We start from the raw sequence: 72,089 nt of genomic DNA on the forward strand, positions 1-72,089 counted from the left end.
TAAATAACCAGAGCTTCACAAGGAAGTTGATAAAAGTAAATAAAATGCTTCATAGCCTGAGCTTGGAGCTGGTTGGGCAAGATGCTGAAAATTCCCTGTAACCCATGGGTTCTGCCTGAGACACAGAAATGATATCTAACAGAGTGATGAGGGATGTTAGCAGGTGTGGGATAATGAAGGCTGCAGAATTTGATCATAAAAGAAAATGTGAATGCCCAGCACAGAGACATTTCCCCAGCTTCTCTGGGCTGAAAGTTCGGGCCATCTTAAGAAAGAAAGTGGTCTTTAACATCAGGATTCAGTTATTGAGTTCTGTTTCTAGAACAAGATGAGGGCACTTTTGACTATGGTGCACAGCCCACGTTCACAGGCCATAGCCACACTAGATCTGCTTTTGGCATGGGATGTGCCTCCAGAATGCCCGAGCCCAGTCCCCTGTGGCTCTTTCTAGGCAGTAAGTCTGAACAGCCTTGTGTGAGATGGGCTCATTGCTGCCTGTGAGGAATCCCCTCGTGCCTAATTCACGTTAACCCTGAGATTGCTCTGAGGGCTCCAGAGGACCAGGAGATGGGAGGAAATTGCTGATAAGAATTTTATGTGAACACAGAGGTAAAATACAACCAGTCTCTGATGTTTTGATCGGGGGGATAAGCTGCCTCAAAACTTACAGGCTTTTCACCAGGGTCAAATACAAACCCACCCAGAAACATAGGGTTGCAGTAGTTTGATTCAACCACTGCTGAATTTTTTCCCTTTCTCTGAAGTCCTAGCAAATAGGCAATCAATATACTAGATGCTTATCTTCAGAGATGCTCTATCACAGGTTCCTACAAGAAAGATGCATTTCATTTATCTGCTTGTCTGCTCCTGAGCATGGTGAGAGCACGTAGTGCTCTGTGCTCAGTCTCAGAAGGGAATACAGTAGCTTTCTATGCCATCAGCTTGGGATTTCTTTCTCTGCTCTGCATCTTGGCGTAACAGCAAAGAGGAGATGTTTGAATTCTCAGCAATGGCAAACCATTGCCTATTTAGAATCTTTTCCATGTGTCATGTTGATTTATTATTTCAGACTTACTTAGAAAAACATCTTTCCAGCCTTTAAATGTTGAATTAAAACCTGAAATGGATTCTGATTCTGACTCTAGCTCTCCAACTTGCAAAAACCAATCAACTGCATGACTGTGAGGCCTATTATGCAGCCACCTCTGCCTCTCCCTGTGCTGAGCGCAATCTTTCCTAAGGAAGCAAAGTCAGTGGGTCTCCTGCTGTTTTTATTCTTTTCTAGTCCGTTCTTACTCTTGTGAATTTGCAAAGCTCTTACATACTATCCTGAACTGACTGGGGTGACAAAAATGCCCGTGATAATTGTGTTGTATATGAGGACAATGCCATGAAATCAGATGGTTTTGAGGACATACATTTTTATGCCTTTTTGGAAGTAGAAGTAATAACATCAATAGCAAACATTTAATGAGTGTTTACTCTCATTGGCCCAATTGCTTTTCTATACATTACCTTTAATTCACAACTATTGGTATTATACCCGTTTTACGGATAAGGAAACCAAGTCTCAGAAAGGTTAAGAAAGTGGCAGAGGGTTGCATAACTATTATGTGTCAGAACTAGTTTAGAATATAGATGTGGCTTATCATAAAATCTGTGTTGTTTTTTTCACTACTCTACTGGTCTATCTATACAACTCAAAATTATTATATAGGATTAGGAGTGCCAGTGACAACTCTTATAAGCAGCAATAATAGTAGCCACAAGAAAACAATAATAATAATAATTAATATTTATTGAGCCCCTACCAGATGCCAGGATCTTTGTGATTTTTTTTTTTTCGGGGGTGAGGAGAGTTTATTGTAAACTGTTCTAATTAAAGTGATATTTTACAAGTACTTAAGACAGAGGGTAGACAGGCTCTGAGCCAGGCCTCAGCTTCAGAGACCCACTCCTGAAGGGGAAGTGGCGCTTACAGGGAACACAGACTTAATCACCGCTGCTCATTAAGCACCGAGTTGTGGCAGCGTCCTCCTAGGGAACCCAAGAGCCATGAAGCAGCTGCTTGAAATTCCAAATCTTGCCCCAAATCACCTGCCTGGAGCAGGCCTCAGAGCCATCCTGGGGACCGACATGGATCCTTTCTCTGGCCCAGGCTGCCCGGGTCTTCCTCATGACTGTTCATCACGGGCTTCCTTCCGCTTTTCAGAGGTCTTCCCACCTTGTGGCTTAAAAACACCAGCAGGAGGAAAAGCAAATAATGTTCTTAATGTAAATCCACAGCAAAAATGACTCAAGAACTGTTTCCCAGTGTTGGCAGGTATGGTTCCCTGCATTCTTCATCCACAGGGTAACTTGAATGCATGGTGCTGATGAACCTGCCAGAAGCCTGAACTTTTAGGACTTGTTCAAGTTTTTGAGAACCTAAGGGGATAATCAATGGGCAGAAAGAGAGCTGAGCAGAAACACTTTGCCAGGGGAAGGGTGGAGAGGGGAAACTGGTTGAATCCTGAGATCATTCCCAAGAGGAAGGGAGTGCTACTTCCACAAGCAGCAGCCGGAAAGTTGTGCCAAGGCTCTGCTCAAGGGGTCAGGGTGCTCTGGGTGGAGGCGGTGGTCCCTCTCGCAGTTCTGGGTTACTGTTTAGGCAAAGCGAAGTCCCAGGCAGTTTTCTGTGCACATTTCCACATGGCCTGCATGAGGCGGGTGAAGCCCATGACTCTGGGCTTCTCTAGGCCTCTCATCAGCCGCTGCTTCATGATGGAAACAAATTCCTTATTGCTCAGCTCCCCATTGCCATCGCAGTCAAAGAGTGCAAACACCACATCACACACATGGTTGGAGAGTTCCACTTTAGCTGTTGTCCTGGCCACCTGCTGCATGGTCACTTTATCAAGAGATGGCCCCGCCATATGCTAAAAGCTTAATGCAGTGTCCACATCATTAATATTCTTTAGGAAAGTAAAGAAGTCATCCACTTCCTGAAATGTCAGACCCTTTCCCTCTTTGAGGTGCTTCTTGAGCTGCTTCTGCATGGCAGTTAACTTCTTAGACTGCAGTCCACTGTAGGCCAGCAGCATGCCACCGAACTGCCTCTCAGTAATTTTCCTATCCACAGGGTCATGGTGTTTGAACTCTAATTTCAGAACATCATGCTGAAGTTTACCCTGAAATTCAAGGAAGTTTTTGATTGTCAGCTACCCCTTAAGATCAGCTCCAAAGGAGTAGGTTGTGAGGGCTGAACACAAGCCAGACTTTAGAGTGTTACCTGTAGTAGGACGATCTCTGTGACGCATACCCGTACTGGTTTGGGAGCGAATGATGCTCTGAACCTACTCAAACTCCTCCATGTCTACTTCTCCATATCCATTCAAGTCAAACATCTTGAAGGCAACTTCAAAATTTTTCTGAGGAGTAGAAAGAACAGTTGTAAGGAAAATGTAGTCCAAAAAGGATATGAGTCCACATTCTCCAAGGGTATAGAATATACTACCTTCATCAGCAAATTTTTCTCGTTCCTGGGCAGTTTTCTTTCCATCAAAGCATTTTATTGTATATTGATCTAGACCCAAGTTTTCTGGTTGTTTTTCATTGCGTGTTATGGATCACACAAAATCTTATGGAGTCATAAACACTTCAGATTCACCAGGTTCATTGATTACTTTCAAGGTGGCAAAATATTGGATGATTTTGTCTGGTGTGGAATACACTCGAATCCTATTCTCATATTCCATCACTTTTCTGTCTCTGAATCCAAAATGTTTCTTCTTTTTCTCTTCCTGATGAGGCTCAAGACAAACACCTGCAGCCCCTTTTTCATGGTTACAAACCTCCCCTTCATCTTTATTCTTCCTTTTATCACCAAGTTCATTCTTTAGGTTGTTTACAGATGGTGGAGATTCTGCAAGGGCCCTCTTCCACAGGAGACCAGTACTTGCAGTTACTGCAGATGCTCCTAGGAAAGCCACCATCATTAGTTGTCACCTGATCTGGGTGGGCTATGATCCTCATGGTAACATCGAGAGCCCACAGCCAGTTCTGCCAATGCAGAAAGGGAGTTAAGAGGAAATATTCTGTACACACTGGAGCTGCCAACGCTCTTGGGTCAAAGCCGCCCACCTCTAACAACCCGACCTTTTTGATTTATATCCAATTTTTATTCCTGTTTCATTAGGAACTCAGAGAGACTGAGTCATAGAGCCGCTAAGGAAATTTGCTCAGGGACAGCTTTAGTTGATGAGCTTTATACCCCAGTCTGTAATATCCAGTACTTAACCATTTCTCAGTGAACAAACAGGCGGAAGAATCCCTACATTAGGTGTTTTTGTCCATGATTCCTAGAAGAAGAGGGTCCCACATTTCTAATTTATCAACTGAGCGACTGTAATGAGCCTTCTGTAGATTGTAAAGGAGAGCTCTGTACGTTTGCTTGTGGTTTATTCAGGGATGGGTATACAATGCTGGCATTGGAAAGTCAGGCAGTGACTGTATTTACAAGAAACTCTCTGAGCACTTGAGATCTGAAACCTATCTGACAATTATTAGATCAGCCTGTCTCTGTAGACAGGGGTGGAATGAAGCAAATTGGATTTTCCACCAATTCTCAAAGGGCATGAACTCAACTTTTGTGGTTCATAGGACAATTCAAGTTTTGATTTGGGGCAGAATGACCCCATGTAGAGAGGACAGTCTAGCTAGATTGTAAGAGCATTCAGTTCTGTTTCAATGTGGGAGCTCCAGGGAGTCAGAATCTTAGTTTTATGTTTTATATAGAACCCATTGATATTAAATCACTTGGGGTTTTTTTTTTTTGAAATAAAAATGTGTGTATTTATGTATGTGTGTATTAAGATTTACTATGACAACCTTGTGTAGTTGGCCTTAAGAAAAACACAGGATATTTGAGTGCATTTTACAAGAGTATATACGTTTCTCTGGTTGCTATATTTCCATACCTGATTTTATTTTATTTTATTTAAGATTTATTTATTTATTCATGAGAGACACACAGAGAGAGAGGCAGAGACACAGGCGGAGGGAGAAGCAGGCTCCATGCAGGGAGCCCAACGTAGAACTCGATCCCAGGTCTCCAGGATCATGCCCTGGGCTGAAGGCAGCGCTAAACCACTGAGCCACCTGGGCTGCCCCACACCTGATTTTAGTTTTAAAAAATGGCACCACTTAAAGAAGTGCAGGAGTTTGAAAAGCACAAGTTTAAATGGTGACATAGACACGTTCATTCCACACCCCCACCCACATTCACTGATGTCACTAACTTGGCCTTAAGTTAACATATTTAAACCTCTTGTTAGTTAATGCTTATTCAGTGGGTCTTTGCCTTATATTACCTCTATTAGATTTACTTTTCTGAATATGCTTTTAAAATTTGAACTATGAAAAAAAAATTAAAAAAATAAAATAAAATTTGAACTATGGGGCAGCCTGGGTGGTTCAGTGGTTTAGTGCTGCCTTCGGCCCAGGGCGTGATCTTGGAGACCCAGGATCGAGTCCCATGTTGGGCTCCCTGCGTGGAGCCTGCTTCGCCTTCTGCCTGTGTCTCTGCCTCTCTCTCTCTCTCTCTCTCTCTTGAATAAATAAATAAATAAAATCTTTTAAAACAAATTTCTGAACGATGTTAGTCAAAAGATGACAAGGTAATCTTATCCTGGAAGTGAATCTGGTCTACCTTCTTCTCCTTAAAAAAAAGGTTCATTTTTATCATTAAACCATTCTCCCAATATTGGTAATATGAAGGAGGATAAAGACAAGGAAAATCCACATGAACAGATAATCCTAGCAGTGCCTGTATTAGGCTAGGGGGGATACTTTCATGCTCATGCTACACGGTGGCTAAACTGATGCTCTGGCATAGTCAGCACTTGAAACTGAATCACAAACCAGTCTCAAGCAATGTGATGAGGGAGTTCTAGAAAATAGACCTACATCCGTGTCCAGATTTCTGCTTTTGATCTGTGAGGCTTTGGTCATAATTTATTTAAATGTACGATATAAATTGGATGTATTTCTCAATGACTAAAAACAAAAACAAAACAAGCACCCCCCCCCCAAAATTAAAAACCCTCAGAATTAGTGGTTCATATGAATCTGAGACCTAGTCTGCTTTAACTGCATTACTCCTGACACGTGAATTCCCTGTTGGCTTGATCACAGGTTCACTCAGACTTGTTCCATTGTTTGCTTTACGGCAGAAGTCTGCATCTTACAAACCTCAGCTACTATCATCCTTTTGTTCTTAAACCCCATTTTCTCAAACAAATCTCATTCTGTATTTTGGATCATAGCTATTTACTTTCCCTTTAGAAAGCAGAGTTAGGAACACACTATTTTCATCTATAAAATGAAACATTTGTAAACTGGCTTAGGAGTAGGTGACCACATAATTAATCACCCAAAACAGTGTATTTATGAGAGTGAACAGGAATGTTACTAATAATTACACTGGAACAATAGGCTTACACCGGGTGGTTCCAGTCAAATGGAGACATGTGGTCATTGCACTCGTGTGAACATATTGTCATGTGTACTGTCTGTCAGTATATAAATGGATTTGAATTCCTAGCCCTGGAGGTTTGCAACTGAAAACACAGTTGAAATCTTCCAACATTATTATCTACTTTGAATCTAAATTGATTCAATTAAAATTTGATTTGATTAAAATTTCTAGTCAGAAAGCCTTGTTAGCAAAAAACCAGAAAGTTATTATTTTCGACAAATATCTAGCAATGCTCTTTACTACCTGCTACGAGCCAGAAACCTGTGCTAGGCACTCCAGGGATGCAACTGTGTGCCAAATAGACAGAATCCCTCATCATGAGGCTCACAGTCTGTGCAGAATGTAGATGAATTCGTGGACTGTTTCAGTGTTTTATGATGAGTGAAGAAAGGATGTCAAGAGAATACACAAGGATGACACTTCACACAGCCTTAGTGTAATATCCAAGCAGAGAGTTCAAGGATGTGCAGAAGTTAAAATGGTGAATGGAGAAGCGAAGTGTTCTAGGCTGAGGGGAGAGTATGTTCAGAAACCAGGAGAGTAAAGTAGAAGGGAAGGTGGATCAGTCTTGCTGGGTGTGTAGCCCTGTGTGGGATGTAGTCTGGCAATGAAGCTGGATAAGTGGTCCCAGACCTTAAGAGCCCTTAAAAACTCTGATAGGGAATTTTAATGAGTGTAAGGGAGATGCCAGTGAAGGCTTCAAAGGCAGTAATAGCAAGTGCTTTAGAGAAAGACCTCTCAGTCTAGGTGTGCAGAGCGGATTAGAGTTCTGGGTGCGAGGAGCAGGAGGGCAGTAAAACAAACCAGGAGACCTAGAAGAGAGCCCTGACAGTGATGGGCAAATGCTTAGAGTCAGCAGGACTTGGTAAGAGCTTTAATGTGCGGGGAGAGAGTTAGGATTTTCTTCCCCAAAAATTCATAGGTTGAAATCCTGAGCCACGGTGTCCAGATACACGGGGAAAATTTAGACACAGACTTAGAAGAAAGACCATGTGAAGATACAGGGAACAGACAGATAATTCCCTCAGAATCCTCAGCAGGAACCAGCTCTGCCAAAACCTTGGTCTTGGACTCAGAGCCTCCAGAGCTTTGACCCAATACTTTTCTGTTGTTGAAGCCACCTGGTATGTACTACGTGTTGAAGCAGCCCTAGGCAACTAATTCAGATGGCTACTCAGGTTTGAAGCTTGAATATGTGGGTACTTTTCAGGAAATGGTTTTAAACAAAAGCAAAGGAGCAGAAAAACCCATTGTGGGGAATAGTGTGACTCAGTTTTGACATGTTGACTTTGGGGTACTTGTCAGATCTCCACGTCAGGAGGTCCACCTGGCTGTTGAACAGTCAAGGGTCAGGAGAGACAGCAGAGCTGGAGTTCCAGATTCAAGAGTCATTGTATGTAGGGAGGAACTGGTGCCAGGGGGGTGGACATCAGGGGGAACACGAGAGGTGAGGTGAAGTGAAAGTAAGCGCTACTATGACCTTCATACTGGACACTTGCCTCACACACCAAGTAGGTGAAAAAGGCTGTTATATGTTGTTTTAAAATATTTGCTTGTAGGAATTAGCATGAAAGGAGTTCGCAGCCAGGTCGGGATTATCAAATAGAATGGCAGCCACCCAGAGGGCCAGTCTTGGCTACCCCTTGGGTCAAGGAGTTTCCCCTTTGAGGTAGTCCCAGAACAGACTCAGAAATTCTGACTCAAGCTCACAAAGCTTAGAGAGACACTATGTAGCACCCAGATACCAAATTATTAATTTATAATAAATAGAACTGGCAGGTGGAACAGATACGCTGTCTGCCTAACCAACCTCTTCTATCATTTACAAAATTGCTACAGAGGGAAACAAATTATCAGAAGGTTGTTTGGTACGCATGGAATCAGAACAAGAGGGTTAGTTTAATGATTTGAATTAGTAATGAGATCAGGCTCCAATCACTGATGTAGTGGCTCCCATGAGCAAGAAGGGATTGCCAATCTGACTGTGGACTGTAGCCCATCCATCCCCATCAGCCATCATCTGGCTGCCCCCCACCCTGAACAGTACTTGAGAGGCGCTGCCAATTTTCCACTCTGCAACTTTCCTTGCTTCCATAGATGATCCACTCCATTTTAAGGAAAACAGTTTGTCTTTGGAATATGAATATCTTCAATCAGATTAAAGGCTGATCCTGCTGCCGTAGGACCCATTCACTTTCTTTGAAATGACTCCGCGTCTCTTTGCTTTCACCCGTCATGTGTTGATTTTAAAGTTTCTCCTCAATTCTACATTCTTAGCTGTGGGGGTGGGGATGGGTGTTGGAGAAGAGATTTTGCCATGGCTCTCATTTAAAATTTTTAAGTAAAAAAATAAAATAAAATAAAATAAAATTTTTAAGTAAGAAAAAAATAAAAAATAAAAATAAAATAAAAATTTTAAGTAGGGATGGATATAATGTTTTCAAAACAGTGATTTTGGAAATGATTATTTCAGGAGAAATGTCTTTCGGCAAATTTTCTGTAGATGTCAATTTGTAAAATATTATTAATTCAGCTGTTTTATATATAACGTTTCCGTTTTCCTACTCATTCTAACGAGAATGCCAAGCTTCTCTGGAGTCAGGTGGCTCTCTTACTATGGGGGCACTTCTGCTACTAAGACTTTTTATAATTCAGATGACACAGTATCACAATGCGGAGAAGGCAGTGCACATTTATTTGAGGGTTGTCATTTCTTTGAGACCTTTTGAATATTTTCCTTTTACTTTAAATAGGTAAATAATGTTTCCTTCTGGGGCTGTTTTTCATCAAATGCAAGTTGGACTTGCAAGTAAAGTTGACAAAACTTTGAGCTTCTCTCTCCCCATAGCTCCAGGTCAGTGAAATTAAATTAATAGGGCTTCTCCTTTTAACATAATCTGTTATCAAAAGTCATATGTTCTATGGAGATAAACATGAGTCTCTTTTATACTTATTCTCTTTCATCTTTTGCTGTTTCTGTTGGTGTTCTGGGTGGGGCCCTAGACGGGCAAACCTGACAGTTGGGATTTTTATCCATATAGGCTTGCTTGCAAGATGAAGCTCTTCACAGGAAAAAGATTTCAAAATTTAGTCAAGGTGCCATTTTCATAGTCAAAAATGTTTCCTCCTAAATATATTCTCTGGTCTTTAAATTGGCCAGACCCCCCAAATCCTCCTTCTTGATCTGAGCAAGGATAGAGGTGAGGAAAGACAAATCAATAGAAATAAAACACAGTTTGGCTCCCAAAGGGCCCCTGATGTACTAGGGGTGGGGACAGACACATATATGCAAGTAGCAGCCATACAGTGGCAGGTGTTCTCAGAGCCACAGATGTTGCAGAAGAAAAGGATGTGTAGAGAAGCCCATTGGAGGGTGGGGCAGGTCTGTAAGTGTGTGCCACACATTTAGAAACAAGGACCTTGGTTCATGAGACACTGCTATTTCTGTGGAGTTGGCTTTCTGCACACTTTTAGGGAGGCTTGGATTTGAACGAGAGGGGCTAATTCTATCAGAGGGAGCAGAGCTGGAATGTGCTGGATAGGAATCCCTCCTTGAACGGAACAATGGATAGTGAATGTCACCTGAGTGCAACACCAGCTTTTCAAAGGGAGCAATTTGATGGGATGCAGGGCCACGGCCCTGCTGTAAATAATCAGTTTTAGAGAGGGGTCCCCTAAAATCTTCTCAGCTAGCCCCTTAGCAGGAATGAGTTAATGGTGGGGAGGGAGTCTGTGCCACAGATGCCTGTGGGGTTTAAGAGGAGGGTTCAACAACAGGGAGATGGAGAGTTGCCAGGGTATCCCTTCCTGGCCAAAACTGCCTCTGACGATATCTCACATTGGGTTCTTTTCAAGATCCCCAAAGAAAATGCACTGGAGCCGATGGCAGTGAAATCTGCTGCCTCCAAGGGAACAGCTCTTCCCAGAGTTAAGCATGGATTTGGTCTCCAGCCTAGGTTTAGAGAAAAGACGGAGGAAGGTTCTCCTAGCTCCCCACACCGGCGACCCAGGTATCCCTCGTACCCACGGAGAAAAGGTGGTACTCAGGAGCGGACCTGATGCTGACCATTCTGAGCAGTTGTGCTTGCTCCCCTGGGAAATGTGGGCCACAAGGTCTTCATCTCAGAGGAAGTAAAAATCACCAGACCAGTGGCTCCCACCAGTTTATTAATTTTGAAGCCCTATTGCAATCACCAGGAGCCAGAAGTGCCACCTAAAAGCAATAAGAAAATAATAAATAATGTTTGTCTGCTCAAGATGCTTTCACTCCAGTGACTTACACCTTTCATTCCTGGCTTATCTATTTCAACGTCGTAATCTAATTCTATAATGGTTGAGGGAGTGGGGAGGAGTGCAAGTGGAATAGGAAGGGGTCACACGTGATAAGAATCACATTTTGAATGTCATTATAAGAAGTAGCTTCTAATTTTTAAGTATCTGTTCCTACTCTTGATTTAGAATATCTGCTCTTACAGATGACTTAGTTTGCCCCTCTCCCTCGAATCAAATCAGATCTCCTATCTTCTGCTCTCCAAAGATGCTCCTGATTATCTGGGAACTGGATAGCCATCACATACCTTTTTAGGTGTGCTTCGTGGTGGGCACAAGCTGAGCTAGGTATTTTGTGTGCCAGGGAGCGCTCAGCAAAGCTGTGCTCGCACTGAATAATGAGACCTTTTGCTAAGTGCAGCGTACCGAGCTTTGTTGATAATTATTCTGCACTGCTAGTAAAGAACCCAAACACACAGGAGTTTCGAATGATTTCACAGCTGATTTATATGCACAAAGAATAATTAGCATCATGTAATTTTCCTTGCCAGATTGATTCTCATTTGAATATCGAAAGATACGTCATTTAAAAATAATTTCATACCTCACTGATGAACTAAAATTGAGACATTGGGCACATATGGTTTGTATATGCTAGTGGGCAAGTGAACAATCATCCTCTCTCTTAGGAAGTAGGGACAGCAAAACCCACAAAAAGTTAATTACCGACCTTGGAGAGAAGCAACCGTCATTTCTAAGCCTGTTATCTTGGAAAGGGAACCTGGGCCTCACAACTTGATGGCCAACTGCGCCACCTGCAATATTACAGAGGGGCTTGGAAATAACACCATTGACATCAAAACTCCACAAATTTTTTTTTTTAATTAACTTTTATTGGTGTTTAATTTACCAACATACAGAAAAACACCCAGTGCTCATCCCGTCAAGTGTCCACCTCAGTGCCCGTCACCCATTCCCCTCCAACACCCGCCCTCCTCCCCTTCCACCACCCCTAGTTCGTTTCCCCGAGTTAGGAGTCTTTATGTTCTATCTCCCTTCCTGATATTTCCCAACATTTCTTTTCCCTTCCTTTATATTCCCTTTCACTATTATTCATATTCCCCAAATGAATGAGAACATACACTGTTTGTCCTTCTCCGATTGACAAAACTCCACAAATTAAGAAAGACAGATACAGTATTTCCACTCACCTTCTTAAGGATGAATGACTTTAGAGCTACAGCAGACTGACTTGGTTTTAAAGAAAGGAGGGTGTTGAGAGACATCTCCCCGATGATGATGCCATCCAGGGCCTGCCCTGGCACACTTGCATCAGAGGGCTGTGCCCACCCCACACAGCACTTTCTCTGTGTCATTCTGGCCAACTTCCCAGCCTTCCTCCTCTGCAGTTCTCCAGACTTCGAAATTAGGCCTCCATCACCACCAAAACTCCCTGCTTGGCTCCGCTCTGGGAAACCCCCCAAGCCCATGCATGGAAGCAGTTAGCCCTGACTGTGCAGGGCAGGCCCTGAGTTGCACTCCCACAGCCATGTTCAGCTAGTCAAGAGGATATAAGGCCCCATAGGTCAGTAGGGCAGCACCGCTGCATGGGACCAGCCTCACCTTTGCTTGTCCCATCCAGGAACCTGGGTCAGCACCTTGCTTCCCCCATGCCTGAGCCTTGCCACCATTAGCCACATGATCTCTTATTTTATAGGATGTGTTTCTGCAGCTGTCCTGCTCCTCACTCCAGTCCATGTGCTGGGGTTCTTGCTCCCTGCCACCACCAGGTGTGTCTGTCTGCCTCAGAGCTCCAGAAACCCCGTGCAAGTAAGCCCACCCCAATGCTTGCTTCCTGTGTGCCAGGGCTGCCAAACCACTCACTCAGGACCCCCCATCTGACTGGTCTTGTGTGGAAAGCCCTCGGGTTCTGACATTCCCACTTCCTCATTGATTTCAGTGAGTTTAAATGTCACTTACTATAGAACCAGAATGCTTTTAAGCTAAATAAATTTTCTCTAATTGGTGAGATTTCAGGGTGCAGCAATGAGAAGACTTTCAGGCCATATATATACCCTACACAATTAAAAAACAATCAGGTATTGGCAAAAAGTTGGACGTAGACCCATCTTTGGAGAATGAGGGTGCATAACTCATTGTGAATGTCACTTCACTGAAAGTCACACTCACATTGTCCTCCCCACAGTGAAGTTATAAGAGTTCATGTTAGCGACTGATTTTATTTTTGAATAGCATGGCTACTAATATTTGTAATATTGTCAACAGTATAAGTCAAAATTATTTTCTAGAATTTGACTTCATAAGCAGAGCCTTTTGAGGCTTGACTTGATGGAGTTAATTTGTATCAACCTGGACCTGGTGTTGGGGGCTTCTGTGGATGAGGATGGTAAGTGGTAGTTGGCTGATGGTAGAGAGTTTGGGCACTTAGGAGAACAAGAGCAAACTGATGTGAATCACTACCATAGACGTTCTGGAATAACAGCAAAGGAGAACCAAGATCCAGTATTTTCAGGGCCAGGTGATCATCAAAGACTGTAGCTAGCCTGGCTTAAAAACCAGACTCTTGCTTCACAGATGGTGTCTGTGATGAGGTTCTTAGCCAGTCATATAAAAACTTATTCTAGGAATCCCTATATTTCATCTCTTGTCTAGAAATGAGGGGGATTTGACAATACTTTTATCTCTCTCAACTGCAGTCACTTGCATTTTAGGAAGGACCGATGTGATTAATCTTAAAAATTCAGGCCCTGACACAAGCTGGATTTCCTCCTCTCACAGTCAGGTGTCATCCCTGAAATGAGTCTGGCCTGGGGGGAGCCACAGCAACACCTGCCCGCTTCCTTCAGCACTTCTGAAGTCCCCAGAGCTCCTGTCTGATTATCCCATTTGGCTTAGCAGTTTGCTCCTTGGGTCTTGAAAAACAAAATGAAACAAAACAAACCAGTTATTGGAGGCAGTTGGGATTCCATGGGTGGTGCAACTCAGTAAGAAGAGCAAAGTTTGTAGCCTGAGACTTAATGGTATCCCAGGACGGCCACTACCTAGTACTGTGATCTCAGACATCTTACCATCTCTGGGCCACAGTTTTCTCCATGAATAGGAATAGTAATGTCCAAATACAAATAGGAAGAATAATACTTACTTTGCAAATTTATGGAAAGATTAGAATGTACCGGTGTGTAGTATGTGCTCAGTAAAAATTTGTGGAATGTGATGGAATAGCTAATTTCATGCATATCTTTTGGGGTTATATATGTTCCAGGACATTTAAGTCCTCATCAAAACCATCAGGCGGAGAGGGCAGAGGGGTGTCCTTGAACAGTGAAGACTAGCTGACCCTGACAAAGGGCATCCAGAGACTCAGGGTACCCATGGTTACAAAAAAGAACTCACCTTAGTGCTCAGACAATGCAAAGTAAAGCAGAAACACTGCCTTTGAGATGCCTTTATTACTGTGTTTCTAGATCTTTCTTTTTTTAAGTAATTCTATGCCCAACGTGGGGCTTGAACTCACAACCCCAAGACTAAGAGTTACATGCTCTACGGATGAGCCAGCTTGGCACCGCTGTTTCTAGTTATCTTCGTCGCAAAGTCTGAATCCTGTATGTCTGGCTTTCTCTTGCTTTTTTTTTTTTTTAAGATTTTATTTATTTATTCATGAGAGACACAGAGCACAGAGAGAGGCAGAGACACAGGCAGAGGGAGAAGCAGGCTCCATGCAGGGAGCCCGAAGTGGGACTTGATCCTGCCCTGAGCCAAAGGTAGATGGTTAACCACTGAGCCACTCAGGTGTCTCTCTTGCTTTCTTTTTGGCTCCTTCTCACCTCTTATTTTCCTGGCCCCGTTTCTTATCCTCATTTCCATAATGAGTAACTCCATGTCTAAGATCCATCTTAATCCAGCTATATGACCTACCACAATTTGGGTGAATTGCATGAGATTGCATGAGATTCCATATACAGAAGAACTTCGTAAAGTGTAAAATCTTATACAAATGTAAAGAATTGTGACATTTGGTGAGGATGATGCTTATAATGATGACCAAAATCCAGTGGGTTAACCCTAAAGATGTCTCTGCAGCTTTGAGTTCTAATCTAGAGCAGTTAATGAACATTTAAGCAACTGTGCTTACTGGTGAAAAATAATTAGTTTGATAATCAATTAAATTCTCTGCTGATGTGAATGAGCATGTGAATAAAAAAGAAATCAGTGTATATAATCTTTAGGAAAATCTCCAACTGTGTTTCACACCAGTCTCAACAAACTGAATCATCATGGAATTGGGAAATGATTGGATGTAGATTGCAAAAGTGGAGACAGTAGAGATAAATGATGACTATTTTGGAGGAAAATGTGCATGTCTATAAAGCACTTTTTGAGAATTTTTGAAAGGTGGCCCTTCCTGCAGGTGGAAGGAGCCCTGTCCCAGGAGAGAGGGCCAGGACCACAGAAGGCCAGCTGGAGTTCAGCCCCAGTGCTGCTGGGACCAGGCACCCTCAGGCAGGCCACCACCTTTCAGTCCTGCTGGGGAGTCCTGAGTGAGAGCCACCTAGTCCTCTACAGATTGGTTTTTGGGACTATTGCATTTGACAGTAATGTTTCAAGCACATTGCAGACACTTAGGAAATTTATGTGAAAGAACTAAAGGGAAGATGGGAAATTGGGAAAGGGGGAAAAATAAAGAAGAAGATTCTGGATGCCAAGTGTTTAAGGATCTTGTCCCTGTCTCTGGGATCTCATGATCTCACCATGGAGTAGGGCTTGTTGGTGAGTAGATGGTTGATGCAAGATTGACAATTTGCATCCTCTTTTAAAAACTTGAAGCATCCTCTTCTCATAACCAAAGATATTTAAAAGAAAAAAAACAAGTCCATTTTACTTTTGAGCAAATGCAGGTAGTATCCCTACTTGGAATTGGGAGTGAAATATATCTTGAGAAGACTGAAGAAACCAGAAAGAAACCCTAAAATGTTGGGGTGTTTAGGAAGAGAGGAGAGAAAATCAAACTGAGTTTAATTACATTAGAAGTTGATTCCAGGGGCACCTGAGTGGCTCAGTGATTGAGCGTCTGCTTTTGGCTCAGGTCATGATCCCGGGGTCCTGGATCAAGTCCTGCATCCGGCTCCCCACAGGGGAGGAGCCTCCTTCTCCTCTGCCTATGTCTCTGCCTCTCTTACTGTGTCTCTCATGAATAAATAAATAAACCTTTTAAAAAAAAAAAAAGAAGTTGATCCCATCATGAATGGTAAGGATTGGTGAATACTTCCTCAGCAAATCTCAGGATCCTGGAGGGAATTTTGAATCACCATGGTGTATGCAAAGCGAGTGGGGTTTCCTAAACCTAAACGTTCATGTCCAAAAGCAGCAAACACAGCCTTACGTGTCACTGTCAAAAAGCATGGTTGAACTTCTTTTCCCAATGTGTATTGCAATGTTAGCAAAACAGGATTTTACTTTTTAAAGATTTTATTTATTTATTTGACAGAGAGAGTGCACAAGCAGGGGGAGTGGCAGACAGAGGGAGAGGGAGAAGCAGGCTCCCCACTGAGCAGGGAGCCCAATGCAAAGCTGGGCATTAGATCCCAGGACTCTGGGATTGTGATCTGAGCTGAAGGCAGATGCTTAACCGAGGGAGCCACCCAGGCACCCCAAATCAAGATTTAAAAAGGAAAACAAAGCAAAGCGTTTTTTTCTTCTAAGAAGAAAATGGAATGATCTTCTCAGGATAGTAAGGCTTTCTAGCTGAGGCTGCAAAGCAGCCAGGAGGCATGAAAAGTAGCAACAGGGACTCCCATGACTAAACCCTTAAAAAGTGTGAAATAGTTAATTTCACAGGAGGCTTTCCTTGTTCTTTGGTAAAGCTTGGTGAATTTACCCACTGATTCGTTAATATAGACTTTCGCTCACATGTTTGTACTATTCTTTCAAGCTTTCCACCCAAGCTCTTCAAATAGAATCTCTAAGAAAAGCTTTCAATGTGAGTGGGAGAAACAGCTGAACACCTTGCTGGAGTATTCTGTGGGGAATTGTATTATTATAATTTGTATTATTATACTCAGTTTTATTAAATTTCCTTTTCCTTCTACCTAATGTTCTTTTTCTGTAAGAGGGAAAGCCAAAAGAGAAAAAAAAAAAGGTCTAAAATCACTTTTATGACTTTTAGCTTATAAAGTTAAAAAATTACCATAAAAAAAGAAAATCATTCTTTAATGCAGTGGCTAAAATTAGGCATTCTATAGTCTTAATAATTATATTCTGGTGTTAAATTAACTTTTGAACAATACTCTGCAATTCAAGTAGCAGACGGCAAAGAAACCAAATTGCATGTTATTTCATTTTTTATGAGTAAGAAATATTGGTCCCTTTCAAACCTGAGTAGTTCATATTGATGGCTTTAATTATTTTAGGGCCTGGCTTGTTTTTCACTTAAATGTACACATGGAGTTTAAAATAACTTTTGAGCCCCCACAATGTATTTATTTTCCCTGGATTTTCTATTAACATCAAGACAATGGCTTCTAGAGTTGATGACATCTACCTTTTTCCTACTTAACTGGCTGTTCTCATGCCATGTCAATAGTCCAGCTGTGGGCATAACTTCACATTATTCTATCATTAATCTAATTAAATGGCCCATATTCTCATGCTTGCTCTAATTCAGCCACAATAATAAACTGCAAATATTGGGATGTTGCATTTTTCATTACACGCCTGTTAGCTTTATTGGTGTGATTTGATCTTACAAATTATGATATTAAAGTGTAAACGAACAAGGGGCTATTACTTAGATAATTCTTTGTTTTACACTTAGGCATAGTACAGAGAAGATTTTAAAAATCATGGTTGGCTTCCTTCCTTTGATTTTCCCCAGAATGCTATAACTTTGGTTCTGTCCATATGGTGCAGTGATGGTAGACTTGTAAGCATATGGGAAATATGTCAAATATAAGGTTATCGGTGGACAATGGAACTCTGAACATCAAAACTCAATGAAATATTGACTGAGAATCTAGATATATCCTGCCTCCAAAAACATGCTTTTTAGAGAAATATGATAGAAAGAGATATGTAGAAATAATAATGCTGTACAAAATAATGTATATTAAGCACTAAGTTATAAATATTTTGAGTTCAAAAGTGACAGGTTATAAAGTTTTAGAGCTAGTCGGAAATTTAGACTCACCTAGTCCCACTCCCTTATTTTGCAGGGAAAAAGAAAAATGAAGGTCCAGAAAGGTTAAATGACTTGTCTAGGGTGACTCAGCATGTACGTTATTATGCAGGATGGAAGGTAGGGTCCCCTAACTCCCAGCCCAGGCCTCTAAAGACCATGACTGCCTGCCATCATCTCCAAAGGGCGATCAGGGAGTGCTTCATAGCAGACGTGGGATTTGAATTAGGTTTTGAAAACCCAAATTCAGGGCCTCTTAGGTAGAACTCTGCAGGTTGGACATTGTACCTCTCTAGCAGGTGCCATTCCCATAGGTTCTGATGACCACATCCCAGAGGGAAAGACATAAGGCAGGATTGATACAGGCAGAGAACACGAAATGGTGTTGTGTTGGGGCGCTTTGACTGCCTCTGGATCACTTTCCCTGGGTATGTTTCTGTTTGAGTAACAGACCACCTGAGCCCAGAACAACCCTCAGGGAAAATCAGGTCAAATCAATAGGACTTCATTTCAAGGATGGGCACGTCAGGAATCCTTGGCATTACTAAAACCTTGACTAGGGCTTGAGTCCTGGCTCTACTGCTTACAGTCTATATGACCTTAGATAAGTTACTTAACCTCTCTGAGCTCAAAGATAATGGTGGCACCTACCTCACAGGGTTGCTGTGAACATTAAATGAGGTCGTATTTATAAAGCAATTATCAGAGCACCTGGTCTATAGTAAGTATGCTATAGTATAGTATAGGGTCTTAGTCCGTTCCAGATGCTGTAACAGAAATACCACGACTCCAGGGCAGCTTACACAGCATTTATTTGTCACAGTTCTTAAGGCTGGCAAGACCAAGATCAAGGCACAGTTCTTAAGGCTGGCAAGACCAAGATCAAGATGCCTGGGTGGCTCAGTGGTTGAGCATCTGCCTTTGGCCCAGGGCATGATCATGCAGTCCTGGGATCGAGTTCCACATCCAGCTTCTTGCATGGAGTCTGCTTCTCTCTCTGCCTATGTCTCTGCCTCTATATATATCTCTCTCATAAATAACGTCTTTAAAAAAAAAATCAAGGCACCAGTAGATTCAGTGGCTGGTCCATAGACAGCTGTCTTCTTGGGTCCTGTCACAGCTAAAGGGAAGAGGGAGCTCTGTGGGGTCTCTTTTATAAGGGCACTGATCCCATCATCAGGGCTCCATCCTCATGATGTCATCACCGTCCCCAAAAGTTCCACCTCCTAATACCATCACCTTGGGGATTACTATGTTTCAATATGAATTTGGGGTTGAGGGTCGGGATAAGCAAACACTGAGTCTGTAGCAGTAAGTATGAAATAATGGGTCACCGTTTTAACCATTAGGGTCCTAATCCATCGTGGAAGTCTGCAGCTAGCCCTCAGTTGGCCCTGAGCAATCCCTCTGAGGACTCCGAGGCCTTGGGAGAAATCAATTCCACTTTCTTCCTTGAGGCAACAAAGTCAAAGGCATGTATCTGGGACATTGTGAAAAATGCATTCATGAGCAAAGCCCTTCTGGCATCTCTCCCTCGGCGACCATAAAGCACTGTGCCATTTATTCAAAGAGCATTAAGACTGTTACCGTTTTCAGATTTTGAAATACCTTCTCTAAAAAACAGCTCCCCATGATGCCCATGCTAGGTATCTATCACAAAATCACCAGCAGTCATTGGCCTCTCCTACTCTGGCTTCAGAGCATCTAACGTCTTCATGTGCTTTAAGGACACATATATTTGGAATTTCTTTTCCTGATGTCCAGTGTCCAGAGTAGAAGATCTGGCTGAGCTTGCAGCTGGCATCACAGAGACTAAGTGATTTTCAGTATCAGGAGTGCAGATCTGTCCTTCCATTAAGGGAGAAATAAGATCACTGGATGCTAGGATGTCAGAGCAGACATCTGATACATTCCCCTTCTTTTCTGATAAGGTGGCAGTGTGGGCACAGGGGGCATTTAGGTGAAGCTACAAGGACAGCTGGAGCTGGTCCATCTTTCACTAGAAGCAGGAGGTCTAGAAAGGCAAAAGGGTAATGACATGCTGCCTCTTATAATTAATATTCTCCCAAAGGCTTTCCTTCCTGTGCTGTTAGTTCAAAGACCTCAGTGCCTCTGAATTTCCGTGTGGATGCTGCTGAGCAGCCCTTGTGGGTGGGGATCTCCTAGGAAAGGGGAGATGAGGTGATGAGGTGGGGAGAAGGGCCCACCCCCTTTCTCCATCTGCAGGAGGAGGGCCAATTTGGAGCTATCCTGGGGCACTTGTTCAACCCAAACAAAGACTTCCTGTCTGGAAGCATCGAAGGGGATGTCTGTTTATACTCCAGGTGTCATTTTGGAGTTTGATTCTGCTTCATTACACCACATGGGTTTCCACTAGAGAGAGATGAGGAAAATCCAGCAGCCTGTTTCCCCATGCTGAGGCATCATTGAGATATAAAAGTCGGGGCTTTTAGGTGCTCCATATTTAAATCCCTCTCATGGCAGCCTGTCTACAACTTCCATTAGGAAATTGGATTATAATATGTTGTAATGTCTGACAGTTTTTCATTCATTTAATTTGACTCATTCTTGTGGTTCATGCTTCAATGTTAAATCCCAGCTTTAAACACTTTGTGGTTTGGGGAACATGGAAATTCATTATGATCCAGTTTGGCCCAGAGCAGATACTCAGTTGTCATTTGCTCTCTCGGGGAGAGTTGGTGAAGCTTCAGGGGGTCCCAGGATAAGAAAAATACAATCTTTGCCTCTGCAGAACTTACCATGGCAAGGGACAGAAGGAGGATATAAGAGTAATAGTAAGTGGCCCTTTACAAGCAATATGCACAATTTAGTCTGATTATTACTGCAGCTCTGTAGAAATATCCGTGAACCTTGGCTTCCTTGCCTGAGAAATGGAGATTGATCCCCTAAAGAGCTATCATAACGCAGCAACTAAGAACATAGTCATTAATAGCAGAGGCTCCCATTCTGACTGTTTGAGTCCAAATCTCAATTCTACCACTCAGATCTAACTGCTCTGAGTACTTGCTCTGGAACTCCGAGTTATATTACTTCTCCACACTTCAGTGTTCTCACCTGACCAGTGAGCTTTATGACAGGACCTGCAGCAGGGTTGCTAGAAGGATTAAATGTCCAAAGTACTCAGAATTGATTAGGCACAATGTAAGCTCTTGATGAAAATTAGCTATTGATATTATTCATGTTCTCACATATTACACATTAATTTATTTCACTGATGAACCAGAGAAATGTGACTGGAATAGGCATCCAGTGCTTCTAAGCTAATAGTCCCGTTATCTTTCCCCTGTATAATAAAACTTCCCTTAAAATATAAATAATAATGGTGCAAGACCCAACATAAGTGCTGTCTGTGCAGTTAGAGATGTACAGACCTGCTGAGGAGCTGGGACCCTGACTTCACCGTCTGCATTTTTCTAGACCTACCACAGAACAGAGGTTGGCGCATAGTAGATGCTCAGTAAATAGTATTAAGGACAATACTGTTGAATATGAGCAAATAATGAGGAGGTGGGACATCCCATGGCATGTTCAGGGATCTAAGCTTAGGATGTCTCGAATTTCATCCAAGACGTGTTGTATTAGTTTGCTAGGGCAAGAACAGATTTTCATGAGCTTGGTGTCTTAAAATAACAGAAATTTATTCTGTCACAGTTCAGGAGGCCAGAGTATGAAATGTTAGGGGAGGAAAAACTTTGTCTTCTACCCCCTTAGATTTAGACCTGGAGCCCCACAAGTTATAATAGTTACTATAACAAAAGGCAGATTAACAGGAGAAGAGGGGTAATACTTTTATTTGATGTTAATATTTAATTTTTATATGAACACAAGGGTCTCACAGAAAAGGAGATGAAAACCCATAAAGTGGTTAGGCCTGAAAGCTTATATACTGTTTTAACACAGAATGATGAATTTTTGGAGAAAAGACAGGACAAAGTGTTTAGGATTTTCAGGGGGAGTAAACTCTGAGAAAGTAAATATATGGAAGGAAACTAATGGAAGATAAGGATTATTTATTTATAGGGCCTATGTGCAGATTTACGTCAGTGCCATCTTCAGTGATAAGAGTTGTCTCCTATTCCTGGTACAAGAGATAGGAAGGGAGGACACCTCCACAAAGGGAAGTTTATACCCTCCTTTTCTGTAGAAAGTGGGGGAGAGTACCGAGCTTTTTCTCCATCTGGGATTTCTCAGTTACCTCCAGCTGAAAATGGTTTGTATCCTAAAGTGGTATATTTTGGAGCAGCATAGTTTGATCCCATTCAGAACCAAGATATGTGCAAGCTGGTTCCTCTTGGATGTTCAAGGGGTGAATCCTTTCTTGCCTCTTCCCGGCTTCTGTGGTTCCATGTTCTCCTTGGCTTGGGACCTCATCACCCCAATCTCTGACTGCCTTCACATGGCTTCCTCCTCTGTGTGTCAGTCACCTCCTTACTCTTCTCTTAAGAGGACATTTGTCATGGGATTCAGGGTCTACCCTAACCCAGGATGATCTTCTTTCAAAATGTTGAACTAAATTACATCTGCAGACTCTTTTTCCAAATAATGTACCCTTAGTTTCAGGTGTTCAACGTAGTGATCAACAATTCTATACATTATACTATACTCACCATGATAAGGGTAGTTACCATCTGTCACTATACAATATTATTACAATATTATTGACTATATTATCTATGCTATACTTTTCATCCTGTGACTTATTTTATAACTGGAAATTTGTGCCTCTTAATCCCCTTCACCTATGTCACTCATCTCCCTGACCCAGTGCTCTGGGAACTACTAGTTTTTTTTCTGTATTTATTATTCTGTTTCAGTTGTTTGTTTGTTTTGTTTTTTAGATTCCACATATATGTGAAATCATAAAATATTTGTCTTTTTCTGTCTGATTTATTTCACTTAGTATAATACCCTCTAGGTCCATCCATATTGTTGCAAATGGCAAGATATCATTCTTTTTTTATGGCTAGGTAATATTCCATTGTGTGTGTGGAATATAGTAGTATATCGTGAAATATGGGAATGTAAAACTTCCAGCTTTGTTCTTTTCTCTCAAGATTACTTTGGTTATTCAGGGTTTTTTGTGATTCTTTGCAAATTTTTGCATTATTCATTCCAGTTCTGTAAAAAACAGTACCAGTATTTTAATAGAGATTGTTTTACAGTAGATTGCTTTGGATGGTATGGACATTTTAACAATATTCATTCTCCCAGTCCATGATCATGTTATATTTTTCCATTTGTTTGTATCATCTTCAGTTTCTTTCCTCAATATTTTATAGTTTTCAGAGTACAGGTCTTTCAGAGTACAGGTCTTTCTCCTTGGTTAAATATATTCATTCCTAGGTGGTTTATTCTTTTTGATGCAATTGTAAATGAGATTGTTTTCTTAATTTCTCCTTCTGTTATTTTGTTCTTGTATATAGAAATGCAACAGATTTCTGTGCATTACTTTTGCATCCTGCAACTTTACTGAATTCTTTATTAGTTCTAATAGTTTTTGGTGGAGACTTTAGAGTTTTCTATATATGGTAACATGTCATCTGCAAGCAGTGTTACTTTTACTTTTTCTTACCAATTTGCATGCCTTTTCTTCCTCCCTTCCTTCCTTCCTTCCTTCCTTCCTTCCTTCCTTCCTTCCCCCTCTCCATTCCCTTCCCTTCCCTTCCACTCTTCTGTTTCTTCCTTTCCCTCCCTCCCTCCTTCCCTCCCTCTCTCTCTCTCTCTCCCTCCCTCCTTTCCTTCCTTCCTTGTCTGATACTTCTGGCTAGGACTTCTAGTACCACACTGAATACAAGTGGTAAGAGTGGACATCCTTGTCTTATTCCTGGTCAAGGATGATGTTAGCTGTGGGTTTATCATATATGGCCTATATTATGTTGAGCTGTGTTCCCTCTAAACTCAATTTGTTCAGATTTTTTTTTATCACAAATGGATGTTGAATCTTGTCAAATGCTTTTTCTGCATCTATTGAGATGATCACATGGTTTTTAGCCTTCATTTTGTTAATGTGGTGGATCACTGATTGATTTGCAGATATTGAACCATCATTCTATCTCTGGAATAAATCCCACTTGGACATGGTAAATGATCCCTTTATTGTTTTTTGAATTTTGTTTACTAATATGTTGTTGAGGTTTCTTGTAGTGTCTTTGTCTGGTTTTGGTATCAGGGTAAACCTGACCTTGTAGAATGACTTTAAAAGCTTTCCATCCTCTTCTATTTCGGGGGATAATTTGAGGTGAATAGGTATTAACTCTTCTTTAAATATTTGGCAGAATTCACCTATGAATTCATCTAGCCCTAGACTTTTGTTCATTAGGAGTTTTTTGATTAGGAGTTCAATTTTGTTACCAGTAATTGATCTGTTCAGATTTTCTACTTCTTCCTAATTCAGTTTTGGAAGATTTTATGTTTCTAGAAATTTGCCCAATTCTTCTAGTTGTCTAATTTGTATATAGCTTTTATAGTATTCTCTTATAATCTTTTATATTTCTGTGGTGTCAGTTGGCACTTCTTTCCTTTCATTTCTGATTTTGTTTATTTGAGTCCTCTTTCTTTTTTTCTTTGATGAATCTGGCTAAAGGCTTATCAATTTTGGTTACCTTTTCAAAGAACTAGCTATTGGTTTCATCGATCTTTCCTATTGCCTTTTTAACTATATCTTACTTATTTCTACTCTAATCTTTATTATTTCCTTTCTTCTACTGACTCTAGGCTTTGTTTCTTCTTTTCTTAGTACTTTAGGTAGAAGATGAGATTGTTTATTTGAGACTTTTCTTGTTTCTTGAAGTAGGTCTATATCACTATAACTTCCCCTCTTAGAACTGCTTTTCTCACATCCCAGAGATTTTGGACCATTATGTTTTCATTTTCGTTTGTCTGCATGTATTTTTTTATTTCTTCTTTGATTTCTTTATTGGCTCATTGATTGTTTAGTAGCATGCTATTTAGCATCCATATCTTTATGATCTTCTATTTTTTCTTGTATTTCTATATTCTGTCAATATATAATAATAATTACTAATATACTATTAGTATAACATGTATTATATAATATTTATATATATAATCCAACTCTTACTGATATCTTTATGATTACATAATGTCATTTGTCTCATGTTACATTCCTTATGGTTTTTTTTTTTTTTTTTAAGATTTTACTTATTTATTCATGAGAGAAACAGAGAGAGAGGCAGAGATATCAGGAGGGAGAAGCAGGCTCCATGCAGGGAGCCTGATGTGGGACTCCATCCCAGGACCCTGGGATCATGACCAGAGCCAAAGGCAGACAATCACTGAGCCACCCAGGTGCCTCACATGCTTTGTTTTAAAGTCTGTTTTGTCTGATACAACAAGAATTGCTGCTTCCGCTTTTTTTTTTTTTTTGCTTCCTTTTGCATGGAATATCTTTTACATCCCTTCGCTTTCAGTCTGTGTGTGTCATTAGGTCTCCTGTAAGCAGCATATAAATGGGTCTTGTTCTTTTAATCCATTCAATCACTCTGTGTCTTTTGATTGGTGTATGTAGACCATTTACATTTAAAGTAATTATCCATAGGTATGTACTTATTGCTCTTCTGTTAACTGTTTTCTGGTTGTTTGTGTAGTTCTCTGATCCCTTTTTCTTCTCCTGCTCTCTTTCTTTGTGATTGATGACTCTTTACTGTTATGCTTGGATCAAATAATTTGCCTTTAATGTAATTACCTGTGAGGTTGGAAACTGAGCACTTTGTGCTTATACAAGAAGTGCCTCCTTCCTCACTTCTTCTCCTATTACCACCCATTCACTGAACTTCCATGAAAGAATCACCCCCTCCAGAGTATCAAGAGATTCCTGTTAAATATTGAAGACTTCAGGACAGGGAAGGTGGGGGAAGTGCAACTTGTTGGTACCTATTACTTCTCACTGTCTCACCGACATGGATCTTCCAAGGATCTGGGAAAAGAGGACAGGACAGAAGAATATGGATAAAAAGAGGCCAGAGTCCCAACCTATGCCTTTTCTGAGTAGGACATGCTACCACATCAGAGACAAGTATTGTTATAGGAAAACATAAACTAATAATATTAAACATAAAAAATTTATTAGGTCCTTACTATGCCCTGGGATTTTTTTTCTTTTCTTTTCTTTTCTTTTTTTTTTTTTAAGATTTTATTTATTCATGAGAGACAGATAGAGGCAGAGACATAGGCAGAGGGAGAAGCAGGCTCCATGCAGGGACCCCAATGTGGGACTCCATCCTGGGACCCCAGGATCATGCCCTGAGCCGAAGGCAGGTGCTAAACTGCTGAACCACCCAAGGATCCCAAGCTCTGGGATATCTTATAAGCACTTAATCCTTATCACAATCCTTTAATGTAGGTGGTATTATTATCCCCATTTAATACATAAAGAAACAGGCACAGAGAGATTAAGTAACTTGCACAAGGTCACACAGTCCCAACTAGTAAAAGCAGAATCAAAGTCCAGGAGGTCTGAGTTTAGAGCCCCTGCTCTTACTCAGACTAACGAGTAGTAACTTTAGTAAAAATTACACAGCTCAGCCAGAAGAGCCCCTCCTCTACTACTATCCCTGTATACAACCTATAAGCCTGGGATCTGAACATTTAGTCCATTTGCCACTATGTTCATCCAAGCTGTTCTTCATCTTGCATTCAGTAAAGTCCTACTATGGAAGTATGGACACAAAAGATACAAGTAATTTATAATGATCTCCCATATATGGAGGGATGTCCACATGGAAATAAATAACTTTGCTTTCTGCAGCCTTACTGAGCAGTGGAGAGGAGGATGTCCCAGTGCATCTCCTCCCTGAATGGGAAGAAGTAGAACCCATAGACTGACATTCCACATGGTTTTTCAGCTAAAGAATTGTTCATGTGGCCTCATATATTAAGTCATTTGTTTTTGCATCATTTTTGTTTCCTTTAAGAAGATCTTAAATTTTTACCATTGAGGGCTGGTAGGTTATATGGTGGCATCCCTACTTCTAAAGTGAGAGCCTGAGGCCACGGGTGGTGATTGACTATAGTCACAGGGCCATTCCCTGCAGATGGCCCAGAATCACCTGCCCCATGATGAGGGAGGGAGAGTGGGGTTCAGCCTCCAGTGTAGGCATTGGCTATGGGAGCAGACGCCCATGTTCCTGGTCATGTCACAGGGTCCTAAGGTCCTCTGCTAGGCTTCCTAGTTCCTTGATATGGGGGGGAGGGGAGGGTCTGGGGCTCCTGGAGAAGGTGCTGCAGCAGAGGGTGGGACAGTCAAGCCAGTGGCTCTTTTCCATCTACCCTGGGAGGACTTAGTGTTTTAACATCAAGTTGGCAGTTTCCCTGTGTTCTGAGCCTTGGTTTCCTACGTGTAAAAGGAATATTCTGGATTCAGGAATGATTAAGGGTTGTTCTGGCCTCCACATTCCCAGACTGTAGGCCCGGTGGTCCCACTGGGAAGACAGAGACCAGGGTGGGAGAAGTGGGAGAGACAACTGAGGGGGTCACAGAGACACCTTCTTTGTCCCCCAGACAGGATGTATCAGAACGAGCTGTAGGCTATGAGGCCGTTGGGATTAACTAGCACCCTCATAGTAGATAGAATGAGAATGAATGAGTGTGAACATGAAAGGGTATGTGGGAGGGTCTGTGAGCATGTTAATGCAATTCCCTATTATGGAGGTGACATTCTTCATCAGAGACCCAGGGTAGCCAAGAGCCATGGGTGGCCCAATCACATTTTATTCCTTCAGTAGCTATGACCAGAACCCTTATCTGTGACCTCTCCAATACAGCAAGTTGTGTTTAAACAAGCATTTCATTTTATTACAGCGAGGTTCAGACTATCTTCTTCAGATTACAAAAGTAATATGTGCTCATTTTGTAACACTGAAATGCAAACAGTGTAAATAAAAAAGGAAGCAAATAAAACCCACTAGTAGTCTCATTGTCTACTGATACTTTGTGTATTACTAACTTGTCTCTCTCTCTCTCTCTCTCCCTCTCTCTCCCATGTGTGTAAATGTGAATGTGTGTGTATGTGCGTTTTGTCACATATGAGGACAATAGCTAACACACACGGCTCTCCTGCCAGTGTTAAACACTGTGCTAGAATTTATAGGACTGGTTCATTGAAACCTTACAGAAAAACCTAAAGTGGGGGGAGGGGTATCATAATTAACAGAATTTATGGGTAAGGAGCCTGGGATTCAGTCTCTACTGAGTTCAAATCTCATATACAGGTTTAGGTTTATATTATGCTTTTGACACTTAACATAATAACATGAACAGCTTTCATGATATTAAGTATTTATTGAAAGCATGATCTTTGGGGCATCTGGGTGGCTCAGTTGGTTAAGCGTCTGCCTTCTGCTCAGGTCATGATCTCAGGGTCTTGGGATTGAGCCCCACATTAGGCTCCCTGCTCAGCGAGGAGCCTGCTTCTCCCTCTGCCTCTCCCTCCTTCCCCTCCTCATGTTCTCTCTCTCTCAAATAAATAAATAATTAATTAATCTTAAAAATAAAAAAAGAGAGCATGGTCTTTAATGGTTGCATAACATTCCTAAGTGTAAATATATTGTTCATAAAGCCATGTCTCTCTTGGATATTTCTGGTCCCTTCTCCAGCTTTCAGCATTTATAAATAACACTGTGATGAACATCCCTGTACATAAATCTTCCTGGGATGTATGATTGGTTCTTTAGTTCCCCAAAAATAGACGTATCAGGTCAAAGGTCATGAGTGATTTTAATTTTTTTTTTTTTATTTATGTATGATAGTCACAGAGAGAGAGAGAGAGGCAGAGACACAGGCAGAGGGAGAAGCAGGCTCCATGCACCAGGAGCCCAATGTGGGATTCGATCCCGGGTCTCCAGGATCGCGCCCTGGGCCAAAGGCAGGCACCAAACCGCTGCGCCACCCAGGGATCCCCATGAGTGATTTTAAAGCCATTGATTGCTCTGGATGAAGTTGCTTCCTAGAAATATTGGACCATTTTGGATTCCTATCAGTGCAGCATGAGTCTGTTGATTGTAACCTCCACTGTTTTTTTTTTTGTTTTTTTTTTTTTTTTTTTTTTTTTTTTTTTTTTTTTTTTTTTTTTAATTAACTTTTATTGGTGTTCAATTTACCAACATACAGAAAAACACCCAGTGCTCATCCCGTCAAGTGTCCACCTCAGTGCCCGTCACCCATTCCCCTCCAACACCCGCCCTCCTCCCCTTCCACCACCCCTAGTTCGTTTCCCCGAGTTAGGAGTCTTTATGTTCTGTCTCCCTTCCTGATATTTCCCAACATTTCTTTTCCCTTCCTTTATATTTCCTTTCACTATTATTCATATTCCCCAAATGAATGAGAACATACACTGTTTGTCCTTCTCCGATTGACTTATTTCACTCAGCATAATACCCTCCAGTTCCATCCACGTTGAAGCAAATGGTGGGTATTTGTCGTTTCTAATTGCTGAGTAATATTCCATTGTATACATAAACCACATCTTCTTTATCCATTCATCTTTCGATGGACACCGAGGCTCCTTCCACAGTTTGGCTATTGTGGCCATTGCTGATAGAAACATCGGGGTGCAGGTGTCCCGACGTTTTATTGCATCTGAATCTTTGGGGTAAATCCCCAACAGTGCAATTGCTGGGTCGTAGGGCAGGTCTATTTTTAACTCTTTGAGGAACCTCCACACAGTTTTCCAGAGTGGCTGCACCAGTTCACATTCCCACCAACAGTGTAAGAGGGTTCCCTTTTCTCCGCATCCTCTCCAACATTTGTTGTTTCCTGCCTTGTTAATTTTCCCCATTCTCACTGGTGTGAGGTGGTATCTCATTGTGGTTTTGATTTGTATTTCCCTGATGGCAAGTGAGGCAGAGCATTTTCTCATGTGCATGTTGGCCATGTCCATGTCTTCCTCTGTGAGATTTCTCTTCATGTCTTTTGCCCATTTCATGATTGGATTGTTTGTTTCTTTGGTGTTGAGTTTAATAAGTTCTTTATAGATTTTGGAAACTAGCCCTTTATCTGATATGTCATTTGCAAATATCTTCTCCCATTCTGTAGGTTGTCTTTTAGTTTTGTTGACTGTATCCTTTGCTGTGCAAAAGCTTCTTATCTTGATGAAGTCCCAATAGTTCATTTTTGCTTTTGTTTCTTTTGCCTTCGTGGATGTATCTTGCAAGAAGTTACTGTGGCCAAGTTCAAAAAGGGTGTTGCCTGTGTTCTCCTCTAGGATTTTGATGGAATCTTGTCTCACATTTAGATCTCTGATCCATTTTGAGTTTATCTTTGTGTATGGTGAAAGAGAGTGGTCCAGTTTCATTCTTCTGCATGTGGATGTCCAATTTTCCCAGCACCATTTATTGAAGAGACTGTCTTTCTTCCAATGGATAGTCTTTCCTCCTTTATCGAATATTAGATGGCCGTACATTTCAGGGTCCACTTCTGGGTTCTCTATTCTGTTCCATTGATCTATGTGTCTGTTTTTGTGCCAGTACCACACTGTCTTGATGACCACAGCTTTGTAATACAACCTGAAATCTGGCATTGTGATGCCCCCAGCTAAGGTTTTCTTTTTTAAAATTCCCCTGGCTATTCGGGGTCTTTTCTGATTCCACACAAATCTTAAAATAATTTGTTCTAACTCTCTGAAGAAAGTCCATGGTATTTTGATAGGGATTGCATTAAACATATAAATTGCCCTGGGTAACATTGACATTTTTACAATATTAATTCTGCCAATCCATGAGCATGGAATATTTTTCCATCTCTTTGTGTCTTCCTCAATTTCTTTCAGAAGTGTTCTATAGTTTTTAGGGTATAGATCTTTTACCTCTTTGGTTAGGTTTATTCCTAGGTATCTTATGCTTTTGGGTGCAATTGTAAATGGGATTGACTCCTTAATTTCTCTTTCTTCAGTCTCATTGTTAGTGTATAGAAATGCCATTGATTTCTGGGCATTGATTTTGTATCCTGCCACGCTACCAAATTGCTGTATGAGTTCTAGCAATCTTGGGGTGGAGGCTTTTGGGTTTTCTATGTAGAGTATCATGTCATCGGCGAAGAGGGAGAGTTTGACTTCTTCTTTGCCAATTTGAATGCCTTTAATGTCTTTTTGTTGTCTGATTGCTGAGGCGAGGACTTCCAGAACTATGTTGAACAGCAGTGGTGAGAGTGGACATCCCTGTCTTGTTCCTGATCTTAGGGGAAAGGCTCCCAGTGCTTCCCCATTGAGAATGATATTTGCTGTGGGCTTTTCGTAGATGGCTTTTAAGATGTCGAGGAAAGTTCCCTCTATCCCAACACTCTGAAGGGTTTTGATCAGGAATGGATGCTGTATTTTGTCAAATGCTTTCTCTGCATCTAATGAGAGGATCATATGGTTCTTGGTTTTTCTCTTGCTGATATGATGAATCACATTGATGGTTTTACGAGTGTTGAACCAGCCTTGTGTCCCAGGGATAAATCCTACTTGGTCATGGTGAATAATTTTCTTAATGTGTTGTTGGATCCTATTGGCTAGTATCTTGTTGAGAATTTTTGCATCCATGTTCATCAGGGATATTGGTCTGTAATTCTCCTTTTTGGTGGGGTCTTTGTCTGGTTTCGGAATTAAGGTGATGCTGGCCTCATAGAACGAATTTGGAAGTACTCCATCTCTTTCTATCTTTCCAAACAGCTTTAGTAGAATAGGTATGATTTCTTCTTTAAACGTTTGATAGAATTCCCCTGGGAAGCCATCTGGCCCTGGACTCTTGTGTCTTGGGAGGTTTTTGATGACTGCTTCAATTTCCTCCCTGGTTATTGGCCTGTTCAGGTTTTCTATTTCTTCCTGCTCCAGTTTTGGTAGTTTGTGGCTTTCCAGGAATGCGTCCATTTCTTCTAGATTTCCTAATTTATTGGCGTACAGCTGTTCATAATATGTTTTTAAAATCGTTTGTATTTCCTTGGTGTTGGTAGTGATGTCCCCTTTCTCATTCATGATTTTATTAATTTGAGTCTTCTCTCTCTTCTTTTTAATAAGGTTGGCTAATGGTTTATCTATCTTATTAATTCTTTCAAAGAACCAACTCCTGGTTCTGTTGATCTGTTCCACAGTTCTTTTGGTCTCGATATCATTGAGTTCTGCTCGAATTTTAATTAACTCTCTTCTTCTGCTGGGGGTGGGGTCTATTTGTTGCTTTTTCTCTAGTTCCTTTATGTGTAAGGTGAGCTTTTGAATTTGAGATCTTTCCAGTTTTTGAATGTATGCTTGTATTGCGATGTATTTCCCCCTCAGGACTGCTTTTGCTGCATCCCAAAGATTTTGAACGGTTGTATCTTCATTTTCATTAGTTTCCATGAATCTTTTTAATTCTTCCTTAATTTCCTGGTTGACCTTTTCATCTTTTAGCAGGATGGTCCTTAACCTCCACGTGTTTGTGGTCCTTCCATATTTCTTGTTGTGATTAAGTTCTAATTTCAAGGCATTATGGTCTGAGAATATACAGGGGACTATCCCGATCTTTTGGTATCGGTTCAGACCCGATTTGTGACCCAGTATATGGTCTATTCTGGAGAAAGTTCCATGTGCACTTGAGAAGAATGTGTATTCAGTTGAGTTTGGATGTAAAGTTCTGTAGATATCTGTGAAATCCATCTGGTCCAGTGTATCATTTAAAGCTCTCGTTTCTTTGGAGATGTTGTGCTTAGAAGACCTATCCAGGGTAGAAAGAGCTAGATTGAAGTCACCAAGTATAAGTGTATTATTATCAAGGTATTTCTTGAGTTTGGTTATTAATTGGTTTAAATATTTGGCAGCTCCCACATTCGGGGCATATATATTGAGTAGTGTTAAGTCCTCTTGTTGGATAGATCCTTTGAGTATGAGATAGTGTCCCTCTTCATCTCTCACTATAGTCTTCGGGGTAAATTTTAATTTATCTGATATAAGGATGGCAACCCCTGCTTTCTTTTGAGGACCATTTGAATGGTAAATGGTTCTCCAACCTTTTATTTTCAGGTTGTAGGTGTCCTTCTGTCTAAAATGAGTCTCTTGTAGACAGCAAATAGATGGGTCCTGCTTTTTTATCCAGTCTGAAACCCTGCGCCTTTTGATGGGGTCATTAAGCCCGTTCACATTCAGAGTTACTATTGATAGATATGAGTTTAGTGTCATCATATCTATTCAGTCCTTGTTTTTGTGGATTGTTCCACTGAACTTCTTCTTAAAGGGGAATTTTAAGAGTCCCCCTTAAAATTTCTTGCAGAGCTGGTTTGGAGGTTACATATTCTTTCAGTTCCTGCCTGTCTTGGAAGCTCTTTATCTCTCCTTCCATTTTGAATGAAAGCCTTGCTGGGTAAAGTATTCTTGGTTGCATGTCCTTTTCATTTAGGACCCTGAATATATCCTGCCAGCCCTTTCTGGCCTGCCAGGTCTCTGTGGAGAGGTCTGCTGTTACCCTAATATTCCTCCCCATAAAAGTCAGGGACTTTTTTTCTCTTGCTGCTTTAAGGATCTTCTCCTTATCTTTGGAATTTGCAAGCTTCACTATTAAATGTCGAGGTGTTGAACGGTTTTTGTTGATTTTAGGGGGGGATCTCTCTATTTCCTGGATCTGAATGCCTGTTTCCCTTCCCAGATTCGGAAAGTTTTCAGCTAGGATTTGTTCAAATACATATTCTGGCCCTCTGTCCCTTTCCGCGCCCTCGGGAACCCCAATTAAACGTAGGTTTTTCTTCCTCAGGCTATCATTTATTTCCCTTAATCTATCCTCATGGTCTTTTAATTGCCTGTCTCTTTTTTCCTCAGTTTCCCTCTTTGCCATCAACTTGTCTTCTATGTCACTCACTCGTTCTTCCACCTCGTCAAGCCTCGTCGTTAGGACTTCTAGCTTGGATTGCATCTCATTTAATTGATTTTTAATTTCTGCCTGATTGGATCTAAATTCTGCAGTCATGAAGTCTCTTGAGTCCTTTATGGTTTTTTCTAGAGCCACCAGTAGCTGTAAAATAGTGCTTCTGAATTGGCTTTCTGACATTGAATTGTAATCCATATTTTGTAACTCTGTGGGAGAGTGGGCTGTTTCTGATTCTTTTTTTTGAGGGGTTTTCCTTCTAGTCATTTTGCTCAGTGCAGAGTGGCCAAAAACAAGTTGTATTGGGAAAAGGAGAAAAAGAGAGAGAAGGAAAGAAAAGAGAAAAAGAAAAAAGAGAAAGAAGAAAAAAATAGGGGAAAAAGAGAAGAAAAAGAAAGAAAAAGAAAGAAAGGAGAAAAAAGAAAAAAGGGGGGGTGGGGGAAGCAATCAGAAATCAAGAAGAAAGAGAGAAAAAAAAAAGCACAAAACAAAACAAAACAAAACAAAAACAAAAACAAAAACAAAAAAACAAAAAACAAAAAAAACCACGGGGGAGTATCTTCCGATTCTGTGTAGTTTAAGTCCCTTGATTTCCCTTGGAACTGGTCCGTCTCGCTGGTCTTCTGGGGGAGGGGCCTGCTGTGCTGATTCTCAGGTGTTAGCACTTGGGGGAGCTGCTCTGCCCCTGCCTGGTGCAGGGCTCGGTGGGGGTTGTTCACCCCGTGAGGCCCCGGGAGGAAGCCACAGTGGCGGGGGCAGCTCTGGGACCCTGGATCCAGCCCCTGCAGTAGCTCCGGGGCTCTCCTTCTGCAGGGCCTGGGGGCTCCGGGGCGGGGCCGCTGATCTGCTCAGTTCCAGGCAGGAGCGTCCTTGCTGTCCTGGGCCCTCCCGGCCTCTGCCTGTCCCGGGGGAGGCCGGATCCTGGGCTGTGTCCCGGCGCCCTGTGCTCCGGGGCCTGCGCTGTTGGATTTGCGCTCCCGGCGGTGCAGCCCCCTCCGCGGAGCCGCCGCCCGAGCCTCTCCGAGCTGTTCCCGGAGCCGCGCAGCCCCCTCCGCGCGGAGCTTCTTCCTCTGCGCGAGCCGCCGCCGCTGAGCTGTTCCCGGAGCCGCGCAGCCCCCTCCGCGGAGCCGCCGCCCGAGCCCCTCCGAGCTGTTCCCGGAGCCGCGCAGCCCCCTCCGCGCGGAGCTTCTTCCTCCGCCCGAGCCGCCGCCGCTGAGCTGTTCCCGGAGCCGCGCAGCCCCCTCCGCGGAGCCGCCGCCCGAGCCCCTCCGAGCTGCTCCGGGTCCCGCCGAGCGCTGCAGCCCTTAGGGAGCTCGGCGCACTCTCCGGGGCGCAGTTCCTCTGTTACTGTCCCAGGGAGCCCGAGGGCATCCCCGCCTTTCTGGGGATCCTGCTCCAATTCCCGGGGAGCCCCTTTCCGCGGGGAAGGTCGGTGCAGCTCCTGCTCCTCCGGGACGGGGCTCTCCTGTCCTGGGGACACTCGCCCCGGCCTCAGCCCGGCTCCTCGCGGGGCCCCTCCCCCTCGGAGGCCTTTTGTGTCTTTATTTCTTTTTCCCCGTCTTCCTACCTTGATAGAAGCGCGAACTCTTCTCACTGTAGCGTTCCAGCTGGTCTCTCTTTAAATCTCAGGCCGAATTCGTAGGTTTTCAGGATGATTGGATGGTTTTCTAGGTAATTTGCTGAGGACAGGTGACCTGGAGACCCTACTCCTCCGCCATCTTGCCCCTCCCCCAACCTCCACTGTTTTATGCAATTAAAAAAAAGTTTTATTTCCTCTTTTAAAGATTGGGTTTAAAATAGCTTTTTAATATGAAACATTTGAGCTTACAAATAAGAGAGAGCAAAGAGAAATAGGGGTTACAGGGGGCAACCAAGCATACAGTTGTTGAATATATATTAAAATACAAAACACAGGCCTCTGGTATTGAGGAGACAGCTGTAATCTTTCTTTTTTTTTTAAACATAAGTGACAGATTCTTCTTTTAATTTTTTCCCCTAATTTAAGTGCTGGCCGGTTGTCAGTTTGTTGCTGGGATGGGAAGAAAAAATGTGAACTTTCATGTTGAGAAGGTTATGAGAACTCGTGTGTTTATGTATGGGTCTGTTAGGTCATTCTGAATATTTAGCCTTGAGAATAATCAAACAACCAGCCAATTTCTGGGCTTCTGTTAGCAGTAGCTGGACATGCCGTACATCAAATGGAGAAGCAGAGTGATCACTGACACAAGAGCTGGCCTTTGGGAAAACCATCCAAGAGCCAGCTTTTATCTGTCTGAAGCCACTCCCTCCTGATTATACTGAAAGACATGGCAAGAAATAAGAGTTTCAAGAAATGACAAGTTCTGGGGTTAGTCATGTGCATTGTTAATAATCGCACAGTGGATCCAAGCAATCCAGACTAGACCAGAAGTGACACCGTGCTGTTCCCCAGGGAACTGCCCTGGAGGGTGGTGGCCCCCCAAACTCACTCTTTACGCTTACTCTATTTATCCTTGGCATTGCCTTTGTTGCATTTCAAAGACTGGAAGTGTGAACCCTCCAACCACTAAGCATTAGCTGGTGCTTATTTTTTTTAAATAATAAATTTATTTTTTATTGGTGTTCAATTTGCCAACATACAGAATAACACCCAGTGCTCATCTCGTCAAGTGCCCCCCTCAGTGCCCATCACCCATTCACCCCCACCCCCCGCCCTCCTCCCCTTCCACCACCCCTAGTTCGTTTCCCATAGTTAGGAGTCTTCATGTTCTGTCTCCCTTTCTGATATTTCCTACCCATTTCTTCTCCCTTCCCTTCTATTCCCTTTCACTATTATTTATATTCCCCCAAATGAATGAGAACATATAATGTTTGTCCTTCTCCAATTGACTTACTTCACTCAGCATAATACCCTCCAGTTCCATCCATGTTGAAGCAAATGGTGAGTATTTGTCGTTTCTAATGGCTGAGGAATATTCCATTGTATACATAGACCACATCTTCTTTATCTATTCATCTTTCGATGGACACCGAGGCTCCTTCCACAGTTTGGCTATTGTGGCCATTGCTGCTATAAACATCGGGGTGCAGGTGTCCCAGCGTTTCATTGCATCTGTATCTTTGGGGTAAATCCCCAACAGTGCAATTGCTGGGTCGTAGGGCAGGTCTAGCTGGTGCTTATGCCAGGGATGTAGGCTCTTTCCAGTTGAGACACTTGGCTATGTTACATGTCTGGGGTTGGAATTGGCTCATGTGATTATCTCAGGATCTGCAGCTGCAAGCTGGAGACCCGAAAAGCCAGTGGGATAATTCAGTCCGAGTGCAAAGGCCTGAAACCAGAGAAGCTAATGGTATAACTCCCTGTTCAAGGGAGGAGAGAGTGAGAGAAGATGTCCCAGCTCATTCAGGAGGCAGGGTGAATTCTTTCCTCCACCTTTTGTTCTCTTCCGGCCCTCGATGGATTGGATGAAGCCCACTGACTTTGGGTAGGGTCACCTGCTTTACTGGCTTCACCAATTCGAATGCCAATCTCATTTGGAAACACCCTCGCAGACACACCCAGAAATAATGTTTAGTCAGGGCGCCCCATGGTCTAGCCAGGGATGACACAATTAGCCATCACAAGGATTGTGGGAAGCTGCTTTAAAGATTAGGAAGAGAAATTTCTTTTTGCATCCCACATGAAGCAGAGGCCTCATAGCCTGCAAGACTGAACACAGTTTCTGAATAACCTGAGTCACCCAAGCCCTGAGGAATTCCTGGCGTCTGATCCCGCCATCCATAGGAATATCAGCAGCCCTGGGTAGAGCAAATGCTCAGAGTGTCAGAGAGCTCATAGGATCATAGGAATATAAATAATTGCATTCTGGAAAAGGAGCCCTATCATCCTTTCATTTCCTAAAGAACTTTCTTCAGTGATGGAAATGTTGTCTGGACGCTGGCCAGTCCAGTAGCCACGAGTCACACGTGGCTGTCAAGTACTTGAAATGGGCTGGTGCATCTGAGCAATTGGATCTTTACATTTATTTTATCCTGATTAATATATGTTTGTTTGTTTTTAGAGAGAGCATGAGCGAGGGGTGAGGAGAAGCAGAGGGAGAGAGAGAATCCCAGGCAGGCTTGACACTAGGTGTGGAGCCCAACACAGGGCTGGATATCACGACCATGAGATAATGACCTGAGCCAAAATTAAGAGTTGATCACTTAACCAACAGAGCCCCCACCGGCCCCTATCCTAATTAATGTAAATGGTCACCTATGGCTGTTGGCTGCCGCATTGGGTAGCAGGGAGGTTACAGATGATAAAAAGCTTTTTAGTTTTATGGCTAACAATGTTGAAAGCCCAAATCCTGGTTTAGAAGGTTTGCAATTTATACAGCCTCACAGAAGTAAGGTGTTACTGTTTATTCAAAAAAAGAAGGAGTGAGCAGAACTTTAGTAGAAGGACAGAGGCAGAGGCGCCTCAGGGGTGAAGAGAGAGTCATGAATTTGTTTGAAATGCGGCCGAGTCTGCGTCACTGTCTGTGCTTTGCTGGGGCATTTATTCCCTTCCTTCCTGGTTAAAGCAGTTATTTTGGTGGTTCAGTGCTTTCGTGTTCAATAGACTTGATTTTTCACACAGCTGGGTTATCTCGGGCATGAAAGCTCTCTGCTTAATCTTCTCGATTTCTCCCTGCTCATCCCAGCTCCACAGATGTGAGCGTGACGTTTTCATCTTTCTCTCCAGGCGCTGATCAAGTATGACAGCTTCTATGATGTGCCCACATAGAAAGATAAAAAATGAAACCTTATGAAGAAAAAAAGAAGGCGCTGCAAAAGGAACCCAAGGGCCCCAAATGGGTTTTCTCTTTTTCCTGGGTGAAATGGGGCCTCATTCACTCATTTTACAGGTGGGGAGAAAGGGTGAACCCTGACTCTGGCAGCTCACCTTGACAGAAGATTGTTTAGCCTGCATAGTTTCCACTCTTCCAAAGAGCCTCATTCTCCTAATTAATCATTATTTCTGGATGGACTTAGTGACATTTTTAAAGGAGCCTCCCTTTCTTCTTTCCAGTAATTTCTCAAAGTGAAGGCACCTGGTTGAATGAGAAAGTTGGCTATCCAAAGTATAACACTAATTTCCCATTGCCTAGAAAGACCTCTTCCATCCACTACTGCTCCCTGTAAATGCATAAACGGAAGAAAGGGGAAAATGGCAAAGATTTCTAATAATGGTGGAACAGAGCCAAATGGCAAGATGACACACAAGGCATGTGACGTCTGTGGGAAGCACTTAACTGATTCAAAACCCAAACAGGACTGTAAGGAAATGGAAGTAAATTAGCAGAGTTAATATCTGTTCTGTGTGTGATCAGTGGCAGAAGCCATTTGGCAGTGTTATTGTTGATTAATAACATCACTGCCTACTTTCTAGGATCTAGATGCTTTCCAGAATCTACTATTATTTTGAGTCAGATGTTCATGGGATGCCCCCTGCCATGTGTGTGATAGCACAAGTTAGAAACACCCAGTCATGAGCCACATGGTGACTATTCAGTCAGAACCAGGTGCTTGGGGTGAGGACAGCCATCATTGTGTAGACACCTCAGAGCAACTTTCCTGTCTTCAGTATCCCCAGGGCATCACCACTTTCTGCTTCTTGGCCAAAGTCAGTCCTGGCACAGACAGGACGCTGCTGCACATTGGTTGCACACTCCCGTCCACCACTGCACACTGGTTGCACCACTCCATCCACCACCACAACCATTGACTTGGTTTCCAAAATCCAATGGCTCTCTGTGGATTTCTTTCTTTCTTTCTTTCTTTCTTTCTTTCTTTCTTTCTTTCTTTCTTTCTTTCTTTCTTTCTTCTTTCTTTCTTTCTTTCTTTCTTTCTTTCTTCTTTCTTTTCTTTCTTTCTTTCTTTCTTTCTCTTTCTTTCTTCTTTCTTTCTTTCTTTCTTCTTTCTTTCTTTCTTCTTTCTTTTTCCCCAAAGATTTTATTTATTTATTTATTCATGAGAGACACAGAGTGGCAGAGACATGGGCAGAAGAAGAAGCAGGCTCCCTGTGGGGACTTGGTCCCAGGACCCTTGGGATCACACCCTGAGCTGAAGACAGATGCTCAACCACTGAGCCATCCATGTGTCCCATCTGTGGATTTCAAAAACATGGAGGTCCTCCTACATGGAGTGGTTAGTGTGAGGTGTCGGGGAGCAAGCCTACTGTAATAATGCCACATGGCACCTGTATGGAGAGACTCACAGCTGCAGGGAGGTCTTGACCAGGAGCACCCTCATTTCTCAGGGTGGCTCCAGTATCATCTGCAGAGCAGAGCAGCAGTTTCCTCGGTTTGGTCAGGAGCTTTTTTCTCTCAGACCACGCTTTTTGTTGGACATAATGAAAAGTAGATTCTAAGATCATGGAAACAAAAGGTAATTGAAGGGGCAGGCAACACGAGGATAACTCAAACATGGCTGTCACTTTCTGAGATGAGATGATTTCATCCCCCCAGCCAACACCAAAGCCATACTCAGAATTGTTTGCCATCCTCTGAAGAAGAAAATGCACTTTTTATACATCAGAAGGTGTATCAGTCCAGGTCCAGTTAGGGGATAGAACCCATGTCAGTTATTTGAACAGTGAGAACTTGACATAAAGAGTCATTAACTGGGTGACTTGGAGGGCAAAGAGGGGGAAACAAAGAGATCAAAGAGGTGGCCGTTGCAGGACACAGTTACCATTCCTGGGATAGGGGAGCCAAGGGACGAGCTGGGACCATTAGTCTGAGAAGCCTGGAGGCATGGAGCTGAAACTCAGACCTCTGAAGAGGGGGCCCTGGGTGCTAGCAGGAAGGAGGGAGTCTGTGGGCTTGGACCTCCATCTCTAAGGAGGGGACATTGGTGTCTTTGAGCTCATCATCATGAGGCTCATTCTGTTGGTGCTGGAAAATCTGCAAAGTGGATTCAGCTGCTGCTGTTGCTGGACCCTAATGCTCTGGCAGGTGGAGGCAGCTGGACTGCAGGGATGTAGACAGAACAAGAGGCAGACAGGAAGAAAGGAGCCCCGCTACCTCTCCAGCTTTGCAGGTTTTCTCTGATTTCCCAGGTGCGCAGAGCCTCAGAGAGAAGTGGAGGGTCTTGCTGACCTGGATAGCTGCCCAGGCAGCAGGAGGAAGTATCTGGAAGAGTGGATTTGAAACTGAGAAATGAGAGATTAATTACTGGCATGATGAACCATACAGATCATATTGAAAGTTCTGTGGAGGTGTCTGAGAGGTGATTACTTTGCAGACTGGGCAGCACTGTGCGATTTCCTTCCACTTAGAATGCCTGCGAAATCTCTTCCCCTCCACCAGTCTCTTCTCCCTGGAACCCTTCTAGAGCTGCCTCCTCCTTTTTAAAATGAACAACACTGTTACCTGCTCTAATCTTGCACCCCTTCACCATTGCCCTGCCAATAAAAATGATCATTCTCTCCTCTACAAGGTGGGAAGAGTTTACACAATATAGGGGTTTTTTTGTTTGTTTTTTTGTCAAAAATACCTTTTGGGGCACCTGGGTGGCTCAGTCAGTTAAGCATCCAACTCTTAATTTTGGATCAGGTCATGATCTCAGGGTTGTGAGATGGAGCCCTGCATCGGGCTTTTTGCTCAGTGTAGAGTCTACTTGGGATTCTTTCTCCCTTTCCTTCTACCACTCTGACCTCCACGGCCCCACTCACTCTCTAACTAACTAAATAAAATCTTTAAATAAAATATTTTTAAAAGGAATATTTTTTCTTCACATCAGGAAAAAATTAAAAAATGAAAGGTGAAGATTGAAATTAAAATGGCAATAAGAGTAAATTAAAACAAATGAAAAAAAATGAAAATACAAGAATAGAGAAATGTGTAACTAATAAGCAAATTAGTGAAATAAGCCAGACAAAGACAAATACTACATGATGTCATTTATATGTGGAACCAAAAAAGAAAAACACATATGAGTCAAACCCATAGAAACAGGGTAGAGGGATCCCTGGGTGGCGCAGCGGTTTGGCGCCTGCCTTTGGCCCAGGGCACGATCCTGGAGACCCGGGATCGAATCCCACGTGGGGCTCCCGGTGCATGGAGCCTGCTTCTCCCTCTGCCTGTGTCTCTGCCTCTCTCTCTCTCTCTCTCTCTCTCTCTCTGACTATCATAAAAAAAAAAAAAAGAAAGAAACAGGGTAGAAAAGTGGTGTCAGGGGGTGGCGGGAATAGTGGTAAAAGGGGACAGAGTCTCAGTTTTAAGATGAATAAGGTCTGGGGGTACCTGGGTGGCTCAGTCACTTAAGCTTCCGACTCTTGATTTTAGCTCAAGTCTTGATCTCAGGGTTGTGAGATGGAGTCCCACATCTGGCTCCACACTTAGTGGAGCCTGCTTCTCTCCCTCTCACTCCGCCCCTCCCCATGCACTGACTCTCTCTCTCTCTTTCTATCTCTCTCTCTGTCTCTCTCAAATCAATCAATAAACCTTTTTTAAAAATGATGAATAAGGTCTGAAGAGCCCATGTAAGCAGGATGACTGTTGTTGATAAGACTCGGTTATATCGTTGAGATTTGCTAAGAGAGTAAAACTTAAATGTTTCTCACCAAAAATAAGTTAGATGATTAAAAACCTAATACATATTAGCGTTCACATAAAACAACAGGGATAATGAAAGAATACTAACTACCACTTATTTGGCATTTAAAGAACGAATGACGGGCCCTGTACTAAGTGCTTCCAGGGCAGGGTTTCATTTACACTTCCCGCAGGCGCATAAGGCAGACACTCTTAGACCTCAGATTTCATGAGGTTAGAAACTGAACATCCTCACCACTCATTAAATCATGGAGCTGGAATTTAAGTTCAGTTAGATCTGTCTAGATGCAGAGCCCACGTTTTGTAGGAAACTCCAGGAGAGCGTACAGCAGAAAGAGGGAAGAAACATATTAATCAGTGCCTGTAATGTCAGTGAGATCCCAAAGTAATGATGAGTTACTGACTTGTCCAACAAAATGTACTTGTGCTAAGATAAAATGATGGCAAAATCAGAGAAGAAGCGTATGGGGGAAATAGGAGGAAACAAAATCACAAAAATCAAGGATGTGGGGAATTTACAAAGTCCCCTGTGAAACTGGCTTGCTCCCCAGAAGCCTCACTGTCCTTGTCATTGAGTCCCCTGATCACTAAGAGCCTTGAGCATCTCCTCTCCCCTTTGGCTGGATCTTAATGAACCTGTGTGGGCCCCTCCGTCAGGCCTTGCTCTCATCTGGTCTGACAAAGAGAACTTTCCAAGCAGCCATGGCGCATCAGAGGTCCGGGCGGCCTGGTTTGACTTTCGCCTGTCCCACTGCCTCGTAGTGATGGCATGGCAGTGCCTCAGCATCCCAGACCTCATCAGCTTTCAGCTCCCAGCGAGGCCACCTGACATTAATGCCCACATCTCCCTCACCCCAAGACTCTCCATGCTCATCTGGTCCCGGCAGAGATCCGCTCTTGGAGGAATCCCAAGGAAAAGGATCTTCCACATGTCCAGGTAGCCACTCTCCACTGGTACCTGCTGCTTCCTCTCACACTCTGAGGAGTACTTGGAAGGTCTGGTGACCCCAGGAAGCTCTGCAGGCACATTTCCTACAAGGATGTATTTTGCTGGACTGAGAGTGAGTATCAGGAAGCAACCGCGATGGCATATTGTGTCTTACAGACTCCAGATTCACCAAGGAGCCAGAGTAGAAATATCAGGAAACAAGTTTGAGCTGGCACAGCATGTGCTGGGTAGTGAAAAAGGCCTTTTCTCTTTGAGATGGTTTGGGGCTCCTTGTTTCCCAAGGCTCACATACATGATCCGCTCATTTTCCAGGGTTAGTAAGCTGTAGACACTCAGGCATTAGCAGGAAGTTGGCATTTGAGGCAGCAAAGTTCACATGTATTACAAATAACTTCAGTGCAGTATCATGGTCCTAGACAGGTATGGGCCCTGGGGGGTACCACTAACTTTGTCTGTCGTACTCAACATCACTTGCTCCTTCTCTCACTGCAAAAAAAAAATAAATAAATAAAATAAAATATAAAAATAAAGCAATATAATGGCATAAAGATAATAGTAGTCATAATAAAAAAAATAATAGTGTAAACCTTGCCATAACTAGGGTGACTATGTATCCTACTTGCCCTGAATGATTTCGGTTTATTTTTTGCTCCATTATTATAGTGTCTTCTTTCACCCTTAAAAGTCATCATAACACAACAGCCATAACACAATAACTCCCAGTTTGTCGATTGTGTAAAATATGAAGTTCCTTATTTGTGAGGATAATGAATTCAACATGTGAGCAACCAGACAGCAGGGAGTTTCTTAGCTGGACTTCCTGTCCCAGTCTTGATATGGCACCACCTGGTGGCAGCTTTCTGAGCTGACTTAAATATCCATAGGGACTATTCTGGGTGTTGTGATGGGCTGAGACATTAATGACACTAGTAACAATGCTAGGATCTCCCAACTGGTTGGTTTCCGATTCATGGAGACTGGGCTGGCAAACTCCTGGGGTTGCATCACCCCACCCTAGGCAGAGTTGTCTGCCTTTGCTGCCTGGCCTTGGTGCCCGTTCTACATCATCCCTCCCCTGGACAAGAAAGTCCACCCCATTTAGGGAACTAAGGCTGGACACAGAGGATGGAAGGGAATTGCCTACCACTTTATCTGAATTCAAGTTATCATTGTTAGCACCAGTAAGCACAGTAATAGCTAACATTTATTGAGAAATTTCTTTGGGTCAGCAACTTACATTAAGAAAGGCATGTCTAATTAAACATCAAATAAAGATAAATAGAAGTACACTATAGACTCTGCTGTGATGCATACTTTCCAACCCCCCTGAGGTCGACGTCTCTCCATATCTATGATGTACTTACAAGATATTATTTTGTTTTGTGCTTGATTTTTTTTTGTCCTTTTATAAAAATAGAGCCTTCAGATTTTGATTTAAATTGAATTTTAGGCTTTGATTTGAAACTCTCATGGTTGTCATACGCCCCAAAGTTATTTGATAATGGGCACATTTTAATGTTTTACAACCTATCTGGAACTAGTGAAGCTTGAGCTGTTGGGTTCATGGCTGAAGGGCAGACTCTGGGATCAGTCCTTGGAAGGGAAGTCATAGTTTGAATAGATCAAGTTTGAGTTGATGTGAATTCCTGGTTTCAGTTGACACCAGTATCCCAAGTGTCTACTGATGAGATTGTCATATTTCCCTTAGGCATGTGCATGTGCCTCTATGTGTGTGTGCGTGCACAGTTGTTGACATGCTGGCAGGCTTTTTTTTTATTCTAGAGAGAGAGTGTGTGTGTGCACATGTGGTGAGGGGAGGGTGGAGGGAGAGGGAGATAGAGAATTCTAAGCAAGCCCCACACCTAGCACAGAGCCCTACACAGGACTTAAGACCCTGAGATCATGACCTGAGCCTAAATCAAGAGGCTGACGCTCAACCGACTGAGCCACCCAGTCACCCCTTTGCTGGAAGTCTTTTCACATTAGAATCAGAATATGTTTCTGCAGTTCCTGGCCTTTTTGATTTCCTTGGGAAAGTCTTCATTGAATCTCTGCCTTCACTGACCTCTCACACAAAGCTAATAGACAAAAAACTGCTCTCTGAATATGCGGAATGAAAAATTTCAATGTTGCAAAGTGGCAAAGAATGACTTGGTTCAGCTTCTTAGTTTGTTTTGTACAGTGTAGGCACAAGAAACCAGGACAGAGCAGACAATCTCCACCTTCCTCTGTGTAGCTTCTTCTGGGCTGTACACATGGTGGAGGATGCACCTCATTCAAGGAGTTGCTACTTTTATGTTTAAAATTGGATACACCCTCAGAAAAGGAGCCAGTTTCACTCTGGTCTTTTCAGTCGCGAATATTACCACCTCTGTCGCTGGCATTTGTGCAATGGATTGGACCCAGCTTGATTCTGCCTATAAGAGGGGACACCTGGAGTTCTCGCAGCAAGATGAGTCAGACTTGATGTGCAAAACTGAGCAAGTTTATTTATTATCTGAGGAGAGAACAGAATAAATGGAGAACCTTGGGGAAATAATTTTTACAGGTAGGTTCCAATCTATAACTGCAGCTCTGAGTCCCTCTGCTATTTCCTGATGGTAACTGATTTTTCATGCAAGGAATCACAGGGGAGGCATTTTGCTTTTGTGAGAAAGATTTACTATCTGATGCAGATAGGCTTCTCTCCTAGGTATGTTTTTCTTTTTAAATTTCACTGAAATGCTGGGCCAGATTTTAGAGATTTGGTCTCCTGTTCTTGCTCCATTTCTAATTTACTAGATTATAATAGGCAATATCCTTAACCCCTCTGGGCTCTTCAGCCCAAGCAAAAATAAAAATTAGGACATCTAGCCTACATAAAAAGGAATGTCAAGGGAGTCTGTTAGATTATTTTCGATATAAAGAAGTAAATAACAGATACTACTAATAATAATTCTCATTGTTCTTTTTAAACCTGTCCTGAGAATAAGAATCATTATCTCACTTTTAAGGAAAGAAGGAAAAATGTAAGTGATCAGAGAGATGATTGTGTCATGATATGACCAATCTAAAGTGGAGTGGGGGCTTTCCTCTGCAAAACCAGATGTGGTTCATCATTTTCATGGAACAGTATCTGCAAGATCAGATGAGGCATTTTGCAAAGGACATTTAAAATATAAATAGAACAATGTTTGCTGAGAATAAAAAGAAGCTTTTAAATTTTAAGGAGAGGAGAGGGGGATCATGAAATACAGGGTTTCGGAAATGTCATCCTCTTGACATGTCAGAAATTAAAAGTTCCTAAAAATAAGATCGCTTGTTTTTGTTTTTGTTTTTTTACCATCCCTCCCACATTGCCCAGTCCAGCTATGTTAGAAGAGAAAGAGCTCAGTATGTGCTTGATGAAGAATGAAGGAGGGTATAGACCGATAGATTACTGAAGAAGCAATGAATATTATGGCATCATCTCTGTGCTTTATTGTTTGTTTGTTTTTGTCCTAGAATTTCGTGGCAGGGAATCTGGAAAATGGAGATAAATATAAAAATGAAGAAAAACAATCACAGAGGATCCCATTGTAAATATTTTGGCATACTTCCTTCTGTTTTTCAGACACATATGGATGCAGACACATCCACTCACACACAGACACACACATGTGTTTGTGTATAAGTCTATAACATCATCTTTATAACTTGACATCATAATATGTAGTTGTGATTAACTGTCGCTGCAATTAATATTCTATCATGAGTACTTTCTCAGATAAAATAGTGTTTATAAGTTGGTTGGGGGGAGCCCGGGTGGCTCAACGGTTTAGTGCCGCCTTCAGTACAGGGTGTGATCCTGGAGACCCGGGATCGAGTCCCATGTTGGGCTCCCTGCATGGAGGCTGCTTCTTCCTCGGCCTGTGTTTCTGCTTCTCTCTCTGTGACTCTCATGAACAAATAAATAAAATATTTAAAAGTAAATAAATAGGCAGCCCTGGTGGCGCAGTGGTTTGGCACCACTGCAGCCTGGGGTGTGATCCTGGAGACCCGGGATCAGTCCCACATCGGGCTCCCTGCATGGGGCCTGCTTCTCCCTCTGCCTGTGTCTCTGCCTCTCTCTCTCTGTCTATGAATAAATAAATAAAATCTTTTTAAAATATAAAATAAAATAAAAATAAATAAATAAAATAAAAGTTGGTTGGATGTACCTTGACATAATTGAATATTCTCACAGGTTGGACATTTAAAGTTTCACTATGAAAATAATTCCATAATACTTTCCCTGTATGTCAGTATTTATACCATCTTAGATAACTTCCTCAGGATAATTTCTGTACATCAAAGGGAAGGCCATTCTTCCCTTGTGTGGCTTTGATCGACTTTGCCACACATTCACTGACCTCTTGTGTTTCTCCTCTTACCTACTCATGGCGGCTGCCTATGGGTGCTTGTTTTACTAGGGAAGATGAAACTTGTCTTTCCTCTCAGGAAGCACACACAGCTGGTTCTGTCCCCCTGGCACATGCTGGGGGGACAGAATGGGTCAGAGAGTAGCTTTAGAAATCTACCTAAGATTTCCTAGGGCTCTCATTATTTTCCAGCTAACATGTGGCTATTGGTGCGATTGTCATGGGAAGTAATTGGGTGGTTCCTCAAAAAGTTAAACATGTAATTACCCTGTGACCCTGCAATTCCACTCCTATATATGCCCCAAAACTTCAAACAGATATTCAAACAAATACATGTACATGTGTGTTTATAGCAACACTATTGATAGTAGCTAAAAGGCAGAAAACAGCCCACATGTCAACTGCAGATTGGATAAACAGATTATGGTACATACATATAATGGAAATAATTAATAAAAAAGGAATAAAGCACTGATGATGCTATAACATGGATGCGTTTCAAAAACTTTATGCTAAGCAAAAGAAGCTAGATGAAAAGCGGTCACATGTTATATGGTCCCATTCATATGAAATGCCACGATTAGTGAATCTTTAGAGACAGACACTGAACTAGAGAACAGCAGTGGTTCCCCAACATTATGAATGTACTAAATACCACTGAGTTGTTCACATTAAAATGGTTTATTTTATATTATGTGAATTTCACTTCAATAAAAAGAAGAAAATCCAAATGCTAAGGTACAGCATTCTGCACATACCTAAGTGATCATGGATCAGTCTAACAGCAAACGGTGAGGTTGGGGCACTTGGCAGGGATGGAGGTGATGCACAGCGGGTTGAGCAGGAGGATGGGTGAGTGTGAAATGGGAGTAAATGTTCCTTTTTGAATAATGAGAGAGGATGTTTGTGAAGGTCCATCCCCCCCCCAACACATACACACATGCTCACATGCACACACGCACATACACACACCAATCTTTGCATGACAATAGAGGTCAGGAATCATCCCTGGGCATCAGCAGCCAGCAGCACATCATTTTACAAAGTGCATGATGAAAGGCTTGAACCTACCTGGGGTCTTTATTTATATTTTTGTATCTTCACCAACATATATAGCTAGTCATAAAATCTGACTCATAAAAATTCCTTTATTAAAAAGGAATTAGAGAAAGAATGGTAATTTCCATGGTATGTGTATATCCATTTTTACACAGGGTAACTTTCAGATAAGTAAGGGACATAGGAAGGAGCGGATATCCATGTGTTCAGTGGTCACAACAGAAACTGTCTGGGAAGAAGAACAAAGAGGTCTTGGAAAGGGGCAATACACATCCCTCAGTCTCACCAAACTGAGAAGTGTGGCTTGGTAAGAGGTAAAGCTTGGTAAGAGGTAAACTAGTGGCTTGGTAAGAGGAGGCTGGAGTTGACTGTAGAACTTCATAGCAATATTTCTAAGCAGACATGTTTGTTCAAAAAACTCTAAGTAGGGATCCCTGGGTGGCTCAGCAGTTTAGCGCCTGCCTTCGGCCTAGGGCATGATCCTGGAGTCCCGGGATCAGGCTTCTGCATGGAGTCTGCTTCTCCCTCTGCCTGTGTCTCTGCCTCTCTTTTTCTCTCTGTCTCTATCTGTCTCTCATGAAAAAATAAATAAAATCTTTAAAAAACACACACATACATAAGGTTATCAGAAAGACAAAAAATTATTAAAAAAAAAAGAATTCTAAGTAGCAATCTAACTGACTACACCGATGTATCATTTCCTATGTGTATATATGCAGATGTATATGTACATGTATGTGTAATTTTTAGTTTATTGCTGATGTGCTGTTTACGATAATTGATTAAAAAGGCTTCTGTTGCTCATTCCATGGTATTCAGTTTTTTTCTATGAATCTTCTTGCCTTTATAGAACCTCAGGTTTAAAGAAGCACTTGAATTATTATGGAAGTGGCAACCTAAACGCATAGAGATCGAAGTGACAATTTCTGACAAACAGTCCCCACATGCAGTGGTATCTAAGCAAGAACCTTCTGTCACTCTTGCCCTGCCTAGATTGCCCTTTGAGGTCATCCACTCTGTCTTTCACTGTTTGGTCTCTGCCCCTGCATCTCTGATTCTGCCTATTTGGAAAATCCACACCACATCTCCTAGGAGCCATAAAGTAAGCATTCTTTCACCAAGCATTCTTCTCTTTAACTTGCCCTCTACATTCTCTGCATTCTTATAGAACTTCTGGTGTCTGTTACAGCATCTTGTCTCCAGTGTCATAGACCATCTTTTATTAATTATAGCTTCTAGTTTCTTTCCTACCCAACAGATTTGTGAGCTTTCTGAAGACTCACCTGGCTCTGGTTCTGCATGCATTCCTATAGTTCTCCATTCACTCCCTAAGTTGTTACTGCACAGTTGGTATATGATAAGACACTGTCCAGGTTAAAGCGCAAGGTAGGGTGCCAGTTTTGTTTCTTGGGAGTTTAGTGTCTGATTGATAATACAGGGTCGGCAGACCCTAAACATTTAAGCAACAGTATCAGCAAAGACTCTCTCATTGCCTCCATAGCATAGTTATTAATGCAAGACACATCCCTGCATGCATTACTCTTAATTGACTGATTGACTGATTGATTCCTTGTATCAGGATAAACCAAGATAGAGTATGGTTCATTGGTTTATACACGCTAGAAATGTGTTTAAAAATCATCTGAAGCAAGAGCATGTTCTTCACCAGGTCATGATTGCTAGAAATCTTATTCAGACACCAAACACGATTGGCCATGGTTGGCCCAGAGTGGAATTTCTGAACATAGTATTTAACTTGACCTAGATATTGACGAGGACAACAGTGCGGTCCTTGATGTTGGAATCAGCAAATCAGGTTGTTGTTATTTATCTCTTTTTGTGGCATTGCTCTGTGTGCAAATATGTTTAGTTCACATTGCTCTGTACACAATCCTGACAACTGCAGCTTATTGGAGGGGGTGATTATACTAGTAGATAAATAAATCATGCTCTGGAAGATTCTTGTGACCCCTGGAAGAAAGAGTTGACTCAAAAAATGCTTAAACACTCTTTCTAGGAATTATGCTTTTAAATTCAGTGATGCAGTGGCAGAGATGTCAGTTCCTGGAAATTCACTGATGAAAGTCACACCTTGGTAATGCCATGCTTACCAGTGTGCAGGAACTTATTGTTTAATGCTGTGGAGAGATCGAGAAGGCACTTCTTTGGAGAGGTTTAAAGAGGAGAAGAAAATAAATAACCTTAAGAGATCCTGAAACTCTTGTAAGGAAAGGGGTTCAAAGGAGAATGCTCTTACATAGACCAAAAGCTTTGAAGAGGCTGGTGCCGGATGAACAAAAAGGATGTGAAGGACACTTACCACACAACAGTGTGCTACCTTAACAGCTTTCCTTGAGCAGAATTTGTATTTTCTGCCTCTATATTCACAATTCCTCCTTTTCTTTCTTCTAAGCTAACTAGGTTATAAGAGTTGTTATCTCTAACAGCCGATCAATCTCTTTTAACATCTTTCAAACAAGATAAACAACATATTTGTGAGCATGTGTGTGCGTGTAGACACTTTACACCCAAAATGTGGAGTATACAGAGTTAAACAAAATCCTGTCAGCAGTTCTCCCAGGGGAAAGTGGAAATGACATACCTATTATTCCAGATCCAGAAAAAGATTTTATACAAGGCCTGGAAAAGTCAGTAAATGGGGATCACCTTGAATGATAAGGGAATGGTGACTTGAGAGATAAAGAATCACCAGGGGAGCAGCTATGCACCTTTGGCTGGGGCTCAGAACTGTTCATTATTAGCAGCTAAGGCTTAAAATGTGATCAGTTAAAACCAGTGGGGATTAAGACCTGGATGATGTGTCGACTGGGAATATGAAACATACAACTAGGGAGAGAGAGTCTGGGGGAAGCAGAGATAGACAGCCAGTGAGAAAATAATTTTAATTATAGAATAAAGAGAAAATAAGAGGCACGAATTAAGCAACATCTAGGAAATAAGTATATAAAGAGCTGCAATCACTTGTAAGAAGACAGTACACTTACCAGAAGAAGAAGAAAAAAAAATCCAGCCAGTTGAACTGAAAAATCCCATCTAAATATGAAAGCAGAGAATGTATTCTGAAGCTGGAAATACTCATCAGTGTGTTAAATGTCACACATTCTAAAAATATGAGATAGATTTCAACAGCCCTATAGTTAAAGACTGATGATTGGAATTTTGCTTTTATGATGCCATAGCAATTCAGATGGTTCTGAGGTTTCCATAGCAACAGCCTGATGCTACTTTTTGTTCTGTGTAGTCACATGATGCCTGATGCACTGCTGCATAGGAAGCATAGAGAAGCAGTTGGTTGTATTTCCTAATGAGTGACATAGAGACCAGGGGCCTCCACGAAGGACTTCTATTCCTGTTGGTCCTCAGCCTTATAAACAAGAGCCAGCTTATAATAATCTTTTTTCTCCAAGTTGACACTTCTGCTGGGGGTCAACTTTGCCTTGATGAGCCGCTGCTCTATGTCAACAGTATTATTGTTCCACGAATTGCATATCCATCTGGATAAAATTCCCTTAAGCGGATGACCCCTTCTACTTGTGCCACCCAATTGTCTTAGAAGTTGCCACCAATATATGATTGGTGGTCATTAGCCATGAACAGTGCACCATTTTCAGCCTATGACGAGCAGCAGACTAGCCTGTGAGAGCCAGAGCATACTATTGTGTCATGAAAGATTAGGCGAGTCACTCTAATGACTTGTACCTCGTTTTTACCATCTATTAAAAGGGAGTAATGACCAGAGTGATGACCCTTTTCTTACTCAAAGGGTAATATCTATAAAACATTTAGACAAGTTTTGTCAAAAATGTTTGGAAGCTGTTGTACATATCCAGAGAATCCCAGCTGTCCTAGGTTTATGTATGAGAAGTATCAAGGGGTACTTGGCTTAACTTAGACTCAAGGAGAGCACCATGAAGCTTGCAAGCACAAGTAAGACAGAAATCTCTCCTGAGCTCTCATTAAATTGGTAGGCGTTTTCTTACTGAGGCAGACTTAGGTTCCCAATGCTTTCACCATCATACTCATTAATGAGCATCAGGTTGAGTTAAGAGCCACCTAAACTAACCTTGACATTAGCTGTTTTTCAGTGGGAGTCAGAAGTTTATGGGTTCTAGTCCCAAATGATGACAGTAACATTTGTTATCCTGGCTGAATCAATTCACTCTTTTATATTATTTTTTCTTTATATGAGAGGATGTTTATTAAAGAGCAAAAAAATGGAAACTTGTATAAGAAGGTAGTCAATAAATAGTTGTTCACCTTCCTCTTCTTATCCCTTTCTTCATCTGAAATTCTTCCATTTCTGGAATTTTGCTGTGTGGGAGTTAAAAGGTAACCCAGTGATGTAAGATGTAAGCATGTTTGGAGCTAAGGACCACATTCTGGCGATGCTACAGTATCATCATCAGGTATTAAGCTCTTACTGTCTACAGGACACTGTACATAGTGACAGAAATGCAGAAATGCATAGTGACAGCCTGTCTTGAGGGTTACAATAGAGTTGAAGGTTACAAGATAACACCAAAGGTAACCTAAACTAGATACCCAATAGACATTACAGAGAAGAAGTGGGCGGGGTTGCTGAGGAGAAGCTTCCTGCAGGGAGAGGAGTGGATGTGGATTTTGAAGGGGGCACTTAATTTTTATGAAGTAATAGGATGCCTGGGTGGCTCAGTGGTTGGGTGTCTCCCTTTGGCCCAGGGCATGATCCTGGAGACCCAAGATCGAGTCCCAAATCGGGCTCCCTGGAGAGAGCCTGCTCCTCTCTCTGCTTGTGTCTCTGCCTCTCTATATATCTCTCTGATGAACAAATAAATAGAAAAAATATTTATGAAGTACTTATGATATTATGGGCAGTGGGCCCTTTGCTTGATCTTATTGAGTAAGGGGGAGATTCTTGATAAGGGAGTAAAAGTGAGAAGGTGGGAATGGTGGCCTCCAAGTGGGAATGATCAAATGAGTTTGGCAGGAGGAGAGGTAAATAGGAGAAAGGATGTCAGATGATTCTGAAAGCCAAATTAAGGAGTTTGGACTTTACTTTTGTATACTAGGGGGCTATTGTACATTTCTTAGTAGAGAATGCTGTGTGCCCAATTGTACAATTTAAGAAAGAAACACTGGTGAAAGCAACCAAAAGACCACTGACAGTCCAGGCCTTAGGTTGTGGGACCTTGGCACAGAAGGGGAGGCAGAAGGCAAGAAAGTGGATAAAGCTGGCCAGAAGAATTGTTACTGTTGATGACAGCATTTGTAAAGTCTGGAGAGGGAGCTCATTTGGGAGAAAGAAGGTGTAAGTTGAGTTTGAGATGTATAAAATTGGAAGGGACTACAAACATGTGGGGGTATCCTAGAAAGTATTAGACACAAGAAATCACATTATGGGAAACACACCTCACCTTCCTCATGGGCAACTGGGGAGCCCATAGCCGTACAGCGCATGTAGAGAGATTGGCCACCATGGAAACTACCTTCTGCCTCCTTACAGGGTCAGAATCACACCTGGCTTTCATTTTCTGGCCAGTGCCCTAGGGGAGCGTGAGTCATATGTTTTACTTAGTTCCATCTTTCTTTGTTTTATCTTACTTTTTCTCTAGCAAACTATGGACTCAAATAAAAGCCAAATTGTCTATTGCTAAAACCCAAATATGTCATTCAGCAAGTGTTCCTTGACTATTTCCCAGGGCCGGGCCCAAGTCCTATCCATCACTTCTGCCCACTACGCCTGGCTGGCCTTTTCCCTACGTGCACCGACTATGAGAGGAGGGATGGTTGGATACAGGTCAAAGCAATGTCCATGGAGAGTTTCTAAATCATTGCATCAACATTTATAAGCTCAGCTAAAAAAAAAATGCCTTTATGTACAAAAGACATATAATAGTATATTGGTGAAAAAGAACATTGGATTCTTTCGGAGGACTTGTGTAATCTTAGGAGATTCACTGACCTCCCTGGGACTCAATTTACTTATCTGGAAAATAGACTTGATATAGACTTCCACTCTAACATCCTATGCTTTTATAGCATGGAGTTAAGCTTATAATGCCTTTGAGAGGTAGCATATTATATTTATAGAATATAAGCTGTTTCTTTATTGTAAATTATTCTTTGAGAGCAAAACTTATATCCAGGGCCACCTCGACCAGTTGAAAGGCCACCGCCCCATTTCTGAATCCTCTGGCCCCAAATCCTATACTCAACTCAACAGTTGCAGCCTCAGAGGCTGAGTAACCCTCTCCTCTCGTAGGAGACGATGAAGATAATTAAGAAGGAAGAAGATGTGCAGTCTATTCCTGTGGGTCACACGGGGGTGACACTGAATAAAAGAGCAGCAGGGTTTTCAGACCATCGTGTTTCCTTTACCTGATCACGTGGGTCCCAGCCCACACCCCTACATAGCCTATCACTCCAGTGACCGTGATTCTGTGTGGCCAGTACTCTGGGTCCACTCCTGTCATCACCAGTGACCCAGGTAACTCCACTCTGGCTTTACTTTCACCTGCTGCTGCTTTGTAGCCATTGCTAAGGCTCTCTGTGCCTCAGTGCTGTTACCAGTCTGACTCACCCTGTGGCAGAACCTGGCCACTACTGCTTCTGCTGAGTCTAGCTCAGCTCAGCCCACGCCTTCCAAGACTAGTCTGGATGACACTTCCCTGTTGTTTTGACTAGTACCACCCTTCTCTACCGTTGCCACCATCATCTCCCTCTAGAACTGCTGTAGATGCCGCTCCCCTATGCCTTGCTGTAATGTGACCACCAGAGATACTCCACATGGCTGCTAACTCCTGCTGCTGCCACTCGTATTCAGGTCCGATTCGGGTTCCTACCCTGCCACCCTGGCCACCCTGTCATCTCTCTGGCAAGAGCATTACGAATATGTGCTTGCACAGCAATGCCATGGCTACTACCATCAGCCTCACCTATAATGCTAACTGCTATCCTCAGTTTCTTACCCATGGGTGATATTCCTTCTCCCTACATTGAGCCTTTTTTTTTTTTTCTTGCCACAATAAGCCTATGAGGTTTTAGTGATCTAGTTCTGCTTTGGTGGACTTATCCTAAGTCCTCAAGAGGATTGGGAAGACTGCACATGGTGGCAGGACTTGCCAGGAATTTGGAATCTGCCTCTGTTGCAATATTCTGATCTTCAGTACCTCTCCTTTCACTTAGGGTGGTACCTCTTTCCCCAAGAACACCCTACAGATGTTGTTAAGTCACAAATATCTCTCATGCGGATGTCTAGGACTAAATGAGAAGAATCCATCTCTAAAACTCTTTGAGCGTCTCCCAGGAAGCAAGGGCCTCACATAAATGACATCTTCTAGGCTTCTTAAAGCAGACATGCAGATTAGACCACACAGTGGCTCTGGGTTACACCATAACATACACATACTAGGAAAAGGTGGATGGAATGTTCTTTCTGAGCTATATGCCTAGGAAAACCCTGTCCAGACACAGACTCTGGCAAAGGAAGGTCAGTGTGCGATGGCCCCAGGTTAGTTTAACATAGAAAAAGTAAGTGAAATTCAGGTCCAGCGACCCAGATTCAAAGCATTCCTTTCTCCTGGGCATTGTTTTCTTTCATTCCAAGCTCTCTGGTTATGTAACTATCTAAACATATTCAGACATGAAAGGGAGACACCCAACACTACTTTAGTGGTCATGTTTGTTTATGCTCTATTGTGCCCACAGAGTTGCATCCTGGCCATCCGTGCATGAGGCTACAGCTAGGAAATCCAGCATTTCCTTTCAAAAAAAAAAAAAGAAATGTGGCTCTGTTCCCCAAACTTCTCTCCTTTCAAGTCTGACACATAGCCTGTGTGCCACATATCTGAGCTTCTTTGGAAAGAAGCTTCAGGAGATGTTTATTTCATTGAGAGGTAAAAAAGAAGTTGTGTCTTGCTGAGTCTGGGCATGTGCTTCTGTGAATATTTAGAGTGCCCCTTGGGAGATGGGCGCGGTGCCTTGCACAGAGAACTCCAATCTTTGTCAAGCAAATAAATTCACTTAAATTGGAAAGAAAATACCGTTTTTTGCAGGAAGGTTTTGGAACATTTGAGATTTTCCCATTTTACATTTAATAGACTAGAGAGTTGGCCATGAGAAGTAGGAAGACTATCAAGATCATTCAGTAAGCTAGATAGAGAAAATGAGTTCAGATAGAAGAGTTTTGATGATCTGGTCCATTTCCTTTCCCCTGACTATGGCTGGGTGATCATTCATGACCATGCTCAGAAACCATAGCAAAGTTTTCAAGTAAAATCTTTTTTTCTGCAGCTGTGTTCCATACCTCATCATTTCTCTTGGTTCCTGTGTGATTAATTGCCATTACGTTTACGTCAATACTGTTCACATTCAACATTTGGTTTCTTAGGTTCAGGCAGAGTTCTGAATCAGAAAAATCGTGTTTTGTTAGAATTGAGGCAGCAATATTCCTCATGTCTGATTGATCCAAATGCCAATGACTTTGTGACCTAAGGCACTGGTGGCTCTTTGTCCATTTGTGAAAAAACACAGTTTCATTTCTAAAGCACATACTTAGATATCAAGGATAAGATATAGTTTGCAAAACAGTGTGTTGCTAGGTTTTTGGATAAAAGAGGCCCATCAATATCTATCAATAACTTCATGATTTTGACACAGTAAGAAATTGAGTCAAGCAATTTTTTTCCTTTGTGCCTCAGGTCAGAACTAGCCAATGAAATTTTAGATGCAGGATTGATTTGAAAAACTCCCAGAGCTATGAAAATAATGCACATTGAGGCACGTTTGTTGTTTGAAAGGTCACATTCCCAACATAATTCCACTATTAAGTAATCCCCCTACTGTTAATTAAAGAGACAAGCAAGTACTGCTCAGGTATGCACACTCCAACTTGTATTATTAAATAACCTAAAAGAATGAGAATTCAAAATAGAAAAGAATTTCCTGCAGAAGTTTAATAAATTAATATGCAACTTTTCATAAGAACACTGACAGTATAAAGTGAACTATACCTATTATTTGTGCATGGTGTGTAGACTTTTTCAAATAAGGAAAGGTGTAAATTAAGTTTTAAATTAAGAAAAATCGCATCTGAGGTCACATAACCTGGAGATCATTCTCAGCACTCTGCCTGCCTCAGTGTTCTTACCTCTGTCTTCAAACCTCATGTTACTTTCTGCCTCTAGATTGCCTTTACCTGTGTTTCTCTCTGCCTGAAATCCACTCTTCAGTCCCACATTTCTCCATGCCCATCCTAACATCTTAACTGCCCTAAACCCCAACATAGTGACTTCCTCCCTCAAGAAAGTTTTAATCCACAATGCCAAGTGAATAAGTACTTCCTTTCACCTTTGGTTCCACTTTAGTCATCCAACTCTGTGTTAGTTCTCTCTCCCCAAATTGTTTAGGGGATTTTCATCTCCAGTCCTTGGAATTCTCTAAGAGCCACAGCCTGCTTTCATTACCTTGGTAACCTCAAAGCAGAGCCTCTGCCTGGGCCTGACATACAGTAGGTTCTTTCTATAGGTTGAATGTCTATGTCCCCCGAAAATTTGTATTTTGAAACCTGATCCTCTGTGTGATGGTATTAAGAGATGGGCCTTTGAGAGGTGTTTAGGTCATAAGGAGCCCACATGATGGGATTAGTGTCCTTAAAAAAGAGGCCCCAAAAAGCTCCCTTACCCCTTCCACCCCGTAAGAACACAGGGAGAAGGGAGCTGTCTATGGACCTGAAAGTAAATCTTCACCAGACACTGAATCTCTTGGCACCTTGATCTTGGGCTTTCAAGCCTTCAAAACTATGAGAAATAAGTATCTGTTGTTTATAAGCCACCCAGTGTATGGTATTTCTGTTATAGCAGCCTGAATGGACTGAGACATTTCTTAACACATATATGTGGCTTCTAAGAACCCCACAGCATCCTGGTGCCAAACTGAGATGAGCTCACTGGTTAATGATGTGCTTTGGGGATGTAAGATTCAGGGGGTGGGGGGGTGGAAGGGTCTCTTTCACCACCACCACCCCCCACCACCCCACCCCCACATCCCCAACCCCCCCGCCCCTCCTCCCGCCAGATGGCAGGAGGGGCCCATTAGAGAGAAAAGTTCTTGATCTGTTTGCACAGCTTGAGAGTTCCAAGAAGTCTCAGAAGCAGAAATACTTGGACTCCTGTCTCTGTTGATCACTGTCATTTTTGTCTCATCCAAGTGCAGGTTTTGATAACCAATTGCAGGCCAGCTTTTGAAAGTGACTTGTCTGAAGTGTGACCTTCCTGAACATTTTAAGGGAGATATTAAAAAATATTTCCCCTTCATAATACCCTTCAGCACCTTACTGCCTTATTTGGAGCTTTGAAGTAAGTACCATAACAGAAACAGGACGCCTTAAAATTGCTAACTGAATGCCCTCTTTGAGGGGAGGTGGGTGGAGAGGATTAGAGGAGCATCCAAGTGCTTCCTGCTCTATGGGGATTGGAAGGAAGGAAAGTGCCAGCAGCTTCCTCAGCACTTCCACCTGGATGCTCCTCTCAGCTTTTTCCTTATCTCTGCTCCCAGAGGTCTTCTAAGCAAACATTTGTGTAATGATCTGAGGCCAGGGCAGCTGTTGGTTGCTTCCCTCTTAACAAAAGCACTTAAACCAAAATCCTTAAAGAAAAGAAAGAAATGTAAATATCTCTTTTCAAACACTTCTCAAAGTAATGTCACTCTGTTCTTTATACTTTTTCATAAAACACAGGGGTAGGTAGAGACCCATTTCCAGCTCAAGCGTGCACAATGATACAAAAAAGCAGTTTTATTCTTCCCACTGTATGGTTCTTTTTCAGAAAGGCAGGAGCTGCTGAAGGAAGTCTCCTAGGGCTAGAATCCAATTAACTGCTGTACTGATTGCTGATAACTTTAGGCAATCACTGTTCTTTAGAAATTGGGACAGAGAATCTTCTGAAAGATCATAAAGACAAGATGACTGATCAACCAAGACACAGAACCTAACACTGCTCTTTCCCCTACTCTTCCACAATTTTCAAATGAAAATAAGGGAGGAAGAAACAGGGAATAATATGCTGTAGGTCTTACATTTGGTGTTTCATAACATGAAAGTGCTAGTCTGTGTGTCTAGAAGTTCAGATTCTGATCCAGAGCTCTGGAAAATACTTGAATAATCATGAAGTATTTCCATCACTCTACATGACTTGTTCTCAGAGCTGTAGAAAACTAGGAAAAACTTGACATCTTTGAAGTTCTAAATCCTGCACGTAGAGTTTTGGTTTCCGTGTAATCCTACTGTTTAGGATTAGTTACTGTATACAGTAGCTGCATAATAAACATAGTGCCTGGTACCATGCCGTGGTAGACCTTGGGTGTTTACAAGTTTGCAGAGTTTCACTGATGTATATTGGGCTCAGCTGATGTTGACAGAGCTTGCTCAGAAGTCTGTAGGTTGGATCTTCTCTCATCTTCCTCCTGGGATCAGCAGACTAGCTGGGCTTTGTCCTACTGGGGACATTTTTAACCTTCTGCTGGTACCATATTTGTTAACATCCATTTCATCAGCCAAGAGAAGTCACATAGCCATACCCAGCAAAAGTGAGAGAGTGTGACCAAGTCTGAGTAGCAAATGGCTTGGATAACAGCATGGGTAAAAAACTGAGACTAATCTACCACAACACTTAATTCTCTCAATCTCAGATTTCCCAGCCTTTAAATGGTAATAATAATAATAATAATAATAATAATAATAATAATATATCTTTGAGGGACACCTGGGTGGCTCAGTCGGTTAAGTGTCTGACTCTTGATTTTGGCTCAGGTCATGATCTCGGGGTCATGGGGTCGAGCCTTGCATTGGGTTCTGTGCTGGGGCATGGATCCTACTTGAGGTTCTCTCTCTCTCCCTCTCTTTCTGCCCTTCTCCACTAAAACAATAATATACCTTTGAAAATGAAATGAGATGGCACTTTGAAGTACTTAGCTCAAGGCTGGAACAAAGTTAGGTGTTCAGTAAATGTTACTTTCTTCCTATTCACCTCCCTACCCTCACAAAATGGAAATTAATACCTGCTACACCTAACAGGATTGTTATGAGGTTTTAAAAAGATAACACATATGAGAGCCCTTTGAAAGAATATCAGTGACTATGTAATTTGTTTTGTAATAATTTATAGAATGCTTATCAATACACAGATACAAAAAATTCAAGCATTGGGAAATTGGATCACAATTTTGATTGAATGCTTTAGTTTAGCACATAGTAAGTGAAAATGTTCTCTGTGATATGTTTTGATAGTTACATTATAAAGGAAAACAAATATGTATGGCCTAGGATGAGGGACAAAGGCAGGGGAGATGGAGGAGAGGTGGAGATTTATTGCCTTAGATAAGTAACTCCCTTAGTGTTGCCCAAGATACCTGGAATCAAACCAGGAATAAGGTGTTTTCTGTCCTTTATCACCCCAAAACCTAAGTCTTAATGAGGATGTTTCCCAATAGGAAATAAAGAGTGATGAGTCACAGAGGAAAAGACCTAAGTGGTTGTCGGGTCACAATCCTTTTACCTTAATGAATCGAAAACCGTTTATGAAGCAAGGCAACCCAATCCTCAGATAATGAACCTTAATTGTGCAACTGGCTGTGGTCCCCAGAGACTACATGGGGCCTAAAGAAATTAACCTTGAGGATGATGAGATGTGAGGAAGAAAGGGTCAGTGTTTCCAGGCAAGAGAGATGGGAAATCTGAGCCTCTGACCATGCCCTATCTAATGGCCTTTATGACAATTCCAAATGCTCCTGGTCTAGAGAGATTTATTATGAAGTTCATCCATTCATTCTTCTTCTTCTTTTTTTTTTTAACATCAAAATGGGGAAAAAGAATGGCTCAAAGGACAAGGGGATTTGCTAAGAGAGGTTGCTTGGTAAAGGGCCATTCCCTCTGTAGGCCAGAAGCCCCCACCACACAGTGGAAATTTGCTGAGTTGGATTGCAGCTAAGACTCCCTTCCCCCGTGGTGCAAACTTAATTGATATTTCACCAGTTTCTATATATTTGATATTCATTGACTTTTTCTTCCAAGGCTGAGTTAATCCCAGATTGTAAATTCTGCCCTTTGTGAGGCTGAAGGGACTCTCTTGAAACATGAAGTTGCAAGCAGAGAGCACCCCAATATAAAGAAATTCGGTATGTAGAAATGTGAATGAGTGTTCCCAGTTCTGAAAATTTTGGCAACATAGATCATTCTCAACAGTGTTAGAATGCCTAATGATCTGATAATTATTGTTCACTGACATAACACATCTGTTGAGTAGGTTAGAGTATTTCCTAAGCCCACCCACCACTACCACCTCCCCTCCTGCCCTCTTCCATCACTAAATAAATCTAACTACTTTAGCTGTAAAAGATGGAATGATCAGTAGTTAAAGGACCTGGAAATGATAATAATAACTGGCACGTTCCCATTTTATAAATAACTGTTTAAATAACACAAGACTTATGTTTGATAAGTGTCTTACATAGATAAGAGATAGATGGTCAATGCACATGGGTGAATGAGGTACCATAAGTGAACGAGGTACCAAATGTTAACATAATGGTCTAAAATAATACTTTCAAATGCTTTGTTTGAAGTCCCTGACTAATAAAGATCAGGTCATTAAATATGCATTTAACTCTTTATATGTTGGTGGAAGAGGTGAGAAGAAAAGGGTGTTCTCACTAGTAGTGGCCACACTGAGCTAAATGAAGGTCCATTGTGTGCAAATTAGCCAAATCTTCTGCAAAATAGCAATAAGGATGGTATCTCCCTCATAGGAGGGACCTAATCCCTGAAAATCTCCTAGTGCATGCCTCGTACAAGGTAAGTGTTTAACAACTGTTGTCAAAAAAAAACAACAACAACAACTGTTGTCATCTTCATCTTTATCATCACTATCAGCATAATTTCAAGATCCTAATATGGTTCTGGGTCCTGTTGATTCCCAGGGGTTTGGTTTAGTCAGAGGTCTCACAGACCACTATAAAAACATGGTGAAAACATGACTCTGGGGGCTAAGTAGACTGGAATTGAAACAACCAGAAAAGTTACACTTTCCTTATGTGGTATGAAGATATAGGATATTCAAAATTCTTTGCTAAAGGCTCTTCCTCTAGCTCAGGAAGGCGGTTCTAGTTCTAGGAACTATGTTTGGAATTCATCAGAAACCAAATGGTCTTAAACCTGTCTAATTTTTTTTTTTAACCGACACCATCCCACTCTGTTATACCACTATAACTAAAATTCAGGGTCAGAGTGACAAGAGGCAGGGGGTCGTCTGTTGTGCCAAAGACAAAAAAAGAGCAAGGAGAAAACTCTAGAGGAGTGATCCTGATTGGTAATTTTGGTGAGAATGTCTCTGGGATTAGGAAGGGACAAAGACTAGAACAGAATGGCCCAGGGAAGAGTTGCCAAAAGTAAAAAGCAAATAACAGCTATACCTTGCTCAAATCAGGAATAGTCCAACAAGATGAAAGCTGAACATGGCACTTGGGATGAGTGATGTCTCCACAGTTGCCAGGGTAGCAAGCCTGTCTAAATGTCCAGGGCTAGTAAGTGGGGCAGAAGAGGATTGATACCTTGAAAACACAAGATGATTTCCTTCCCTACCCCCAAAATAAATATCCTTTGAAAGGATAGAGGGAGGGCTGAGCAAGAGAAGAGAAAGTAAAATTAAAGACGGAGGTCAAGAAATGGGATTCTCGTGAATAAATTAGTTTTTAATCACCTCAGAGAAAGTTAATAATGGATACTCACTTAGGGGAAGGGTCAAAAGAGAGCAAAGCTATATATAGTAGAAGGGAAATCTCTTGGTAGGGTTTACAGCCCTGTAGAGAAACACAATAACAAGGGTAGAGGTTGAAATAAAAAATGAGATGACAGATGGAAGAGCTTGATGAATTGGTTAAATTCTGTAGCAGGTCTAAGGGCATGGGAACAAAGGCTTTCTCTATTCTCCACTGTGTCACCTGAAACTGAAATGTCCTGGCACACTTAGGAGGTGCATCATATCTATTTAGTGAATGACTGGATAAAGAAAAGAAACAATTGCGGGACCCCCAAACACTAGGACACTGAATAAGAAAATGTAATGGTTAAGCTGGTAATGAGGTCCAGAGGCCCCCCCAGAAATGGCAGAGACCTTTTACATAAGGGCAGAGTGTTGCACTCAATATGTCGGAGCCATTGAGAATTTGTCAGCGTGTTAAGAGTCTGGTCAAAGGAGGTAAGCAGCTGGTAAAGTGAGGATGAGATTGCAGACACGCACCTAAGGTATAGGAGAAAAAAGTTAAGAACCGAAAACTAGGAACTAGCCAAGGAGATGAATCAGGGTAATGTAGTTGGTGTAGAATCGGAAGTTCTTTAGAATGCAGTTGTATGAACTAGAGAAAGCTTGAGTTAACCAAGGGTTAAGAATTGGGCCATCCTGTGACATCATCTGGAGGACAGGTGTAGATTGCCCACCTTGAAGAGGTCTTGGGAGTCAGGAGTAAATGGAGCAGATAGAGAGGGACAAGTTCCATGCAAGGATCCGGGGACACAGGATGTCAGCCTTAAATATCGTTGATGAATTTGCAAATTGTGTGTGTGTCATGTATATAATGTAGAACACCTTTGTAATGGAATAGATGTTCTTAGCTATAGAACTCACCAGCTGAAGTAGGGATATTGAATTATTTCCACATAGAGAATTCCTCAAGCATAAGAAAGTTCCATAAAATCTTTTCTTTTGGAGTCCTTGGGTGGCGCAGCGGTTTAGCGCCTGCCTTTGGCCCAGGGCATGACCCTGGAGACCAGGGATCGAATCCCACGTCGCGCTCCTGGTGCATGGAGCCTGCTTCTCCTTCTGCCTATGTCTCTGCCTCTCTCTCTCTCTCTGTGTGTGACTATCATAAATAAATAAAACATTTTTAAAAAATCTTTTCTTTTCTTCTCAACTTCATAATGCCATATGACCCAAGTCATTGCAATATTTCCTTACTGTCTACTTTTTACAAGTGACCCGCAATGCTGAATGAAATAGTCAATCCTGGTTTATCTGGAGTCCTAGACAGAACACATGCTATTTTATGCTCAGCTGTTAGGAACTGAGCCTATAAATCAGTTTTGAAACTTTTCCTAAGAAAAGACTCTGCTTATGTACTTCTAAACATCTGGCCAGACAGAAATAAAATAAAATCCACTTCACTCTCCAGATGCTGTGTCAACAACTGGGCTAAACAAATGAGTATTTAGATATATCTAAGAGGTGAGATTTCTTTTTCAGTTTTCCCAACACAGACCAGAAAAACAGCTGAGTAATGGTGGCAACTGGAGCCACCGCTCTCGGGGTCCTGTGTCTTAACCGAGCAATGAATGGATCGCTCTAGCAGTGCCTTCAGCAGTCAGCTCCGGAGAGAGCAACTGCACAGCTGAACCCGGGGAGCCGGGGATGCCCCAGCACAGCTCAGCCCGCCTCTCCTCCTTTCCTGGGCGAGCCGCCCCTGTGGTTTGGTTCAGATCACTTTTCTTGGCTCAAATGCGGTACCTAAGACAGGGATCATTTGTCAAGTGAGCACGGTACACGGGGAGCTCTAGGCAGATGATGGAAAGAGAGGGAGGAAAAGGAGGGAGGAGAGAGCTCGGGAGAGAGAGAAGCGGGAGAGGGAAGAGGGCGAGGACGGGAGCGGGCTTCTCCAGGAACAGCGCTCTCCAGGCACTGGAGATTCAAGTTAGACCGGGGGACCGAGGCGGCGCCGCCCGGGCGCGGGCGCGGGCGCGGGGACACGCGGAGGCTCCCCGCGCGGCTCCCTTCCTGCGGGATGCTTAAGGAGAGCCCGCAGACGGGGTAACTCGGAGAGGAGGGGACCTGGCATGAGGATTCCACCAAAATGGAAGGGCTCCTGTCTCCGATGAGGACGAAGGTAAGGAGAGGGGACCTCGATTTCTTTTGATGCGCAGAGCCCGCAGCGGAGGTGCCCCAGCCTCTGTGAACGGGAGGCTCGCTGCGCTTTTGTCTTGTTGCAGAACTAAGGCTGGCGAAGGCAACTGGATCTAGCCTCAAAGGCGGCGCGAGCTGTGCGAGGGGAAAGCGGGGCGGGGTGCGGGGGAGAGAACCATCTGTCAGTGTGGACAATGGGAATCCTAGTAAATGAGTTCTCCTCTCGCTTGATTAGACAGCCATATTTTAGCAGGATTTCCAATCATTCTTCTTGGAGGCTGTTGCAACCCTTGGAGCTGTTCGTTGCAGGAAGTACCGATTTCTCTGGCTGCATCGCTGCTTAGCAGGAGGAGTAACGCGTTGAAAGCAGAGCATGCCCAGCTCCTGCTTGAAACATATCTATCCCTTTCCTCCTCCTCTTCTTCAGAGCGAGAGGGTCAGGGAATCCTCTGTGGAAAGTAGGTTAATGCATTCTGGAAACCAGGGTGTTCTCAGAGAGATCCCAGACCTGGAGAAAAGAGTCCAGAGCGCCAGACTCGCCTGACATCTTGAACTTGGTCCTGAAACATTTAGAGTCGCTCCCAGGGAACTGCTTACAGTCTCCTAGAGGCTCTGGGAACGAACTTGTTCTCCTTGGCTGGAGTTTGCTTTTTCACTTGAGAAAGGGATGACTTGGAGCTGGGGCTTTCCATTAAAAGCTCAGATGATGGGGAGTCTATTTGGTATTTGCTGCATGCACATATGACTCCAAAAGTTCTAAATAATACTAGAAATAGTACTTTCTTTATTTAGAAATTTCCAAAAAAAAAAAAATCAGGGGGGAATTGCCTCTGTAACTACACACATAGTTAAAGCCAATAGAGTAAGCCTTTGATTTACCTCATCTCTTTGATGCTCTATTCAGTGATTCCAACACAAACAGACTCTTTTGTCGAACATTTTTTTTCTTGCTAGTTAATGAGCATGACCACAATGTTTTAAGAGACTGTTGGAACTAGGGTCAAAGCATGAAAGCATCCTATCCTTTGGGAGAATTCCTGATCTCCCTGTCTTCTGATAGTCATTCACCGGAAGGATCGCCCCAAGAGATGTTTGTTACCAGAGGTTCTAATTCCAGCTCTTTGGCTGGCTGTCTGTCTGATCTCCTGCGAGATCCCCTCTATGACCTGTTTGGTCTCACAGAGTATGTAGCTGAAGTCGGGATGCTTGCAGGCAGCAATCTCAATCCAAGGGGCTGTGGAAACAGCAGTTACCAGTTCATCTATCTTATACCACTGCAAAGAAAATGGCAAATGGCACCTTTTATTAACAGGGTGGTGTATGAATGCCTTAGGGGATGGCATTGTAATCTGTTTATTTGGCTAGCTTTTGAAATTGCTGCCTCAGACACGCTATCCTGGTATCGTGCGCTCTTCGGGCTCCCATCGGATCAGTGGATCTGAGCTCATAACCTTACGAGTACAATTCTCATAGACTTGGAGGGGAGTTCCCTATGCAAATGGATCAGGACCCAGGCGCTGCATAAATCACATGGTGGGCCGATTAAAATGGCATGCTGTAGTAGGGGAGAAATAGATGTCAGGGGGTCAGACCGCTCATATATTATATTTATCATTTAATTCACAGCATGGCTTGTTCCTTAACCATCATACCATTTATTGAACATCAGACCTATGGGAGTTTGGGTTCCACCAAAGCTCAAACATAAAATCTCATAAGAAACAGACTCTCATTCAAACCCTTGAGGTTTTAGATTTCAGGGTAAATGTGTGTCAATGTGTGTTGAGTTGCTTCTGTGGATTCTTTAATCTCTTTATTGCTGTTGCTGGAAACTTATATTTCCATATTGAAGATTCAAATTACATTTAATTTGGCAACCTATAGTATAATCAAACTCAGGGAACAGGACCTGATTAAGAAATGAGATCCCATTGGTGAGTCTCAGCTTTATTACCTAAATTGCTGTGTCTGTGTTGAAATTACCCAGTGATTTTTAAAAATTTACCCGAAGACTTATATCAGTGACAATGTGTTGTCATTTTTAAACTTTATCCCACATTATGCCTCATTAAGCCTATTCTAGAATATTCTCCTTCTTTAGTAAGGATTCGGCTTGAAGTTTCCGATTTCATGGTCTCATGATGGGTTGGACAAAGAAAGCCTCCTAGAGCTAAATTTTGGTGTGTTATGGTTACTTAATAACTTACTGACAGTTTAAAGCAAGTGTTGAGGTAAATTGGACATCATGCAGTAATTTCATTATGCCATGTAATAGACTTAACCAGTCTAAATCATGGGTGCTTAATGCATTTTTATCTGGGGATTTGCATAATTGGCACATAAATATGCATGAGATTAACTGGAAGTGGCAAAACAGGGTGGGCAAAATGTTCACGAGTGTGAAAATTAAGGCAGTTGCAAAGGGGGCACCTGAGCACACTCTGTCTCCTGGGTGGTGGCCACACTTGATGTACCTAGAGGCAGACAGGGCAGCAGCTGGCCTCCCCATGTCACAGGCAGTGTGTTGTCAGTGATACACGGGCTTAGCACAGCTCTTGGCTCTTGGCTGGATTCACTTGGGCACACTACTTATTCTTTCTTTTATATATAATGCAATCTAGAGAGTCTCTAGGCTGATGGATATACTTCTGACTGGCCTCCTGGCAGGCCAAGACACAGGCCTCAGGATTCTAACCATAACAAATGATGTTTGCAGAGGCAGGGGGAAAGAAAAAGGAAAAAAGAGAGATGCTGATTGAGTCGTTTCTCCTGTGAGGGCAAAGGAAAGAATTTTATAATTAATCATCTTTATGTACTTTTAAAAATGTGTCCTTTTCTGATTCAATTTTTAATCCACCAACCTTTAATTCTCTTTAATCCTCTGTGCATTGCCTCTAGTGAACGAGGCTGGCAAGAACCCGCCCCCCCCCCCCTCATTTTCAGCTTCTAGTGATTCCTGCTTGCCAATGCCTGCCACAGAATTTGCAGTGAGCACCTGGCTAAGGCCACGTGCAATCAAGACAAGTCTGTACTCTGTATGGAGTGTGTTCTGGATCCACCCCAGCAGCATCAGAAGAGAATGAAAAAGGAAGGGGGAGAAAAAAGAGAAGAGAATAGGAAAGGAGACAGGAGAAGGAGGGAGGGGAGTCGGGGCAGGGAGGGGAAGCTGGCTTGGTTAGTCGTCCATCTTTTTCTCTTTTGGTTTTATTTGGATATAATTGACATTAGGCACTGTATAAGGCCAAAATATACAAAGCCACATAAGTTTATTTAACATCCACCTCTTCTTACAGTTACAAAAAAAAGTCTCTTTCCTTGTGATGATCAGAACTTTTAGGATTTACTCTCTTAGCAACTTTCGAATATACCATATGGCTGTGTTAGCTATACTCGCCATGCTGTACCTTCCATCCGCAGGACTTAACTGAATTTATAACTGGAAGTTTGTACCTTTTGACCACCTTCCTCCTATTCCCTCACCCCCATCCTTGCCTCTGGCAACCATAAATCTGATCTCTTTTATTATATTTGGTTTTCTTGTCTGGTTTTCATTTGTTAGATTCCACATCTAAGTGAGATCATGCAGCATTTGTCTTTCTCTGTCTGACTTCTTCCACTTAGCATAATGCCCTTAAGGTCCATCCATGTTGTTGCAAATGCTAGAGTCTTCTTTTTTATAGCTGAATAATATTCTGTTGTATATAAACACAATTTCTTTATCTATTCACCTGTCAATGGACACTTGGGTTGCTTCCATGTCTTAGCTATTGTAAGTAATGCTGCAGTGAATATGGGGGCTCAGATATCTTTGTTAGTGATTTCATTTCCTTCAGATAAGTGCCCAAAAGTGGAATTCCTGGGCTTTTGAGAATTCTATTTTTAATTTTTTGAGGAGCTAGAGATTCATCTTTATATCAGGGTTACACATGTTTGTTTGTTTATTTATTAAATGCTTGCACGGTAAATGGCGAGTGGACCTAAATTAACCTCTCTAAAAAGACTGGAGTATTGAGTTTTCCAAAATCTAACTTGACAATTCAGTAACTATTTTGTGTGCTAGGTAAGCTTTTTTAGTTAGGATAGTGTGATACTATTGTCTTTAATTTCTGTTCTCCATTTACAATTAGCTAACTCCCCAGAGAAGATGCTTATTATCTGTCTGAACCTCCCTTATGCGGCCACAAAGCTGTCATGACTTTCTTTATTGCACTTCAATTACTTTCTCAAAGGAATGACTTCAGATTTGTGGCATAAAGTTGTTTTCTAAAGGCAGTCTTCTGAAAGGATCATCCATTTATGAAAGGGACATTTACAGGGAACTGAAGGCTGAGAGAAGAATGAGCATTTGAAATGAACATCAGAATTGTGTCCTGTGAGTTCAGCTCTTGTGTTTCCATGGTAAGTGCCACACGTGGCTTGAGTTAGTTCAAGAATTATCCTCCTTCACCACACTGCAATTTTGGGAGCACATTAGATACAGTTATAAGGCGCAAAAAATCTAAAATTACAGACAATGTAGATAAGCAAAAGAAAGAATCGAAAGAGTACAGTCAAAGGTTCTCTGGCTCCTTAGGCCAATTATCATAGAGTACATGAAACCCTTACAGTCATTAGAATTATGCTAAATCTGCTTGAAACTTGGCCAGGACTCCATGGAGAGTAGTGCCTGAAATGATCCATTGTGTTCCACCTACTTGATACGTGGATTCTGATAAAACACTGGAGTCTCCCTTTTAAGGAGCTTTGTGAACTAGGAATCATTAGGGACTAAAGAATGGTAAGCCTGAGCAGGGAAGGCTAAGAAGGGCTTGACAATTACTTTCAAACACATTAAATATACACAAGATTATTCACCAGCTAATGACAGGCTATCCTTTATCTTAATGAAGGCTTAAATAAGAGGAGACCTGTAGGAGCTGAAGCATGACAGGTTTAGATTGAATTCATCACACTGTTTCTTGACATCAAAATGTTTTCCTGAGAAAGGTTGATATGGTTTCTAATCTGGAGGCCTCTGAGACAGGTAGGGATGATCCACCTTGTGAAACCAGGAGCCTTTAAGACATTCCATGTTTTTATGATGCCATGATTTTTACCATAAAGCCAATAAAACCAGAAATAGGTTTGTTTATGAGGCATGCATCACATTCCTTTACAAAGAGCTACTGTAATGCATTTATTGAACCACTGAACTCAGTTGTGTGCAAACAGGAAACAACTTTATTCATTTTCAGACAACCCCTTTCAAGGCAGATGTGAACTGTGCAGAGGAAGGGAAGGAGCACAAAACAATGTATTGGGTTAATGTGGAAAGGAGATGTGCAAGGCACCACAGCTTATCCTAACAGACTGCCTGGGCTCAAAAATTTAGCTCTGCCGCTTCCTGGGGTGTTGCTCTCCAGAATCTCAGTTTTGTCATATGTAAATGCATACAATAATAGGACCTATAGGGTGGCTCAGTCAGTTAAGGATCTGTCTCTCGATTTCGACTCAGGTCATGGTCTCAGGGTTGTGGGTTTGGGCCTCTGTGCTCAGCAGAGAGTCTGCTGGAGATTCTCTCCCTCTGCCCCTCCCTCCACTTGCTCTCTCTCTTACTCTCTCTCAATGAGAATTCTTTCTAAAGTAAATAAATAAATCTTAAAAAAAAAATAGGACCTATATCCAAGGTTGCTATAAGAAGTAAATATGTTAATGCCTACAAGGTCTTGGCACATCATAACAAATGTTAGCTCTTACTAGTGTGAATGTATGAGCAAATATATAAATGGATATATGTAGAAATACAAGTTTCATAACAAATGTTTGGAATGAGTTGACATTGTCATGAGTACAAGTAGGGAAAGCAGGCAATCTATTTTCAAGATGATGCGGTTAGCTGAGATGCAGAAAGAGTTCCTCCCCCTGCAAGATCCCTGTGAAGTGGGGTCCTCATGTGGCAAGGTACAACTCAGAGAGCTCAGAATAAAAAAGATGTCTCTGTAGCACGAATCAGCTCTCATTATAATAAAGGCTTTCATGACAAGTAATTATGGTAGGTAGGTTGTTTAGAAGGAAGGACTGTAGACTCAGCATAAGCTAAATGGTTCCTCTCTAGGACCTCAAGAAAATCACTTTCCTCCATTGGTCCTTGGTTTTATCATCTCTTAACTGACATCTTAGTAAAACAACAATCTCTTTTGTGCTTGGATCTTGTAAAGTTGAGCACTTATCATCTCATGCGATCTTCACTACCGTAGTTTCAGTCTACCAGGGCAACGAGGACTGGGGACAGGCAGCAACACAGGGAGGTCCCTTCTGGGCCTCCCCAGATGGAATAGTTCTTCTGTTTCCCATAAATTGAGGCCCTTGAAGACTAGGTCTGGGCAAATTCAGGGC

At 42.2% G+C, this 72,089-nt stretch overlaps 1 pseudogene; it reads right to left on the reverse strand.

Moving 5' to 3' along the window:
* Window positions 1-2,553: 2,553 nt before the first annotated feature.
* LOC121497749 lies at window positions 2,554-54,213 on the reverse strand (annotated as a pseudogene).
* Window positions 54,214-72,089: the final 17,876 nt, after the last annotated feature.

Source organism: Vulpes lagopus, chromosome 8, assembly GCF_018345385.1.
Source record: "Vulpes lagopus strain Blue_001 chromosome 8, ASM1834538v1, whole genome shotgun sequence".
NCBI lineage: Eukaryota > Metazoa > Chordata > Mammalia > Carnivora > Canidae > Vulpes > Vulpes lagopus.